A 62,559-nucleotide genomic window follows, 5' to 3' on the forward strand; every position below is an offset into this window, starting at 1 on the left:
ACACACACCCCTTTCAAGTGTCATCCTAGAACTAGCATGTAGACACTTCCACACCCTGGACAAGCTCCCCCTATAAAAATCTGTTGCTGTACCTTATTTTTTCCGCAGCCTGCCTGACCCTGAAAGCAAAATAATTTAAATATTTAAATAATTTAAATTTAAATATTTCTTCTTTCTTCCGAGCTGTCTGAATCTCATTTTTATTCTTGTGCAACCCTGGCTCGAGTTGGGAACCCCAAATTATTCTTCTGACAATATCCTAACCTTGGTGGCATTAAACAACTTTAACATGAGGGATTGCATGAAGTAGATCTTTAAGTCACTGGATTCCTCCCCCTGGGTGAATTCAGCCAGTCTCTATTACTTCAGATGGGAGCATCCGACCTCTTTATTAGTACCGCTTTACAATGCCTTGATAAGACCACTCTTGAAATATTGTATTCAGTTTTGGTTGCCACAATACACACACAAAAAGTTGAAAGTTGAGACTCTGGAAAGAGGGCAGAGAAGAGCAACAAAGATGCTTCGGAGACTGGAGGCTAAAACATACAAAGAACAGTTGCTGGAACTGGGTATGTCTACTCTAGTGAAAAGATGGACGGGGCGACATGATAGCGGTGATCCAGTATTTGAGGGGCTGCCACAGAGAGGAAGGGGTCAAGTTATTTTCCAAGGCACCTGAAAGCATGACAAGAAGATGGAAACTAATCCAGGAGAGAAGCAACCGAACACTAAGAAGAACTTTCCTTAACAGTGAGATCAGTGGAATAACTTGCCTGCAGAAGTTGTGGGGGCTCCATCACTTGAGATTTTTGGACAGAGATTGGATAAACATTTGTCCAGAATAGGGTATAGGCACTCCTGCTTGTTGAGCGGGGGGTTGGACTAGAAGACATTTAAGGTCCCTTCTCACACTGTTGTTCTGTTTCTCCAACTTGACTAACTTGTGTTGCAATGTATCATAAATAACCAAAGAGGGCAGTGTTTGTTTTTCCTACATTTTGGTCTTCTTGTGCACTAAAAAAAACCCAAAAACTCGACAGGCTAATTGCTGGATATGGAAACAGCTTGGCTGCCGGTGATTTTGGGTGGCGGGGAGTGGCATTTTAAGAACATGATATTTGTCATTGGCCGTGTAAAATGGTAATTTGCAGCCAGGTGCAGAGAGAAGTGAATGAAGTGAATGTCCAATACTGGCAAGGATAGAAGAGGGATGCGTTTCACGACTTGAAAGTGAAAAAAAAAAAAAAGAACAGCCCTTTTGTGTCAACAAGAGTCTTCTTAATTTTTCTCCTTAATGTTTTTGTTTGATTCGTTTTCCCTTCATTGTTTTTCTTTCGTAGGATGGATGGGTTTTTTCTTGATCCAGGTGGGAGAAAATTCAGGGTCTACTAGTAACTCATCCTGCTTGACTTCTTCAGAGTCTGAAATCTGCAAAAGCAAAAATTTATTCAAGAACGAACTGAGCCTTGGTTACCCTTCTCTCATTAAACCTATTATTTCCATGTCGGTGAGCTTTTAGCATCTGTTCTTCTTCCGCTATCTCCGCTTGAAAAATTCAGTTCAAGAATGCAGAATTAGGCTGTCCTCAACTTTAAAAAGGAGCGCCGGTTTGGTGTGGTGATTCAGGCACCATCTTAGGCACCAGGAGATTGTGAATTGGGTGACCTTGGGCCAGTCACTCCCTCTCAGCCCTAGGAGGAAGGCAATGGAGAACCACTAGCCAGGGAAACTACTCAGTGGTGGGATTCAATTTTTTTTTTGCTACCAGTTTTGTGGGTGTGGCTTGGTGGGCATGGCAGGGGAAGGATACTGTAAAATCTCCATACTAATCTCATTAGTACCTTCACAAGACTGTTTGCCAAGCTGTTGGCTGACTGTGAATGAAATAAATTCACATTAATGTAATAAAAGGTTTTTGCCAGGACTCAGTGCTTTTGGGGGAGGCTTAGGACAGTGGTGGAGCTTCGTTTTCAGTTATCTATCCTTCCAAAGAACAGTCAGGGGTGATTTCCTGGAGGGTTGACTGATTGGATCTCCTTGCAGTCCAAGGGACTCACAAGGGTTTTCTCCAATGCCACAATTCAAAAGCATCCATTCTTTAGCGCTCAGCCTTCCTTATGGTCAAACTCTCACAGCCATATGTTACTGCTAAATACAGTCCCCTGAAATAAAAATCCACAAAAGGCTTCCTTGCATGTGTCCTGGGATCTCAAAAACCATTGTTTGGATTGGGTCTCTATCAATGCCTTCTTTATCATTATATTGGTGCAAAGAATAAATGAATAAATAAGAAGCCAAGTGGACTGGAAGGGGCATAAAATTGTGTTTATTTTGTTCTGTTGAGTTTCTTTCATAGGCCATACTCATACTCATATTCCTTTAGTTATGTTTGTTTTCTTTCTTTCTTTCTTTCTTTCTTTCTTTCTTTCTTTCTTTCTTTCTTTCTTTCTTTCTTTCTTTCCTTCCTTCCTTCCTTCCTTCCTTCCTTCCTTCCTTCCTTCCTTCCCTCTTTCTTTCTTTCTTTCTTTCTTTCTTTCTTTCTTTCTTTCTTTCTTTCTTTCTTTCTTTCTCTCTCTCTCTCTCTCTCTCTCTCTCTCTCTCTCTCTTTCTTTCTTTCTTTCTTTCTTTCTCTTTCTCCCTTCCTTCCTTTTTCCTATCCCACCTTTATTATTCTTAGAATAATCATCCATCCATCCTCTCTTCATGGTGCTCATCAAGTAAAATCTCTTGGGAAAGCCACAGCTATTTAAATAAATGAAGTAACAAAAGGCTGCAATAAAAGCACTCTCAAACGCTCTGCAATAAAATCTGTATCTTTAGGATTACCCAAAGCAATTGACCTTGGAATTACCATCGCTTGGGAACACAGCTGGGAAAACAAGATTGTCTTTATGTCCTCTTTAAGGACTTCCCAAAGGTATCAGTTTGTTTATTCTGGACATTTCCAGATGATCAGCCTTTCCATCTCCCAAACATTTCCCACTTCTAATATAAATTCACTCTAGGATTGATCCAGAATGTTTTAACCATAGCGAGACTATTATTAGCAGGCTTCCATTTTTTGCAATTATTCTAGCACATTAGGTGGCCCAGGGGAAATTAACCAGAGTTAGTTAATGATGGTCCTGCCAGGATGGCCCATAGTCAGACTAATTCTACAGTGGTCCAGCAATATATGGCATTGTATACTCCTGACTAGGAAACTCGTGCAATAATTGTGAGTCTTATTGAATTGTTATAATTGCAGCTATTAGCACAACCACAACAAAAAGAAAACACACAAACAATTTTAAACAGAGGAATTCCAGATCAGTATTTCAACAAACAAATAGCAGGAACATCTGCCTTGGTAGATCTGAAAGAATCATATGTTGCCTGAAGGATCTGGTGTTGCTTCATTAAATATAGCCAATAATCCCTTGATGATGAGGATGATGTTGACTGGATATTCAGTCATGTCCGACTCTTGGCGAGTCTATGGGCCAGATCTCTCCACATCTTCCAATCTTGCACTACTTCTTTGAGTTGTTCTATACTCTGGCTGGTGTCAGCTTTGATGGTGTCCAGCCATAGTGTCCTTGGTGACATGGTTTCCTTTCACCACTAACTCTTCCAAACAAAATTGCTTTCTCCAGTGAGAAATATCCTCACATGATATAGCCAAAATAACTGAGATGCCTTTTTTATGATTTTGCTTTCCAGAGATATGTCTTTTGAAAATTTGACAACTGTAAAAGCTATTTGAGTTGATCCCCATGATTGATTTTGATTGGCTTCCCATTTGCCAATCAAAAGACTTACTGGAAAGCCCAAAGGTGCTTTTTCAAGAGGCAATTGGACTTTCTGCTTTTTCCTTGAAGTTGTTATTTAGCCAAGAAGCTTCTTCAGCTCTGACTGGTTGGTGAGGAATTTAAGGGTTTATATTCCTTGCAGAAGCACAGCTGGTCATTTGCATTCTTTTAGAGAGTCACTGAGGTCACCTGGAGGTTTATCTGTGTCCTCAGGGTCACCTGAGTAGCACAAATGGGTGCAGAGCCTTATTGGAACTGTTGAAAGGACTGTGTTGTAGACTGGAGAAGTCTTCAAAGAAAAACCAGAAAGTCCAGTTGCCTCTTGAAAAAGCACCTTTGGGGCAACCAGGACCTGGATGAGAATCTCCATAGACATCAGAGGTGGTATTCAGCAGGTTCTGACCAGTTCTGGAGAACTGGTAGCAGAAATTTTGAGTAGTTCGGAGAACCGGTAAATACAACCTCTGATTGGCCCCGCCCCCATTTATTGGCTGCCTCCCAAGTGCCAGCTGATCAGGGTCTTCTTTTGTTGCCCTGCACAGAAGAATGGAGCTGGAAAGCAGGTTAGTGGGGTGGAGAGGGAATGGAGGTTTTGCACTATCCTTCCCATGCAACACTCACCAAGCCACGCCCACCAAGCCACAGCCACAGAACCAGTAGTAAAAATTTTTTGAATCCCACCACTGGTAGTGGAAAGGATTCTTGGTGGATCGACTGTATTGGAATTAGCAGTTCTACAGGTGTCTTTTGGCTTATGGGGTTCTATACCAGCACTTTGAATTTGACCTGGGAGCCTATTGCCAACCAGTGCAGAAAATACAGAGTAATTTTAATACAGTCATTGCAACTGGAATTCAATTAACACATTGGCCCTGCATTTTGGATCACCTACAGTTTCTGAGTGATTTCCAATGGCAGTCTTACGTTGAGCATATTGCAGAAATCCAATCATGAGTGATAAGAGCTTGAGTCACTGTAACGAATCAGATGACATCACCAAAGTTCATGATATCATAAGCAACTCAAATACAGCAAACATCTCTCCTGAAGATATCATTGAAATAACCAGAGATGGCCCCGGGTGGCAAATACAATGATGGCTCTGTGGCCCCAAAATTTTGTAGAGTTGTATGCAAAAATGAGTCCAGCAAACTCATATTCATTCATACAATAAACGCCATTGCAAAAACCAATCTCAACCACAAACAACTTCACTCAAGACCAGACTTATCCATATTGCAAAAAATCCACTACCATGAACTCCGCGCAGAACTCAAAAACCATCTAGACAATGGAGAAAAGGATCTATACATTGACTACCGAGCTGATTGTATCAAAAGAAAGTCACACAACCCATAACCCCACATCCAACCCCACTCCATCCAATCCAACATCACTCAAAACTAGGCACGCACACCCCTAACTACCTCTATTCCGACCACAACTGGCCTTAAATGCAAGCTACTCAGTGCAAGAAGCCTTGTAAATAAAATACCTGAATTTCTCCTCTTACTAAATATGGCTAAATTCGACATTATATTTGTCTGTGAAACATGGCTCAACGCATCTCTCCCTGACTCCATTACCACAGTAATAGACTATCATGTTTACCAATCAGATCATGAAATCCATACAGGAGGTGGTGTTGCTATCTTCTATAAAAAATCCCTACATCTAAAAAACATACAAGTTACCCAACAGTTTGCTCTTCATTATCTGTGAACCGACCTTAAATATCACATTTCAGTTCTTACTATGTTACAGAGCCCCTGATTATGACATCGAACATGTAAACAAGCTAAATACACTAGTAACATGGGCTGCATCCTGCCCACTGACTTTTATCTTTCTTGGTGACTTCAATCTACCTCATATTAACTGGACCCTTAACGAATGTACAACTGAACCCACACATGCAACCTTCTACAATGCAGTAACAAATCTGGGACCAGAACAATTAGTAACCAACAACACTAGACTTAACAACTGCCTCAATCTTATCTTCTGCAGTAGTTTGAATTCAGTATACGGAATACAATTAAAGAACCCTTTTCCAACAATCACCACAAAATGATTGACTTTTGTCTCAACATACGCCCACACAAAAATCATCACAATGATGGAATCCCCAATTATAACTTCAAAAAAGGCAACTATGATCTTATAAACAATGATCTCTCATCCCTTGATTGGCAATTTCTATTCACTGGATGCAATACTATAGAAGACCATTACAACATATTTTTACTTGAAGTCAAAAGAGTCATCAAACTATATGTACCATTAACAACTCCCAAAACCAGAAAAAACAAATTACCCATAACAATAAGGAAGCTTCAATCCAAAAAGAAATCATTTTGGCAGAAAAACAAATCTGGTCACATTGCCAACTTCAAAAGCTGATACAAAAATTTATGCCACCAGATAAAAACTGAACGCACCAATTATCACATTAAACAAGAAGAAAACTTTCTATGCACCAATTCCACCCGCACTTTCTACAATTTTGTAAACAACAAACTAAAAGACTCAAGGTCCATCCCACCCCTGAAAGGACCTAATGGTAAAGACTGCAACGATGACACTATTAAAGCCAACCTCTTTAACACATTCTTTGGCTCAGTATTTGTAAACAGCAATCGATCATGCCCACTATTTCCTAATTGAACCACAGATAACTACAATGATCTAATACATATCGATTTTACAGAAGACAATGTTGAAAAAGCACTATGCAATCTAAAACCATCTCTATCTATTGGATCAGACGGAATGTGTGCCTACTTCTTAAAAAAGCTATCCACTGCCATAGCCGAACCTCTAAGCATAATCTTTGAAAAATCTTTCAGGACCAGCTCCTTGCCAAAACTATGATCACAAGCCACGGTCATCCCCATCTTCAAAAAGGGAGATCCCAGCCTAGTTGAAAATTACAGACCAATCTCTTTATGCTGCATCACCTGTAAAGTCATGGAATCAATTATTAACCAATCCATCATCCTCCACTTAGAAACAAAGAACCTACTCTCTAATAAACAATTTGGTTTCAGGAAAAAACTATCACGTAATCTGCAACTCTTACACTGCAAAAACATATGGACTACACAACTTGATCAGGGCAAAACAATAGACACATTCTACACAGACTTCTGTAAAGCCTTTGATTCAGTGGTACACGACAAACTACTAAAACTAAAATCTTATGGTATCTCTGGACACCTGCATAACTGGATAGAAGCATTCCTGTCAAACAGACAATAAATGGTCAAAATTGGGAGTGTCCTATCAAATTCTGTACCTATCAACAGTGGTGTCCCACAAGGCAGTGTTCTAGGACCAACTCTTTTCATACTCTACATAAATGACCTCTGTGATCATATCAAGAGCAACTGCATTCTCTTCGCTGATGATGTAAAGCTATTCAACACCACAGACAATAGTGCTACCCTTCAAAAAGACCTTGACTATGTATCAGAATGGTCAAACAAATGGCAACTTCAAATCTCAACAAATAAATGCTCTGTCCTACATCAGAAAATAAAATACAGGCTGAATCGTCAAGACCTTGTTGATGATCCAAACTCTGTCAAGGATCTTGGAGTACTCATCTCTAATGATCTAAGTGCTAGAGCCCACTGTACCTACATAGCCAAAAAGTCGTTAAGAGTTGTTAACCTAATCTTATGTAGCTTTTTCTTTGATAATATTACACTAATAACTAGAGCATACAAAACATTTGCTACATCAATACTTGAATACAGCTCATCAGTCTGGAATCCACATTACGTATCTGATATTAACACAGTTGAGAAAGTCCAGAAATATTTAACAAGAGTTCTCCACTCCTCTACTTGTTGCAGAATACTTCATGCCACCAGACTTGAAATTCTAGACCTAGAAAACCTAGAACTACGCCGCCTTCAGTCCGATCTAAGTATAATATATAAAATCATACATTGCAATGTCCTACCTGTCAATGAATACTTAAGCTTCAACCGTAACAACACAAGAGCAAACAAAAATATAAACTCAAGGTTAATCACACCGAAGTTGATTTCAGGAAATACGACTTCAGCAACAGAGTGGTCAATGTCTAGAATACTCTACCTGACTCTGTGGTTTCTTCCTCAAACCCCAAAAACCTTAGACTATCTACTATTGACCTCACCCCTTTCCTAAGAGGTTTGTAGGGGGCGTGCATAAGCACACCAACATGCCTACCATCCCTGTCCTATTGTATCTTTTATTTTTTATTTTTCTTATATGTATCCAAGTATTTATAACTACGTTTTTATATTATCTTGTAAGCAGTTAACAAAATGAATGAATGAATGAATGAATGAATGAATAAACAAACAAACAAACAAACAAACAAATAAATAAATAAACAAATAAATAAACCAGATCTTCACAGTCTAGGAACAATCACAACTAGAGCACCAGATAGACCTGGGCAAAGTTTCTCCTGTTTCAGTAAAACAGAGTGTCTCAACTTGGCAACTTTAAGACTTGCAGACTTCAACCCCCAAAATTCCTCAGCCAGCCCTATCTAAGGTTGCCACGTTTGGAGACCCCTTAGTCTAAAATATCTGAAGAATATCCCAAAGATGTTTTTTTCAAGAGGCAACTGGACTTTCTGGTTCTTCTTTGAAGACATTTCGCTTCTCATCCAAGAAGCTTCTTCAGCTCTGACTGGATGGTGGGGAATGGAACTCAGAGCTGAAAAAACTTATTGGATGAGAAGTGAAAGAAAAACCAGAAACTCCAGTTGCCTCTTTTTTTTATTTTTTTTAAAAGCACCTTTGAGACAACCATGACTTGGATAACTGAGAATCTTCATAGACAACTGAAGGCTACTAATCGCTTTGTCAATCTACTATCACCAACAAAAGTGCTCTTAGATTTTAACCAATATGGACATTTTCCAGCGGAGCAAACAATACCGCTCGTAACTCCCATTATGAAATTGCAATTTCTTGCCTTTTTTAAACATTTACAAACTTTTAAAAAGTGCTCTTCTAAAGAACTGCACTGCCTGGATTTAAAACTGTAACCTAGTTGTACCTTTTGATCCATGAAAAAGATAGCTTTAAATCCACCTGGCATCTAAACGGAACATGCTATTGTTCCGGTAAAAATAAAGATAAGTCACTTTCTAACATGGTTTGTCATATCTGTTTATGATGAAATTTGTCAGGTTGGAAATTATAAAGGTTGGCTGATTTTTCACAGCTAACGTAGTTTTTACTGCTTGGTTGCACCTTGATAGATAATCAGTCCTAGACTTATGTGAAGTATTGATTCAAGACATCCGTGAGATCTGTCATAATACCCAGGCACAGAAGTTCAGCATTTTTGTGCAGGTATGTGATAAGAGAGTATGGCCATATCATGTCCTTTGCAACAAAAAATATATACCATGATTTATAAATAGATGTTTAGATTTATTTATTCATAAGGTACAGGTGTGGTTTTCCTGACCCTTTGCAGAACAGTATGTGACATACAGATTATTTCTCTCTCTCTCTCCCTCTCCTTCTCCCTCTCTCTCCTCTCTCTCTTGTTTATTATTTTATGTTATCTGGTGGAATATAGAGGTATCTCATCCATCTTTTATGTAATTTAATTTTTAGCCCATCTAGCAACAGCAGAATTCTCTGGCTGGATGACGTAAGGCTAAAATAAAATTAAATAAAATACAACCAACAAATACAGTAATCAGCACAGGGACAGTATATGTGTGTCCAATTGTTGGGAGAAATATCCAGGTCCAGGTTTAAGCTGGGAGAAAGGCACTGGAAACAAAACGGAGTCTGGAGGCTGACTGGAAAGGTTCAGTTTATTGATAAGACAGAACCATCAACCACTTGTGATTCTGGGACAGCTGCACCCCAATATTTCACATACAAAAACAGATACAAAAGAATTGAAGGCAGGACAAGAAGCAATGGATGGAAACTAATCAGGGAGAGAACCAACCTAGAACTAAGGAGAAGTTTCTTGACAGTGAGAACAATCAATCAGTGAAATGACTTGCGTTCAGAAGTTATGGATACTCCAACACTGGAGGTTTTTAAGGAGAGATTGGACAACCGTTTGTCTGAAATGATACACGGTTTCCTGCTTGAAAAGAGCATTGGAGTAAAAGACCTCCAAGATTCAGATGCTGCGACTGCATAAGTGTATAACTATGCATGAGTCAGCCCACTCCATTCAGATACTTCGAAAGGTTCTGTAACTGAAACACCCTAATTGAAGTGTGTGTGGGAAGAATTTTAATAAACAGTAATATCATAGAAGATCCCCCTTCCCATCTCAAATAATTGACCAAGACTAATTGCAATCAAAGGAGTACATTTTAACAAAGATCCACTGCTAAAATTGCTCTATCAATTGATGAATAGTAAAGAAAATTCCAGGTTGTGAGAACAATTAATCAGTGGGACGTCTTGCCTCCAGAAATCGTGGGTGCTGGAGTTTTTCAAGAAGGGACTGGACAGCCATTTGCCCAGAATGGCATAGGGTCTCTTGTTTGAACAGAGGGTTGGACTAGAAGATCTCCAAGATCCCTTCTAACCCTGTTATTCCGTGTTCTATGAGAAGAGAAGAGAAGAGAAGCATTTTTCTTAACTTCCCCTGACAGATTGCAAAAGGATTTTTCTACTCAGGTGGCAGATGGCTTTGAATCAACTTTATAAGAAGCTCTACCTGTCTTCCTAAAATTAATGAAAATTTGGCTGTGCCTTTTTCCCACCTTGCCTTTACAGCTCCATCTTCCTGAGCCAAAGACATGATAAGGAATTTTCATTGTGATCTTGCTTTCTAGTATTTCCTGGTGTCTTCTTACGAGTCGCAGCTATTTTTAGCAGCTGGTTTCTGCCAAAGATCCGAATTCTAATTTACCGGAGCTTGTTGCAGAGCTGTTCAAATTAGCCCTAAACATGGTTACCTCCCCATGGGATTAAACCTGCAGCTTTGTATCTTGAAGGGAGATCTATAAATCTGTGGTTTTGGCCAAAAACATAAAAAGGGAGTGTCCAATAAATGAATTTCTCAGGCCATGACTTTATCTATCTATGCTCCAATTCTTTTGCATTTAAACTGAAATGAATGCAATTGGAAAGAGCTTTCTTTAAAAAAAAAAACCTCTCCAAAAAAGACAAACAGGAATGCATGACGCTGTTTTCAAGTTAGGAGGAATGGATGTGATTATTAAAAGCTCGTCTGATTGTCAGAAGAATACGACACCATTGTTTCTTTCAGATCGAGGAAACTACAGGTCGGTCTTGATTTATGACCACAATTGAGCCCAAAATTTCTGCTGCTAAACAAGAAAGTTGTTAAATAAATATGCCCCATTTTACAACCTTTCTTGTCATGGATGTTAAGTGAATCACTGCAGTGGCTAATTAACAGAGAGATGAAACCAAGTTCACATGAAGTGTTCATACCACTTTATAATGCCCTGGTAATGTCACACTTAGAATTTTGTATCCAATTTTGGTCTCCATGATGTAAAAAAGATGTTGAGAAAGAGTGCAGAGAAGAGCAATCAAGATGATCAGGGGACTGGAGGCTAAAACATATAAAGAACTGTTGCTGGAATTGGGTAGGTCTAGTTTAATGAAAAGATGGACTAGGGAAGACATGATAGCAGTCTTCCAATATCTCAGGGGCTGCCACAAAGAAGACGGAGTCAAGCTATTCTCCAAAGCACCTGAGGACATGACAAGAAGCGATGGATGGGAACTAATCAAGGAGAGAAAAAAAACTTAGAACTAAGGAGGAATTTCCTGACAGTTAGAACAATTAATCAGTGGAACAACTTGACTCCAGAACACTGGAAGTTTTTAAGAAGAGATTGGACAAACATTTGTCTGAAATGCTACAGGGTTTCCTGCCTAAGCAGGGGGTTGGACTGGAAGACCTCCAAGGTCCCTTCCAACTCTGTTATTCTAGTTGTGATTTGTGAACATGAAAGTGATTCTTCCATGACTTTCCTATAAAAGGGAGGGTCAAACCCAACGGTGGGATTCAGCCGGTTTGCATCAGTTCAGTCGAACTGGTTGTTAAATTACCGCCTCACCCACACTATCAAAGTGGATTCTGGGCAGTGCAGAAACAGGCAACGGAGCGGCTGGTGCAAGGAAAAGAGAAGGCTGCTTTCCCTCTTTCTTTTCTCTGCTCCTCCTCCTTCCCTCACACCGGTCGCTCCATTTTCCTGTCAGCCTCCAAGAATCCTTCTTCTGCTTGTCTTTCCGGCTGCTGTAGAAATGGGGGGAGGGAAGAATAATTGGGCTTCGTGGGGAGGGGAAGGGTGCTGGAGGTTTAAGTTGGTGAAATGTTAAAGTTGGGGTGTTTTCTTGACTATGCTTACTTGCTTACTCCGCAGATGTAGCCCCTTGTCTCTCTTGGCCAAGGCCAACTGTCTTGGCATACCAGGTGTGAAATGTCACCTGAAGATGCCCCACATGACATTATACACATCTCAGATTGGATGGCCAGTTTGAACTATTCGGGGTGGGGCCATGGGATAATTTTCTTAATGTGATTTTCGCGCCTATTGCCTCAGATCTTGTATTTCTTCTGATGCTACCACTTCAATTTTCAGTAAAAGTCCTTTTCTCTATAACCGTAAAGGCGAACCTATGGCACGCATGCCACAGGGGGCACACAGAGCCATTTGTGCTGGCACACGAGCTGCAGGCAAACTTACCTCACTGTGTATGTGCGTGCCTCGCAGCTGATTTTCGGTGGGTTTGAGGCCTTTTTTGGCCTCCCAGAGGCTTGAGGAAGGCTTCTGCAGGCTTTGCAGACTGAAAACTAGCCCCGTTTCATCGCTTCCTGTTTTCCCAAAAATATCGGAAGTGACGAGATGGGGCTAATTTTCAGCCTGCAAAGCCTGCAGAAGCCTTCCTCAAGCCTCTGGGAGGCCCCCAAAGGCCTTAAACCCACCGAAAATCAGCTCTGAGGCACAGTGCAGGTAAGGGGGTGGCAAGCGGGTGGATAGGTGGGGATTGCCTGTGCATGCTTAGGGGGAGTGGGGAGGTGCGCATTGCCTTCTGGGTGTTGGCATGCAAGTGCGAGCATAAAAGCACATGCACATGCACAATTTTTGGCACAGGACCCCAAAAAGGTTAGCCACCACTGCTCTATAACAATGGAGTCTAAGGTTTTCTTTCTTGGATTTGGAATGGAGCCTCAACCAACATTCCCATTTCTCCATTGCAGCACAGCACCCAGGATCCACTTTGATAGCGGTGTGTGTGTGTAATATTACTACTGGTTCCCCCAGGGTCAGGTTGGCTGTCACAGGAGGCTCATCCCTCATGTGCAGTGGAGCTGGAGGACGTGGATGACCCACGCTACCCACGACAGCCAACCTGCCCCTGGGGAAACCAATGGTTAAATTACTTGAATCCATCACTGGTCAAACCACTTCTCAACTTTTGCCAAGAAAAGTACTTAAACGCCTCCATCAATTCAGACTCCCAAGCCTGAACTATCTGAATATCGGTAAAAGAGTTGATTGAAGCGGCTTCCTGCATATGTTAAAACTGAGATTGATTAGGGAAATTTGGATTCCCTTGCTCCTCTTTTGCAGAGAGTCAAAGCTTAATTAAAATCCTTTGGATGTAATTAATTCATCTGCAGCAGGGGGTTGATAATATTTTCAGGTAACAGCCCAGGGGCCTTTCCCCTCTTTAACTCAAATCAATGCAAGCTCTTGCAATCTTTCGTGAGGTTTCTCCTTCCCCCAAAATATATTGGGACCTGTGGGCATCTGACAGAGTTGAAATTTTGTTTTGGGTGCTCTGACAATTGGCTACTACAAATTCCTTTAGACGCAAGGGCATTTGTACAATCTTGAAAAATGATGCAATAACCACAGTCACAACCATTCAAAGTTACAACAGCACTGAAAAAAGTGACCTATGACCGTTTTTCATACTTCCAACTTTTGTATCATCCCCATGGTCACCTGCTCAAAATTTAGATGCTTGGCAACTAACGCTTACTTATGACCGTCGTAGTGTTTCAAGGTCATGTGATCACCTTTTGCGACCTTTGGACATTAATGGGGAAGCCTGATTCACTTAGCAGCCATGGGACTAGCTTGTCAACTGCGGTGATTCACTTAACAACTTTGACAAGAAAAGTTATAAAATGGGGTGAAATTCGCTTAACAAATCTTTTACTTAAACCACCGAGATTTTGGGTTCAATTGTGGTCATAAATTGAGGACTACCTGTATAGGTTATCCCCAACTTACCACCACAATTGAGCTCAAAATGTCTGTTGCTAAGTGGGATAGTTGTTAAGTGAGTTTTGCCCCGCTTTATGACCTTTTCTGCTACGGTTGCAGTTTTAAGTTAGTAACATGACTGTTAAGGGTATCTGGCTTCCACCTTGACTTTGTTTGTCAGAAGATCACAAAAGGTTTTCACATGACAACGGGACACTGCAACTATCATAAATACAAGCCAGTTGCCAAGCATTTTGATGATGTCACCATGAGGATGCTACAATGGTTGTGTGAAAAATGGTCATAAGTTGTAAGTTATAGGAAGAACTAGCATGGTTGCACAAAGATCTCTCTGATAAACTGAAGGACAAAAAGAACAGGTACAAAAAATGGAAAGACGGACCCAAAATAATTAAAGCACAATGTCAGCAGATAGCCCGAATCTGCAAAGATGAAACTAGGAAAGCCAAGGCTCAGAATGAACAAAGACTTGCAACAAAGGTCGAAGATAATTTTTAAAAAGTTTATTTCAACATATAACTAACAACAAAAAAAGTCAAGGAAACAGTTGGTCCACTACAAAGAGAAGATGGCAAAGAAGTAATAGGCGTTAGAGAGAAAACACAGCTGCTTAACTCATCTTTTGCACCAGTCTTCATCCAAACCATAGCCCAACCTACTAAAAACATAACCGCAAAAGACAGATTAGAAATAAAAATTAAAATAAAGAAGAGAACATCTGTCTGATCTTGATGAATATAAATCACCAGGACCTGATGGATTACAGCCCAGAGTTCTGAAGGAATTGGAGGTTTTTAAAAAGACACTGGACAATCACATTCTCAAATGGCACAGGGTCTCTTGCTTAAGCAAGGGGTTGGACTAGAAGACCTCCAAGGTTCCTTCCAGCTCTATTATGAATTGGATTGAATTGTTATGACCAAGGCTTATTGAGATATTAACAAACACACTTTAGTCCCAAAGCCCTTTTTTCTTTATTTCAACAGCTGTGAATTTTAGTCATTCACAGCCCATAAAGTTTGTAAATAGTCCCATGGAAGTCTGCCAAAGTCCTTCAGGATAAGTCTGATAAGCATGCACCTTTATCTTCCTTGAAATGCTGCCAACAACTAAATTGCCAATTAGTTATACAAGGCCAAACAGAGCACAAATTCAATACAGGTTTCAAACTGACCAGTATGAACAAAGTTGCTTCCTGCAAAGGTTCCTGTCCCTTTGCTCCTCCTTTATATCTTATGGGAGAGGCAATCACCTCCAAGCCTTACTCTCAAGTCACCCCTTTTGTCTTTCTGTCCTGCCTTCTGACAGCTCTGTGCAAGTGCACACTGGGAACAGGCTCCCCTTGTTCCTCTGCCTTGCTGCTGCCAAATTCTGGAGGCTCCAGAGTCAGCACATAACTCCCAGATGGTCCTGGCCCCATCTCTATATCAGATGGAGGACCCTCATCCAAGTCCTTCCCAGACTCCTGGACTGGTCCATGTTCCTCCCCACTGTCTGACTCTGTTGCCATTTCTGCAGGCTTCCGGTGGACCACAACATGATTTTTTTCAGTGCCATTGCAACTTCGAATGATCACTAAATGAACTGTTGTAATTCAAGGACTAGCTATACAGGTATAACAACACAGCAGGCGATATACTTGTGAATCAAAGGATTCCTTCTGTACATACTTGTATTTTGCTTTGTTTCTCAGTGATTCCACCTCGAAAGTGCTAAATGTCTATGGAGATTCTCAATCATCCAGATCGTGGTTGTCCCAAAGGTGCTTTTTCAAGAGGCAACTGGACTTTCTGGTTTTTCATTGAAGATGTTTCACTTCTCATCCAAGAAGCTTCTTTAGCTTCTATGAAACAAAACAACTACTTCATAAATGCATGGCACAACGTAGGAGAACAAACCCATCAGGACTAGATTCAGAAGTCCATCTGCATTTAAAAGACAAAGGCCACCCTTTTGAAGACAACCAAGTCCACATTTTGGACAGAGAAGACCACTGTTTTGAAAGAGGGGTCAAAGAGGCCATCTATGTTAAAATTGAAAGCCTTCTCTCCACAGAGGGGGAGGGGGGATATGACATCATCTATCTTCAGTCTACAACACAGTCCTTTCAGCAGTTCTAAGAAGGCTCCACACACATTTGCACCACTCATGTGATCCTGAGGACACAGATAAACTTCAGGTGGCCTCAACAACTCGCGAAATGAATGCAAACAACCAGCTGTCTGCAAGGAATATAAATTCTTTCCATTCTCCCACCATCCAGTCAGAGCTGAAAAAGTTTCTTGGATGAAAAGCGAAATGTCTTCAAAGAAAAACCAGAAAGTCCAGTTGTCTCTTGAAAAAAGAAAAAGGCACATTTGAGACCTGAATGTGCTTTTAGAAGGATTGATATCAAATTAGAGCCCAAGTGAGCGACATCAGAAAATACTTTATATGGGTTCACATTTCACGGCTGTGCCTCAGCCCTCGTTTGGAAAGTTCACCATCTTGTCATGAAAGCTTTAATTCTAAATTAAGGGGCATTCATCCAAGGATCTCCAAATGATTTCAAGGACTGCGAACTAACTAGGCAGGTGTCTTTTGTGGAACGGCTCTGTAGCAAGCTCACTGCCAGTTGAAGGATCACTTAAGCTGTGTGAAAACTGACTTCTGGCGTCAAAAGTGGAAAATGAAAACAAGAGAAGTTAACTAGCAGCTACAACCTATCATGGATAAAAAAAAGACTCCAAGAAGAAATTTACAGAAAAAGAAGGTATGGATGTAATGCACAGAAGGAATATTGAGGTCCAGGAGAAAGAACTGTTGGATAAAAGAAATCCCAGGATACGGCAATCATCATAAATGTGAGCTCAGTTGCCAGGGTCTGAATTTTGATCATGTGACCATGGGGATGTCACAAGGGTCATAAGTGTGAAAAATGATCACTTTTTTCAGTGCCATTGCAACTCCGAATATTCACTAAACGAACTGTTGTAAGTCGAGGACTACCTGTATCTGCTGCGGACTCTGAGTAGGCATCAGGAAGGGCATCTGGCCAGTAAATGCTCAGCTCCATCCAAAAGCCCCGATTCTACCCCAATTAAGGGATTACAGGGTCGTAAAAAGGGTGTTTGTTGCGGAGAATATCTATGTAGTTGCTAAGAGCAACAAGAACTGGATAGCAATTTGTCAGTCAGTCAGATGAATCCTGTCAGGTGTTCTCCAAATATTCAGGTGTAGGCAGGGTTGGGCTCCTGGGAGTTTGCAGGGGTTCGGGAGAGTCCCTAGATAAGATTCTGTGCAGATCAGAGAACCCCCAAATCCCACTCCTGACTGGCCCCACCCACCCCACCCCGCCCCTCCGAGGAGTCCCCACGCGGCCTATTTTGGATGCTGGTAAGTACAGGGTGCGTGCGGAGGTTTGGGGAGGATGAAAAACGGGCCTCCTGGAAGTTTGGGAAGACAGGAAATGGGCCCATTTCAAGCTTCTAGAGAGCCTCCGGAGCCCAGATAGGCCATTTTCGCCCTCCTGGATGCTCGAGGAAAGCCTATGAATCTCGGGGAGAGCAAAAACACTCCTCCCCCCGGTGCAGGAGGCCAACTAGGCCACACCCAGCATGGCCACACCTACCCAGCAACCGGGCAGATAACCCTTTGCTAAAAATTTTTGAAGCCCACCCCTGGATATAGGCCCTGCCTGGAGACAGTCAGACCAAACCAAACACCCTTTAATATGCAGAGCAGGTATGTGAACACGGCGCTATGGCATTTCCACGCTCAGTGTGAAGTTATTAGGTCGTATTTGCATAGAGAGCAGCTCAGAAGTGTCTCAGCAGGCATTTGGTTTCTTCGGGCAAGGCGCAGTAGGTGGATAGTTTGTGGATAGAAGAACGGGCACACAATTCCTGCTTTCAACCTTTCTACCCCTTTACTTATTCGTTTTCCTATTCTGCTCTGGACAGAATTAAAGGGGCTTTGATCACTGTGGACGTCAGTAGCCACCTCATGTGTTCTATATTATTAAGAAAGTTCTGATTATTACAACTCTCATTTATCTAGCTGGGTATTTGTTTGAAATAGTTTTAACTTGCCTTTTGTCCTAGGATGAGGGCAGAGGTGTTGCAGCAGATTCTGTTTTCAAATCAGGGCACAAGACCACGAAGGGTAGGAGAATACAGGTTTATTTGCGCAAAAGGTTCAGAGGATTAGCATGGCAGAATCTGAACCCCAGGCTCTTCCTGAGGTGTCATTTTTATACCACTCAGTCTCAACCTAGCCTGGGGTGTTTCCCTATCAAGCTATACCATAACCTAGATACGACAGAAAGGAAAAGTACATCTAGTTAGTCATTTGTTTTTTATCTTGCAACATCTGGTACTTTCCATACCCACCCTTGTTTCTCGGAACATGTTTAGTTCTTTGATTCAGTAACTTCGTGGTTTTGCACAATATTGCATTAAGCAAAGCTTGAGAGCCAAAGAACTTCTGCTAATTGTAAGAATACCTTTTTTGGTAATTTTCCATTCTGCTTCAGAGGTGCTATTCAGCCAGTTCTGACCAGTTCTGGAGAACCGGGGGCGGAAATTTTGAGTAGTTTGGAGAACTGGCAAATACCGCCTCTGACTAGCCCCACCCCCATCTATTCTCTGCCTCTTGAGTCCCAGCTGATCGGCTGGGTCTCCTTTTGTTGCCCTGCACAGGAGAACCGAGCTGGAAAGCAGGTTAGTGGGGTGGGGAGGGAACGGGATTTTGCAGTATCCTTCCCCCAGGAGTGAGGAGGGAATGGAGATTTTGCAGTATCCTTTCCCTGCCATGCCCACCAAGCCACGTCACACCCACCAAGCCACGCCCACATAATCGGTAGTAAAAATGTTTGAATATCACCACTGGATAAGGCTTTGCAATGCTGCAGATCTCCAAAGACATTTTCCTAAATTTTAAAATACTATTCCCAACTCCATGGAATAAAGCAATGCAGTAATTTAAACGCTGCTCGTTTATCTTTCAGTCAGATCTCTGCCGCAGCGGTGATCTCACACGATCTTGGGCAAGACCGTCAAGATTGCACGAAACCTCCCAGAATGCTTTGAGAACTTGACTAATATCCAACACAAGCAAGGGTCAGAAAGGGGCAATTTATTTCCGACCTTTCGGTCCAATCGAAGAAAGTTAGGATCCACGATGTAGGTAGCAAGATTTATGCATGACATACAGTGGTGGGATTCAAAGATTTTTACACTGGTTTGGTGGGCGTGGCTTGGTGGGCACACTTTGCGCACACGTGCATGCCAAACACATACTTTGCACTGGCGCAGAGGCATTCCAACTCACCTCTTGCAAACCTGCACTCTCCCTGTCACTTCAGCAGCTTCCGCGCAGCCCTCTGCTGTGCCGCGCAAAGCAGCTGCACTTCAAAAGCAGAGGATAAAGGTGAGTATAGAAGCCCAGTAACAGCGTTCTGTGCCCCTCAATGTATAAACATGACAGCTACCTGACCAGGGAAGTGTTTTCAGACAACATTGGTTCTCTCAGCTAAGAAACAGATATGAGCACTGCCCCGTCCTAGAGTCAAACACGACTGGGCAGGGGAAACTTTTACCTATACCTCCTTCACACTGTCATGAATTGGTCTTCCATTCTGACTGCATGCAACTTAAACAACATATATTGTTCCTGAGCTCCCTTGGATGTATTTTTTAAAAACTTGAAACTAAGCTTATTTGTACTGCCTCCCCACCACCAGGTTGGAGTTTTCTAATCTTTTCCCAGATTTAACTTAGTAAAATATTGGAAGGTATGGAAGAAGAAGGAGGATACAATTAAGGGCGGGGGGGAATTGATTTATGATTTTGAGTCCATTGAACAAAGATCTCTACAGGCACCAACTGGAGTGTATCAATTTCAGCATAATAATATGAGTTAGTGGCAACGTACAATCACCTTATCAAACTGCGGTAGCTCTTCGGCTAAAATTGCATCCTTAAAAGCAGTAGTGGATTTTTAGGAGAATGAACAAAAAAATGAAACTAAACTGCCCCTCTGCACATCCGGCTGAAATAAGCAGGTATTTTTCTCCTGATGAACAAGCAGAAAAAATGACAGTGGAAGCATTAATGCTGCAATCTTACTGAGCTCAGGCAATGAGCAAGGACCACCCCCTCCTGATCCCTGAGCACGGAGAGTGGAGAGAAGGAGGGAACAGCGCAGGCTGATCCATTGATTTGGGATGAAAGCGTCCCGCCCCTCTTCACAAGGCACACCCAGGGAATGAGCTTTAAGGCGTTGCTGTGGGGAGAGGTATTTGTCGGGAACAAACACTGAATTCATGGAGTGTTGTGTGCCATTGCCGATGTTGGAAGTTTCCTGGACTTCTTGCTTTATTTCTTGATTCCTGGATTAATTGCCTTGTTCCTTTGCTTCCTGGATTCATTGATTTATTCCCTTACCCCACTGGATTTCTTGCTTTGCTGCTGTTGTGCTCACAGCGTTGTGCTGGGCTACTTGCATCCAGAGATTGCTGGAGGTATGAGGTTGTTGGAGGTGTGTGTGTGTGTGTGTGCGTGTGTGCGTGTGTGTGAGAGAGAGAGAGTGTGTCACTTTGCTCTGGGACCTGCCATAAACGTGGGAGTGTTTGGGGGAAAGTTGGAGCAACAAAGGGGTGGCTTGAACCATCAGCTGACTGTGTTGCCTCTGTGCCTTGCCCCGGGTCATTACAGTCTTCTCCAAGGAGTCCTCTCTTCTCATTAGGTGGCCAGAGGATCTGAGCTTCAGCTTCAGGATCCGGCCTTCCAAAGGACAGTCAGGGTTGATTTTCCCTTAGGATCGTCTGATTGGATCTCCTTGCACTCTCTCTGGAGTCTTCTCCAACACAACGACTCAAAAGCATCCATATTTTTTTAGCACTCAGCCTCCCTTACGGTCCAATCCTCACAGCCATACATTCCTCCTGGGAAAAACCTAGCTTTGGCAATACAAATTACAGTGGTTAGAGTGCAGTACTGCAAGCCGCTGCAGCCGGCTGCCTGCAATTTTGCAGATCGAATCTCCCCAGGCTCAAAGTTAACTCAGCCTTCCATCCTTCCGAGGTGGGTAAAATAAGGACCCAGATTGCTGGGGGCAAGAGGCTGACTCTGTAAACTGCTCAGAGAGGGCCGTAAAGCACTATGAAGTAGTCTGTAAGTCTAAGTGCTATTGCTATCCCAAACAGATGGTTTGCAGCCTGTATCTGAACGTACAGTACAAGCAGTCCCCGACCTTATGACCATTGGTACAATGATGGCTTAGACAGTGCTGAAGAAAGTACAACCCGCTAGCAAAATTACAACCTTCACATCAACCATGGAGTCATGTGATCACAATCTGGGTACTTGGGAACTGGCTGGCTTTGACAACAGTTACAGCATCTTACAGCCATGTGGATACAATGTGTGCTGCAGTCATGCGAACAAAATGTGTGACTTTCCCAGTCGGATTCCAACAAGCAAAGGCAAGGCAGAAAGCCAGATTCAATTTAACGACCACAGGATTTACTTAACGACTGTGGCCATGGAAAGTTATATAATGGGTGCAGTTATGTGATGCCTCACCTAACAATGAATTTTCTGACTCCAATTACGGTAAGTAAGTTGAGGACTAAGCATGTTTGGTAAATGATTCCACTTTCAAATTGTTTTTATGGATAAAGTATGTTTTAATTTGTACACTTTCCCAAAATTTAGATTTTTTTTTAGGTTTTTTTTTTTAACCTCTGGGATAATAGATTATATGTCTTGATTTTATTCTCTGTGACTTGTTTCCAGGTAATTTGAAGAATGCTATTTCTCCCTCCATCTACCCACTCATACCAAAATGAGCCATCAAAATAGCGGACAATGCTAGTGGACTATAGCATTCTTCAATGGGCTGCAATACAAAATAGATATTCTACACCCTTCCTTAAAAAATATCCAAAAAATATTGCAAGACATTCCATCATCCGTATCTCCAAATTGCCATGAAAATATTCACTTCCATTACCGTTGTTGCTTTTTGTAGATACCGCTGCATACAAAGATTTAAGCAGCTCTGGTCAAATTGTATGCTTCACTGAATTCCTAAGTGAACAGAAGCTGACACTGCCTTTTTACACAGTTAGAGATAAGCACAACATGTCTCTGCGAATGCAGACTTATTATTTATGTGCAATTGCTCGCAAATTCAAAATAAGAAAACAGTGAATGTATCAGGTGTAGAGATTTGGACAACCTTCCAGTTAATTCAGTATTTTTTTTAACTCTAAAATTATTAATAAGGTCCCCCAAAGACTTAATAAGTCTACAATGATCCAGGTGCAGACAATTCTACAGCTGAAATTGTCTGAGCCTTCCAACTTTTCAGAGTCTTCATACTGTTGTTCTCTCTACATACAGCAGCAGTGGGTTTTATTAAGCAGCCTCCAAAAATGGATATAGTTCACTCTTACAGCATGAGAAAGGTATTAAAAAAAATCTCTAAACGTTTCTGACCTTCAATTTTTTAAAAATGTTTGAGAACAGATGTTAATGAAACTGTTGAAATCAGGGCCCAATCTGGAACACTAAGAATAATCTCTCAGTATGTCTGTATTTAACATTACATGTTGTAACAGCAGCAAGGATTATATTCGCACAGTATTGGAAAAATGAGATTTTAAAGAAGATACTAGATTGTGCAGAAATGGATAGATTGACATGGAAAATTAAGCAGAAAGATGACACAGAATAGTATCAAACATGGAATCTCTTTTTCCAGTGGTTGGGAAAAAAAGATTAAGAATAGAATCGGAATTTTTAAGCAAATTAAATACCCAGACAACATGATGTTTATTAAGCATTAAGAAATGTAATTCATTAAAAAAAATCAATAAAATTTGAGAGAGAAAAAGAATAGTCTCTGCCACAGCTGCCACAGTGGTGGGATTCACCCTTTTTTAAACTACCGGTTCTGTGGGAGTGTGCTTCGTGTGCGTGCGCAGCATCCATAAACCATCGATTTTAGGCTTCAAAACTGACCTTGTGTTCAGCGCTGGTGAGTAAAAGAGCTGAGGCGCGGCAGTTCATTCTGCGGTGCAAATCAGCCGAGCTCACAAACAAGGTAATAAAGCACAGGAAAGGGTGGGGGTGGGTGGGCGAGGCCGACTGCTCACCGGCGCTACCGGTTCGCTAGAACCAGTGCAAACCAGCAGCACTCCATTACTGAGCTGCCCTCCCGCAAACTGATTGCGTTTGATAATGGTATGTGGGAATTACCTTGGGGGAATCTTCACCCCAGGACCATAGTTCCCGACCCCTGTTTTGCAACCAAGACCAGAAAGATTCTACTTTAATGTTGAACCTTTGGAAGTTATTATTTATAATGAAAGAGGTTGGCTGAAAAATATCCATACTTTTGTATTCGCTATTTTCTTATTCTGAATCTGTGAATAATAACCCCGAGTAATTACAGGTAGTCCTAAACTTTTGATTGAAATTGAGCCCAGAATTTCTGTCGCTAAGAGAGACATTTGTGAAGAGTTTTGTCCTGTTTTACATCCTTTCTTGCCACAGATGTTAAACAAATCACTACAGTTGTGAAGTTACTAACACATTTGTTAAGTAAATCTGGCTTCTTCATTGACTTTGCTTGTCAAAAAGTCACAAAAGCTGATTACATGACCCTGGGATACTGTAGCCACCATAATAAATATGTCATCATCTTAACAACCCCATAATCCCATGTGTGGTGGAGTCTGGGCAACTGAATGGAGCTACGTGTTTACTGGCTGGATGCCCTTCCTGTCACTAATGTGGAGGTTTTTTTTCAGCAGATATATTCTCACTGTGTCCAGAGAGATAAATATCTGCCTCTACCTAGGATCGAACTCACAGTCTCCTGATCATGAGGTAAGAGTCCACCTCTAGGCCACTGCACCACTCATCATAGATATAAATGCCCAAAGGTCTGAATGTTGATCATGTGACCATGGGGATGCCACCACGATCGTGTGAAAAGCAGTCATAAGTCACTTTTTCCAGTGCCATTGTAACTTTGGTCATTAAACAGACTGTTTTACATCGAGCGATACCATTCATAAAGATGTCAGGTTTAACTTTATATCATGCTGAGCTGAGACTACATCATCTTCTCTCCACTTAGGAATTCATGGAAATAAACCATGAAACCAAGATGCCCAAACACGACTGGGAGAGAGATGCGTGATGAGAAAATCTTCAGAAGGCAAAAGGTCGCCATCTTGAAGAGAGTAACTCTCACACAATGAAAATGACAAACAGTATGTTCGGACACCTTAGTCCAGTCATGGCTAACCTTTTCATTGTCACATGCCGAAAGTGCATGCGCACGCACACACGTGTGCCTGCACCCATAATGCAATGTGTGACCCCCTCATGCCCTGTGCAAGTGACACGACCCCCTGCGTGCATTGTATACCTCTGTGCATGCACACACGACCCCCCTGCACCCCGCCCCCTGCGCATGTGCACACATCTCCCTAGTGTGCCCCGCCCCTCCATGCATGCATGGCAGATACTCGACAATCAGCTGGCTGGAGGGAGGCATGTGCGCATGCACAGTGGATCTATTCCGGGCGACGGCTCACATGCCGGCAGAAATGGCTTTGCGTGTCACTTCCAACATGCGTGCCATAGGTTCACCATCATGGCCTTAGCCTTTTAAGCAGGGGTGGGATTCAGCTGGTTTGAACCGGTTCACGCGAACTGGTAGTTCCGGAGATTAGTTGGCCCCACCCACCCCTGCCCTAGTCCATCCTACATTTCTGTGTTTTGCAGCCCAGCTGATTTGCGCACCACAGCCTATTGCCACGCCTCAGCTGTTTTACTCACGGGGCTGCAGCAGAAGGTAAGATTTAGAGCTGAAAAATGGGCAGTTTTCAAATACTGCGCTCTCTCTCTCTCTCTGCACCAATTGTTACACCCATTGAATCCCACCAGGGGTATTTTAAGGAAAACACTTTGGATGAGCACATATAATTAAGATAAATTGCCCAGGTAATAAGTCCCATTTGCATATGATTCTCAAACAAACTACTCAAAGGAATAATAGAAAATATTTGTTTTAAATATTTGGGGCTTTTCTTCTTCCCAGCCATATGTTGAGGAACGATACACATGTTCTAATCTTGGTTTCTGCTTTGTTTCCCGTTTGCTCAAGAGCAACGCAAGCCTAGCTGCCTCGCATTGGAGAGATCCTGCTTCATGGGTCATTCATGAGTTCTTATAGGCTCAGTTCCAATGTCCATAAACAGCTTGGAAATTCCTTAGGTACTGAAACAAGCTGAGCAGGGATTGCGTTTGGAGGGATTCAGGTGAGGGTTAATGACATCTGGCTTGATAGGCTGCACTGGTTCACTGTCGCTGGAAATTATGTGTTTCACCAAGCACCGAGCAGCTTCCTCAATGTTGATGTTGTCCTGAATATGGAGAGGAACAAAGACAAGAAAAGGATAAGAATGAGTTATAGTAGCCAGTTCCTGATGTTCTCTAGACATCTTGGGATTGCAACTCACAACATTCCTAGAAAACAATATAACCCCAGAACATCTAGCCAACGTTAGAATGTCCAGAACTCTTATGGCTAATAATACCCCAAGCAGATATTCTCAAATATCTAATGTGCTATAACACTCGGGATTCTTAGCTTGCACAACTACATTTCTAAACAATGTAAGTGACTAAGTTAGAGACTATCCGATGAATGAAGTCCATGTGAAACTCATTATTTATTCTTTCCTCCTCCTCCTCCTCCTCCTCCTCCTCCTCCTCCTCCTCCTCCTCCTCCTCCTCCTTCTTCTCTTCTTCTTCTTCTCCTTCTCCTCCCTTTTCTTCTTCTTCTTCTTCTTCTTCTTCTTCTTCTTCTTCTTCTTCTTCTTCTTCTTCTTCTTCTTCTTCTTCTTCTTCTTCTTCTTCTTCTTCTTCTTCTTCTTCCTCCTCCTCCTCCTCCTCCTCCTCCTCCTCCTCCTCCTCCTCCTCCTCCTCCTCCTCCTCTTCCTCCTCCCTCCTCGTAAAAGATGTCAGTGGCAAGAAACCCACACTACATACAATTCTACTTCCAGGACCTTCCCCAAGTTTAAACTTCAGGAAACTGCCAAGCAATGAAACAGGATTTCCTACAATTTTGGAGCCAATAAGTGAATAAAAAATACGCTCTAAGCCTATATTAATTTGATACCTGAGGCAGATCACCTCCAGGCTAAAAATTCATTTTCCATGCAGCTCTGAGCTACCTGCTATATATTATCGAGAGAGAATTTAAAATGAGTTCTCGGGGGGGGAAATACCCCTCCTTATTTAAGGCTGAATTTAAAGTACATTCTTTGGACGTCTGTAATTCTGAACGGTTTGGGATCAAGTTCATTTCAGAATCAGTGGCATCACAGCTGTTTAGTGAATCACTGCAGTTGTTAAGTTAGTAACATGGTTGTTACATGAATCTGGCTTTGCCATTGATTTTGCTCATCAAGTTTCCAAACGGTGGTCCCATGACGCTGGGACACTGCAACCATCATAAATATGAACCAATTGCCAAGCGAGCAAATTTTGATCACGTGACCATGGGGATGCCACAATTGTCACAATCATGAAAAACAGTCGTAAGTCACTTTTTCAGTGCCGTAGTTAATTTTGAACAATCACTGAAGAAATGGTTGTAAATTAAGAAGTACCTGCACATTGTAATAATGGAGGTATATAGACTGTAATGAAACAGTAATGTTGATACAATATTATTTTAAATTGTCCTCATCCAGCCATCTAATTGGGAAGTTATAGTACTGGATTTTCCCTGGACAAAGTATCTTGGAAGCTGCTTGCAATTCTAACTGTTTACACATTCTTGCAGGAGAACCTGGCTTATAAAGTATGAAAATATGTACATGTCACAATCAAATGCTAGGTCTCTATTAGCCAGCGACTCAACTTTGGAATTTAACTATTTGCCAGCTGATACTGAACAAACAAGAGGCACTAACCATTCACAACTACAGACAACAAAAGTTGATTGTGGAATTTTCTGAACAGACCTGGCAAATTTCTCTGATTGATGCGTCACTGTTTTCAAGATGCTGTGAAATGCCATGGTAGAAAGCCATGTAAATCTAAAAACTGCTTTTCAAGTCTAGCTGAGGGTGCTAGAGAGAAAAGAGAATTCCACCAGAAGTCTAGATTTAATGTCTGCCGCTGAAGAGACTCCTTGAATGAAAAGTGAAGCATTTTCAAGGGAAAAACTCAGAAAGTCCGCTTGACTTCAATAGAATTGAAGAAGCTTCTTTGATGAGAAGCGAAACATTTCCAAGGGAAAAAAATAAACCAAGATAAAGCACCTTTGGGACAACCATGATCTGGATGACTGAGAATTTCCGTAGATATAGTTAATGGAAACTTTTCTTGGTACTGATAGCAAAATTTTTTTTTTTAAAAAAACAAGATGATTGCTGTAAATTACATATGTGATGATTCGATCTGATATCTATGTTTAATCCCTCTCCAGTCCCCCAAATATAAATGATAAGACTCTTTGATTATTGGTAATGTTGGAAGAAATATCCATCTGGTTTAGTTCCAAGCTGGCACTGGAGACAAAATGGAGGCTGGAGGCTGATTGGAAAAGGAGGCCCATTTATTGATGAAGCAGAACCACCAAGCATGTGTGATTCTAGGTAGCTGACCACATGGCGTTGAGAGGTTTTTATACCTTCTCTTGGGCTCTGAACTTGAGCTTCCTGTTCCTGTGCAAGAACATGTGTTCTATTGGCTGTTGTCAGATTCCCATGGGGCCATGTACAAATCCTAGGGGTCTGTCTGAGCTAAGCTTGGTTGAAGTTTGGCCGATGCAATGAAGGGGCTTGTTAGGCAATTCCTATTGTGGCTGAGGGCTAACCCTACCTTTGCTCAGACTTTGCTGCAGGGAGTAATGGATTACCAAATCTGCATTTCTAAAAGCTGGTCTCATCTTAGTATCTGCTTGGGAATGGTAGGGAGCTGAGGCTCTGAGTTTCTGTCTCCCTTAAGATTTTTTAATTTCTCTTTTAGTAGTAATATTTTATTCTGCCTTTTAAAAATATTTCTCAGAATTGTTCATTGTTCTAGGAGAGAGGTGGGTGCTAACTTTCTACAGTAATAAAACTGACTGCACAAGCAGCAAGGGTAAAAAAATGGACTGATTTTATGTTAACGTGAAATAAACATTTTACTGAATACACCCTCAAGCAATCTTAATAGTGGTTTAATGTTTGTCGACAATCATGTCTTTGCATTTTCTCCCTTCCTCTAGATCACAGTTTCAAGTTCTCCATTGTAATCTCTGAAATAAATTCCCTTAAATCTGAGTGGCTGGTTTTCTTTTACTTGACATAATGGGCCTTTATTAGTTTTTATGGGCCATTCTCTCTTCCAGATGAAATATTTTATGACTAGCCATGCAAATCTCTTACAGGATTTATGATGCTGCGATCCCAAGATATAAAACTATGCCTAGTTTCATACAGGACTGTAGTTTTACTTTACAGTGACACAAAATTCTGTTGGTTTTGAAGCTCACGAGGAAGAGTTATTTTAGACAATCCAGATTTTTGAAGTAGGTACCTGCTTACAAAATGGCTTCCCTGGTGTTGCCTTCTAAATTTGAAGTTTTGGGTGCGTTCCCTGACCCCTCTAAAGGAATCTGGTACTACCTGTTTCCAATTAGCCATTTTTATTACAAGGTATAAGCTTTGGTAAATCTTATGCATTTAAATTTCATAAGCTACCATTAGCTTCCTGCTGAAGTTTTGTTGCTATAGAGAATAACCTAACTCTCCTCTCCTCTGATCCTTCTCCTACAGTACAGACAATCCTTGATTTAAAGTGATTATTCTGGCTGGCAGTGTCCGTCCTCAATTTAGGACCACAATTAGGACTGGAATTGGGGCCATTAAGTGACTGTACCCAATTTTACCACAGTCGTAAAATGGGGCAAAACTCACTTCATGTCTCACTTAAGAACAGAAATTCTGGGCTCAATTGTGGTCGGAAATCAAGGACGACCTATACTGTAAAGTTAGTTACAGAAGAAAATTTGCTGCCTCTTTTGAACTGATCAAAAGCCAAGAAGAAAAAGACCAAATGGAGTGTAGGACATCCCCAACCAGAATGGTCTTTTCATTTCATATGACTTCATGAGTAGTGTGGCAGTCACAGTTTTGAAGATGGGTCGTAATTTTTTTCAAGTCCATCGTAATTTCAAACAGTCTTAAGAAAAGAGTCATAAATCAAGAACTACCTGTACTTTGTCCCAAAGGTGCTTTTTTTGAAGAGGCGACTGGACTTTCTGTTTTTTTTTTTTTTTGAAGACGTTTTGCTTCTCGTCCAAGAAGCTTCTTCAGCTCTGACAGGATGGTGGGGAATGGAAGTCCGAGCTGAAGAAGCTTTTTGGATGAGAAGCAAAACGTCTTTAGAGAAAAAAAACAGAAAGTCCAGTTGAAAAAAGCACCTTTGGGACCACCGTGACCTGGATGACTGAGAATCTCCATAGACATTTACCTGTACTTTGCTTTGGAAAGATTTGGTAAGGATGTTTGAACCAGTTAATAAATGACTAACATATTTGTTTTCTCAAATTTCAAAGATGAGAAGCAAAGAACATAATTTTGCTGTGAAAAATGAGCTATATATGGAAAAGTTCAAAAAAAAGTTACTCTCATTAGATTGGATTTGGTTGATATTTAGAAACAGAAATAATTTGAGAATTAGAAGCATTAGCAAACATGCAGTAAAGGCTAATTAAATTGGGTATTTTATTTCAAAATTTAATTAAAGCTACTATATTTAAAACTTCAAGGTAATGATTTGAAACTCACCTATAAATTCTTCCCTTCTGAGTTCAATCAAATGCCAAACCCCAAAGATATGCTAATAAAGTTTTATAAAATAATCAGGTGAAAGAAGAGAAATCTGTAAAAATTGCATGGAATAAAAGAGATAAATTGGGATGGAGATAGTTTTTTTTTTAAAGACACTAGTTGTGCTATGAAACCAATTCTTCAAAGCAGCAGGAGAAGAATGATTAAAAGGTAAAGTTATAAGTTTTTCTTTCAGTCGTGTTTGAGTCTAGGGGGCTGTGTTTGTTATATCGGTCGATAGGTCCCAAGAAGAGACGCGAGGCAGTGACTGGTTTAAAGCTCTTTTTATTTCAGATTAGGTCTGGCCGCCGGCTTGGAGTGCGGCGGCTTATATTGAACTGGTACAGTTCAATATGACAGGTGCCGTGGCCAATGACAGCCATTCAAATCACCCGCGATTGGCTTGGCCAATCGCGGTTGCTTCGTAATGGCCAATTAGTGCCGCACACTCGACCAATCCGAGTGCTGTGCATTTTAGCCAATCAGAACACAGGTTTACAAGAATGCAAATACATATACAGAACAGTGTTCATCTCTGTTTCTTGGCCAAGGGAGCCAATTGTCCAAAGACAATTTCCATGGTCAGGTGGCCAATATGGCAACATGTCAAAGGCACATGGAATGCTGTTACCTTTCCAAAATGGTGCCTTTTACCTACTTGCATTTGCATGCTTTTGAACTGCTAGGTGGGCAGGAGCTGAAGCAAGGAACCGGTGCTCATTCTGTTGTGCAGAATTTGGGTCTCAAACTGGGGCTTTCAGCTTTCCAGCTGGCAAGCTCAGCATCTTTAACCACTGACCCACTGCGCCCCTCAAAATGAAGCTTGTCAGAAGAGAGATACAAATTCACACTGTTCTGCCGTGCGAAAAGATCTGACTCGAGACCAGTGTGAATTCAGCTCTTTATTTGCTCTCAGTAATTTCAACAAAACCGGATCCGCGGCAGCCTCTTTTATAGCGGCTGCTCACGGCTCACGGCCAATGACGGCTCCTTAAACTTCCCGCCATCAGGCGGACCAATTACAAAACAGTATTCAAGTATTCTGGATGGACCAATCAATAGGCGGCATTGGCGGACCAATCAGAATGTAGTATTACGAGTATGCAAATATATATAACACACACCCTCATTAAAAGAACAAGATATAAATGGAGATACCTTTTTTTTGCTAATTGTATTTCAACCACAAAGAAGAGAGGTCGTTTTTTAATGTTTTGTGACCCGGGAGGGGAGAAGTTAACAGTCAATGTAAATCCCAACAACTGGTTCTCTCTGCCCAGTTGCTGGGTGGGCGTGGCCATGGTGGGCACGGCCTACCGGAACTTCCAGGAAAGCTGTTTTTTGCCTTCCCCAGAATCCAGAGGCTTCCCTTGGGCCTGTGAGAGGATGAAAACAGCCTCCCCTGGACTCCAGAGGCCCTCCAGAAGTCAGAAACAGGCCCATTTCCAGACTTCTAGGGAGGGCCATTTTTCACCTTTCCCAGAGTCTGGAGGATTCCCTCAGGGCTCTGGGAGGGCGAAAAACAGCCTCCCTCAGGCTCCGGAGGCTCTCCGAAACCCAGAAACAGACCCGTTTCCGGACTTCCAGAACTTTCAGGAAAGCCATTTTCCTGCCCTCCCAGAGTCTCCATGCAGACCCTACACTTACCTGCATTGGGAACGAGCTACATAGAGACTCCTCCAGCTGGTCAGTTCAACTACCAGTTTGATGAACCAGATGTAAATTTAACATCCGGTTCACTAGAACTGGCCCAAACCAGTTGAATCCCACCCCTGCCCTAAACCAAACCAATTAGAGTAACGTTATGCTTAAAGTGTGGTTCAAGGACTCCTTGGGGGTCTCGAAGACCATTTCAGGAGTCTGTAAAATCAATAGGATTTGCAAGGTACTAAAGGCATTTGTAAGTTACCTTAGCCGATGTTTTGAACCATCCCACAAATCCATTGTCCTTGCAGAACTGGTCCATTTTGAAGCCATTATTCACCAGTAACTCTTGGCCTTGATCACATTTGTTTGCTAACAGGACAGTTGGCACCACCTGGCCGTTAGGGAGAGTCAATTTAGTGTCCAAATCCTGCTTCCACTTGGTTACGGCTTCAAAGGTAGCTGGCCTTGTAACATCAAAGACGACAAAAGCTCCCACAGCTTCTCGGTAGTAGACCCGGGTCATGTTCCCAAACCTTTCTTGACCTATAAGGATAAAAGGACACTTTTTACATCTGCTACACTATGAAAGATTTGCAAGGAAGATGAAAAAGGAAGGGAAAGGAACACAGACATAAGCAGTGGTGGGATTCAACGGGTGTAACACCCGGTGGAATCGCTTTGTGCACATGCTCTGCATTTAAAAAAAAGCCTATTTTCAAGTCTAATACTTACCTTCTACGGCAGCCCCGATGACTAAAACAGCTGAGGCACAGCAAACTGCTCTGCTGCGCGAATCAGCTGTGCTAAAAAAAAAAACCAGGAAATAAAGGACAGAAAAGAGCAGGGGCGGTGGGCGGGGCCAAATGCTCACCGGAACTATCAGTTCACTCGAACTGGTAGAATCCCACCACTGGACATAAGCAATCAGAGAGATAATGAAGAGATAATGAATGAGTCAGTTCATCTTGGAAGTCTTTTACTCCAGCTCCTTGCTCAAGTAGGAGACCCTACCCCATTTCTTCATGGCAGCCCCTCACCTATTTGAACAGCCATGAAGAAGAGAGGCTCAGCCTATTTCCCAAAGCACCAGAAGACAAGACAAGAAATAATGGATGGAAACTAATCAAGGAGAGAAGCAACTTAGAAGCAGGGAGAAATTTCCTAACATTAAGAACCAGAGGTAGGATTCAGCAGGTTCTGACCAGTTCTAGAGAACCGGTAGCGGAATTTTTGAGTAGTTCGGAGAACCGGCAAATATCACCTTTGACTAGAGATTTTACAGTATCCTTCCCCTGCCACGCCCACCCAGCTACGCTCACAGAACCGGTAGTAAAAAAAAAATTGAATCCTACCACTGGTAAGAACAATTAACCAATAGAACGGCTTGCCTTCAGAAGTTGTAGGGGCTTCAACACTGGATGTTTTGAAGAATAAACTGGTCTAGAAGATCTCAAAGGTCCCTTCCAACTCTCTATACAGTTTAACTTATAAACAACTTGGTTCACATGATGAAAAAAACCTTTTGAAGCATGAAACGGACTCTACCTTACTTAACACAGACAACCAACCCTCGTGACATGGAAAACATTGTCTGAACATTGCAAATTTGGCAAAGGGCAAAACAACTGAGAAACTGTTTTGTAGAATTTTGAAAGAAAACGCTCAAAAAAAGACTCTTAGCAGGCACAGATTTAGCCTTTAGGTGAGCATTTTAAACAGTTATCTCCATGGACACAGTTGCTAGAAATACTATAAAGCTGCAAATGATTCTATTCCACTATTTCTTTCATATTAGTGTAACTCTTGGTCTACAGCAAGTTAGCTGTAGCAAGTTGGCTGAGGTGAGTTAGCCGTGGTTAATTGGCCTTGGCGAGTTGGCCATGGTGAGTTGGTGTGGTGAATTGCCATAGACCCATTGAAGTCTACCTCATATATTGAGTGACAGTCAACCCAACTGTAGCCAGATAATTATCAACCTGAAAAAGAATGGAATCAGACTTATAACACTATATTATTCAGCTACAAAGGGACTGAAACGTTTGTTTAAAGTCTCAAGACTGCTCTGTCTAGAGAAAGGTTCACACTGTGTCAAATACTTGCTATACTTCTATTTACCTATTGCAACACCCCACACAGACAATAACAATTCAAAGGCCAGCAGTCTTGTTCTTTGCTCTTACTTTATGTTTCAGGTCGGACCTTCTCAAATCTAATTTAAGCAGAGTTCAGAAAAACAGCTAGCTGGCAACTGAGAACGATCCTTATCCAGAATATCAGCATATTGTCCAGCTGGAGGAAACAAAACCACTAAAATAATTTATGACTGATAATAGAAACAGACATAAATAATTAGAGCTGCTGTCGGACTGAGCGGCTAGAATAGACCTAGGAGCTGGGGAGTTGTGATAGCATCGCGTCCTCCATTTAAAGCAGCGCCTGCAGAAAACAGACAGTTCAAACAACTGGCTTCAGGCAGGTCTAGGGGGCTGGATCCCCTTAATGCAGAGTCCCCCAATCTTTCCAGTAGGTGGGGCATGGGCGGTGGTGGGATTAAAAAAAATTACTGCCAGTTCTGTGGACGTGGCTTGGTGGGCATGTATGACAGGGGAAGGTTACTATAAAATCTCCATTCCCACCCCACTCCTGGGGGAAGGTTACTGCAAAATCCCCATTCCCTCCCCACCCCACTAACCTGCTTTACAGCTCTGTTTTCCTGTGCAGAGCAACCAAAGAAGACTCAGCCAATCAGCTGGGACTCGGGAGGCAGGGAAGAGATGGGGGCGGGGCCAGTCAGAGGTGGGATTTGCTGATTCTCTGAACTACTCAAAATTTCCATTACTGGTTCTCCAGAACTGGTCAGAACCTTCTGGGCATCTCTGGGCATGGGGTGGGGAAAGGGCCTGGTTCTGAATCAGCCATGAGTAAGCGTGTCCGTAGTTCCGCACATGTCATCATTCCAACTAACAAACGCCAATCCAGTGCACTCTGAGGCAAGCATTTTCTCAAAGTTCCATTGTATTAGTCATATTGACACATCTGGGAAACCTGAATCTGCGAGTTCCGGGTTTTCCCTTCCCAAAATAAAATCAAAAATCCCTCCCCTGCACCCACCAGTTCATCCTATGGCCCAATCAAAGCATCGTCCCAACTGGAGACATTCCTTCAGGCACTCCTCTCCAGGTGCAGGGTAACATGTCCTTGACTTTCTGAGAAAGAATGTTGTTGAGTCTAATCCTCTGAAATCTCCCCTCCCAAATTCCCAGGCACTAAATGTGGTAGCCTAGAAGCTTCCAAGTAAAATATGGATTCCAAGGCTGATAGGGCACACTTGACCACCACTTCTGCAGCCCACTTCCAAATGGATCAAAGCCCGATAGCGGGCTGCGGCCCAGCGGTTGGGGATCGCTGCCTTAATGGGCTATGTTTCCTTTCTGCAATTTTGTCTGTTATACAAACCCAACTTGTGTGATTCATTTAAATTTCAACATCTGTTGCAAACTCAGAAACTGCAATTTCAGATAAAGTCCTTGACTTACGACCACAATTGATCCTGAAATTTTCATCGGGGAACCAGTTAAAGTCACTTCCCACCCCGCAATGCGGTTGCAACTTTGTCTATTACACAAACCTGTCTATTACACTGCATGGTTCATTTCACCTTCAACACATGGGACAAACTCAGACACTGTAATTTACAGGTGATATCCTTCATTTACGACCATAACTGAGCCCAAAATTTCAATAGGGGAACCAGTGGTAAGTCACTTTTTTCCAACACGGTTGCAATTTCAAATGGTGACTAAACAAAAGAATGTCAGTTGAGAACTACCAGCATTTAACCCTTTGCATTTTGCAAAAGAGTTTTGCTCCCAACACCTTTTGAATCAGATACGAGCAATAGCAATAGCACTTAGGCTTATATACTGCTTCATCGTGCTTTCCAGGCCGCTCTAAGCCAGCAGTTGCCAGATGTGAGAAAATTTTGGTGGGCCACAGAGAAATCTCACCCCCAGAGCCCCCCCCCTCAAAGCAATTAATCCAGGATGTGCAGAAACACAAGGCTGCGCCACCCACATGGCCAGCAGGAACCCTCCCCGCCCACTCACTCCTTACCCAGTAAACTTGCCTACTAAAATTGCTATTTTTCCTTTTTCCGACCATCAGCTGTTCTGCTGTGCCGGGAGATTTAGATTAGCTAGGAAGCAGGAAGTGATTGGATTTCTTCCTTTCTAGCTAGTCTTTAGATCTTCGGCTCAGCACAGCCAAACCTCCCTTAGGACTGAAGGTTTGCTTGCAAGCAAATTCAGTGCAGACTCATGGCAAGCAAATTTTATGTGACAGACTCAAGTAGCCAATGGCAGATAGATAGATCACTGAATGATTCTGTGAGCAACTCAATCTGCCTGCTTTGTCTGATTTGGGGTAAAAATTGCTTTTTTAATTAAAAAAAATCAGTATTTACATGTATGGTGTGTTGTGAGTTAATTTTGTGAGTTTGCTTGCAAGCAAAATTTATGTGACAGACTGAGCTAGCCAATGGCAGAGAGATAGATTTCTGAATGAATCTGTGATTCTGTGAGCAACTCAATCTGCCTTCCTGCTTTGCCTGATTTTTGGTTAAAGGTTGCTCTTTTTTAAAAAAATAAAAAATCCAATATTTATATAAATATTTATAATATTTACATACAAGCCATGACCAGCCAGTCACATGACCACCAAGCCACACCCACAAATTACGCCATGCCCACAGAACCTGTTAGTGGTCCCCGGGATCTAAAATTATGAGTTTGGTGGTCCCTGAGATCCAAAAAGTTAGCAACCCCTGCTCTAAGCGGTTTAAAGAATCAGCCTATTGCCCCCAACAATCTGGGTCCTCATTTTACCCGCTTTGGAAGGTTGGAAGGCTGAGACAACCTGAGCCTGGTGAGATTTGAAGTGCCAAATTGCAGGCAGCTGGCAGGCAACACAAATAGCCTGCAGTCAGGGATGGGATTCTACTGGTTCAGGCGAACCGGATGTTACATTTACATCTGGTTCACTGAACCAGTAGGTGAACCGACCGGCTGGTCCCTCTCACCCCTCCCCTCCCAGGAGTCTCCACACGGCCTGTTTTGGATGCAGGTAAGGGCAGGGTCCGCACGGAGGCTCTAGGAGGGTGAAAAACAGGCCAACCAGAAGTTCTGGAAGTCCAGAAACGGACCTGTTTCCGGCTTCTGGAGCCCTTCCGGAGGCTGTTTTCATCCTCCCAGACTCCCGAGGGAAGCCTTCGGACTCTGGGGAAAGCAAAAAATGGCCCTCCCAGAAGTTCTGATAGGCCACACCCAGCATGGTATGCCCACCCAGCAAATAGGCAGTGAACCGGTTGCTGGGTTTTTTGAACCCTAACCCTTAACTCTGCCTGCAGTACTGCATTCTAACCGCTGCACCACCACGGCTCCTACTAGTTCAGGAACGAAGCCTCTGCAGTTTTAGAACCAACACTCAAAACCTTTTAATTCAAGGCATTCAGATATCCCAGATATTCTGAAGTGGGCAGGAAACTGAAGAGGGAAGAATGGTAGGGCAGTGATGGCTAACCTTTTCAGCTTGGTGTGTCGAAAATCGGGAAAAAGTGTAGCCTTGCTCGGGTCGTGTGTCACTTCAAGAAATATCAATAATTTGGTTTATGACGGACTGGGCTGGGGTGATCACTCAGGGCTGTGAAACTCGTCTCCCTGGTCTCAGGGCTGCAGGTGCAGGATGTGGGGATCGGAAGGCCACCTTACAGGGCTGTGAACCTCATGGATCTCCTTTCCTCCTGTAGCGTTCCGGAGGTAATGAAACTGACAAACCTCAGTTTATGGCGGTTAAAACTGGTTCTCTGCTGCAAAGATCTTGCGGCAGTGGTGACACCACGCCTCCACGCAACAAGCAGGGAGCAGGGATAGGGGGCAGAGCACAGGCAGCCTCTAAATGTGCAGGTTTTCCCCACACCAACAGGCGTGTCAGTCAAAGTGCCTCGGCGTGTCACAAGTGACACGCGTGTCATAGGTTAGCCATCACTGTGGTTGGGGGTCTTTGAAGTTTCTTCCCCGAGGTCTTCTTTCCAGAGTAGTTGGGAAAGGGGTACTTCCTTTTCATAACCTGGGGGGTTATGTATGTTTTCAGTCATTCTGCAGCTACTTTGGCTGCCTTGCTGTGTCATCCAAAAAAAAAAGACCTATTCTTAAAAAAAAAAAAAAAAAACCCTCCTCCCACCATAGATTGCTGGAGACATGGTTGTATCACAAAATTCTGGAACCACCCTGTTTTTCTTTCTGGCATTCTGTAAGTCAACGCAAGGATTCTCTATTAGCCCCATGAGTAATTCATGAGACTCCTTTAGGTAAAGGAGGACTTGGTGGATTTTGAAAAACTACATCTCTTGAGGAGTCCGGAGACACCACTACCTGCTCTGATAACCGTATTTCTCCCTTCCTTCCTTCCTTCCTTCCTTCCTTCCTTCCTTCCTTCCTTCCTTCCTTCCTTCCTTCCATCCATCCATCCATCCTTCCGTTTCTCTTTCTTTCTTTTTTCTTTCTCTCTCTCCTTCCTTCTTCTTCCTCTTCCTCTTTTTCTTTCTTTCATTCTTTCTTTCCTCCTTCTTTCTCTCTCTTTCCTTCCTATCTTTCTCTCTCTCTCTTTCCTTCCTTCCTTCTCTCTATCTCTTTCCTTCCTCCTTCCTCTTTCTCTCTCTCCCTCTTCTTCCTCTTCCTTCCTGCCTTTCTTAAAATTTAACCTCCACAAATCACAATAGGCCAAAAGGCAGTGCATCTGAGGACGCAACAATCTTTTCATTTACAGATAATATCACAGATTCTAATATCATACTTTTATCTTCTGTTTTCAGAAGGGGGGAAATTGTTTTCACATGATTTTGAAATTCCATAATTAACTTTTTGGCTTTAGATTTTATCTGATATAACAATGCTGTCCTTTGATAAAGCTAAACTCAAGCTTTGCTTATGATTAGTCTTGGTGGGATAATCTGAGGAGTACATATATCATGTGTTAGTCAATCATATCCTTGTAGCGATGACTTCCTTGAGATTCTTCCATTGTGAAACCTTAATATGTCCCAGTTTTCAACATCACCCCTTAAGAACAAATTTTCTTAGAAATCATTATGCTGGGGAAAAAAAAAAGGAGTAGAACTTCTCTATTTTCGGCAAACGAGGTACAAGACTCTAAGAGTTCAAATCTATATACAGTACATTATGCAAGGCTATGAAATTGTAAAATATAAATGTCAGAGAAGAATTGTAGGAAGAAGACAATAATTCAAATTATTATCTTTGGTTAGTAAATATGGAACTAACCTGACTCAAAGAGGATACACTATTTGTCTTTATTTATTAGATGTTTATCCCCCTGTACTACTTTGTAAATAACTCAATGTGGTGAACATACCTAATCCTCTTTCTTCCTCCTATTCTCCCCAAAACACTGTGAGTTGGGTTGGGCTGAAAGAGAATGACTGGCCCAAAGGCACCCAGCCGATTTTCATGCCTAAAGGTGGGACTAGAACTCACAGTCTCCTAATGATTGACCCAAAGGCACCCAACCGGCTTTCGTGCCTAAGATGGGACTAGAACTCACAGTTTCCTAGAGTTTGGCCCAAAGTCACCCAGCTGGCTTTTGTGCCTAAGACGAGTCTAGAACTCACCATCTCCTGGTGATTGGCCTAAGGTCACCCAACCATTTTTCACACCTAAAACAGAACCGGAACTTACAGTTTCTTGGTTTCTACTCTTGTCCACTAGACAGATTGACTTTCATCTTCATGCTGGTCATCCATGTCCTTCCCATATCTTACTATACTTACTATACAGCCTTTTAAGGTTACTGTCCTTCTCTTTGTAACCATCCTTGAGGCCAGGGGATGATAGATAGAAGGAAATGGAAGCTTTTCCTTTATCAAGGACTCTCTAAACCAGGCATTTTTGATATGTGGTATCACTGTCTCCTATCTATTTTTATCACAACAGTTTATTCTACTAAATACAAGCCAGCATCTTATATTGTCTGCTCTCGCTTGAGCTAAACCCTCTACTTCTTTCAGCCTCTCATCACAAATCCCACTTTCTTTATCGTTTTCTTTAGAGATCTCCTTGAAACGGATTCCAATTTTCGAACCTTTCAAAGCCCGGTTCTGAAAATTAGACACAGTGGTTGGCATTAGAGATTCTCTGTTACAGGCATTCAAATTTGGCCTCACCTTTTGGGGACAATTTTGCAATATGCCTTGCATTTTCCTCCAGTCAGATTTCAGAAAGAAAAACTGTCCATTTTGCAGAAATACGATGTATTATTAAGGGAATGTAACTGAGATAGCATTGTGACTGTCTTCTTGTGCTGAATTTGCATTGTGAATGCATTTTTTTAAAAAGAATATCCTCCAACATACTTAGACTAACTCCTATTTTTAAATACCTCTTTGAGGGTTTGTATAGGATTTTGGGTTTCGTGAAGACCTCTGTTTCTAAAGAAAGAACTATCAGGCATGGAAAATGAGTCTATTCAGTCATTACAGCTGCTGTTTTCAATAAGAGCCTCAGAGATTAAAATACATGAGCAGTATTTTTTTTTAAAAGGGCAAATGTGGTATAAATGAAGATAAAAACCTTAAGCTAAAATATGACCAATTCTCTCTTTCTCTTCCTTCCTTCCTTCCTTCCTTCCTTCCTTCCTTCCTTCCTTCCTTCCTTCCTTCCTTCCTTCCTTTCTTTCTTTCTTTCTTTCTTTCTTTCTTTCTTTCTTATTCATATCCTGCCTTTAATTATTTTATAAATAACATAAGGTGGCAAACATATCCATCACACCTAACTCCAATTAATATTTTTGGTTAGTAAACATGGAACTGACCTGACTCAAAAGGGCTATTTTATTTTTATTTAATTACTTTGTAAATAGCTCAAAGTGGTGAACATACCTAATCCTCCTTCCTCCTCCTATTTTCCCCGGAACAACTTTGTGAGGTGAGTTGGGCTGAGAGAGACGGACTGGCCCAAAGTCACCCAGTTGGCTCTCGTGCCTAAGGTCGGACTAGAATTCACAGTCTCCTGGTGATTGGCCCAAAGTAATCCAGTCGGCTCTCGTGCCTAAGGTGGGATTAGAACTCACAGTCTCCTGGTGATTGGCCCAAAGTAATCCAGTCAGCTTTCGTGCCTAAGGTGGGATTAGAACTCACAGTCTCCTGGTGATTGGCCCAAAGTAATCCAGTCGGCTTTCATGCCTAAAGTGGGACTAGAACTCACAGTCTCCTTGTGACTGGTCCAAAGTAATCCAGTCAGCTTTCATGTCTAAGGTGGGACTAGAACTCACAGTCTCCTGGTGATTGGCCCAAAATAATCCAGTCAGCTTTCATGCCTAAGGTGGGACTAGAACTCACAGTCTCCTGGTGATTGGCCCAAAGTAATCCAGTCGGCTTTCATGCCTAAAGTGGGACTAGAACTCACAGTCTCCTGGTGATTGGCCCAAAGTAATCCAGTCGGCTTTCATGCCTAAGGTGGGACTAGAACTCACAGTCTCCTGGTGATTGGCCCAAAATAATCCAGTCAGCTTTCATGCCTAAGGTGGGACTAGAACTCACAGTCTCCTGGTGATTGGCCCAAAATAATCCAGTCAGCTTTCATGCCTAAAGTGGGACTAGAACTCACAGTCTCCTGGTGATTGGCCCAAAATAATCCAGTCAGCTTTCATGCCTAAGGTGGGACTAGAACTCACAGTCTCCTGGTGATTGGCCCAAAATAATCCAGTCAGCTTTCATGCCTAAGGTGGGACTAGAACTCACAGTCTCCTGGTGATTGGCCCAAAGTAATCCAGTCGGCTTTCATGCCTAAAGTGGGACTAGAACTCACAGTCTCCTGGTGATTGGCCCAAAATAATCCAGTCAGCTTTCATGTCTAAGGTGGGACTAGAACTCACAGTCTCCTGGTGACTGGTCCAAAGTAATCCAGTCAGCTTTCATGCCTAAAGCGGAACTAGAACTCACTGTCTCCTGGTGATTGGCCCAAAGTCACCCAGATAGTTTTCATGCCTAAGGCGGGACTAGAACTCACAGTCTCTTGCTTTCTAAACTGGTACCTTAACCACTAGACAAATTGACCCTCTAGTTCAAAAATAGGTAGTGAGATTCTAGGTTGCAACTCTTACTGGATCATCCAAATTAATCTGATTTCTGTTTGCCGGCCAGCCAGATTCCTGTTTGCCAACCACAACTAATTTACCCTGGCACTTTTCCAATACTTAATTTTTAAAAAGCCGGATGAAGACAGTCATCTCCAAATTTGCTCCTTAATCCTATTTATGCAGTCAACAACTGGCAACATTTGGAGAGTGCGGGAAATACAACACCAAAGTAAAATCAAATAGATAAGATAAAAAACCTAGCAAAACAGAGATCAAATAACAGAAAAGAACGTAACACACACCCCTAAAATTTTGCGTTCATTACCTGTGCAAGCGTAATTCTAAAATATTGCAGTCTATGAGGCTACGTGTTCATATAAATAGAGACCTCTTAGAATGAGATAGTTAGCATTTGTTGAATCTAAAGGGATAAATAAAACAGAAGGGGTTATTTTTGTGACCGTTACGCCTTATCTTCATCGTAGCAACAGAGAATTTGGCTGCAGCGCAAGTGATAAAAGAGTTTTGAATCTTCCAGAAGAAATGGTTCACTTATAAATTGTCTGGCCTTACTGGAAATGTACTTATTGCAAGCAGAATGTACGCAGACCTGATGTTCCTGTAGAATTTATAATAAAACAATATGTGAAATGCAAATTTTGGTCTGCTTGTCACCACAATGCAAATTTAACCTTACTTATAGATTAAAAGCAAGAAGCTGCAACCATTACACAAGTCACTATAAGTGTGGAAGTACTCCAAACTCTCTTCGCTTCTATGCCTCCCGAAAAAAAGGATGGAGAGATGATTGATAGCATAGATTCTTATGTCATGTTGTACAGGTAGTCCTCAGATTATGCCCATTCATTCAGTGACTGTCCAACTTTGTGAGGGTGTTAAAATACAGGGGCTTCCTACAAGCCATTTCAGCATGGAAGGTAGGAAGTCGGAAATAGGGGAGTTATGTGATGCCCTCACTTAATGACTCAGGCTTCCTTTGCTTAACAACGGTAACCAGGACTACCAGAAGTGCTATCTCTATGCAGCATGATCACGTGACGGTGTGGTTTATGACCATGTCACTTAGCAGTGGCAATTCCAGGTCAAATTGCTGTCATAAACTGAGGACTATATGCATGTGGGTGGGTGGGTGGGAGGGAGGGAAGGAAAGAAAGTAGGAAGGAAAGAAGGAAACAGGGAGGGGAGGAGAGAGGGAGGGAAGGAAGGAAAGAGGGAGGATGGGAGGGAGGGAGGGAAAGAGGAAGGGAAGTGCGTGAGAGGGAGGCAGGAAAGGAAGGAAGGAAACAGAGGGAAGGTGGGAGGGAGGGAGGAAAAGAAATGGAGGGAGGGAAGGAAGGAAGGAAAGAGGGAGGATAGGAAGGAGGGAGGAAAGGAGGAAAGAAGGAAGGGAAATGCATGAGAGGGAGGCAGGAAAGGAAGGAAGGAAACAGAGGGATTGTGGGAAGGAGGGAGGGAGGGAAGGAAGGAAAGAGGGAGGATGGGAAGGAGGGAGGAAAGGAGGAAAGAAGGAAGGGAAATTCATGAGAAGGGAGGCAGGAAAGGAAGGAAGGAAACAGAGGGATGGTGGGTGGGAGGGAGGAAGGAAACCTCCAGCACCTGAGGGAGGCTGTTTTCGCCCTCACAGAGTTCCGGGGGAGGCCTCCGGAGCCTCGGGAGGGCAAAAAAATGCCCCTCCTGGAAGTACCGGAAGTTGTGAAATGGGCCTATTTCCAGCTTCTGATGGGCCTCCACAGCCTGGGGGAGGCTGTTTTTGCCCTCCCAGAGCCCCGGGAGAAGCTTCTGGACTCTTGGGAGGGCGAAAGCAGCCTCCCCTGGGCTCTGGAGGTCCATCAGAAGCCATAAACAGGAAGTTCGGGTAGGACATGCCCACCATGGCCACGTCCACCCAGCAACCAGGCAGCGAACCGTTTGCTGGGTTTTTTTAAATCCCACCCCTGTAGAAAACTGCACCATTTCAAAGAAAAAGCTCTTTGGATGGCAGTTTTTAAAATGCCATAGCTAAGCCAGAAGTAATTTGTCTTAGCTTTTGAAGCCCAACGACCGGATAGGAATGCAAGAACTAACTTTGTTTTCAAACTGGTGCCGAGCCTGCAAGCAGAATAGTTAGCAGAGAACTACAGGAAACAAAGTTCTCTTTGTATTTGACTTATCTCGGTTCCTATTCTTGCACTCTCTGATGGAAACACACTGATCGCTAGCAGAGCTCAAGATACTAAAAAAGAGAAGAGGATTTGCAAAACCAATGTTGGAGGCAGAACTAACCCAACTTGGGGAAATATTTTGAGATTTGACTTTTAACCTTTATGGATTGCATCATAGAGGTTGCGCCACATTGAAATTGCTTTATTATATCGTAATACAGCCCAGCTAGATTAGTTCGATACAAAGTGAGGCTTTCATTCCTAGTTTCCCAGGAAGGTGGTGGGATCTGAACCTGGGAATGGATGCAAATAAGCAATGATCACCACATTAGGATCTTAATTCCCAAACTACCTGAAATGAATTGTTCTCAAAAGTTGATTGTCAGGGTTCCGGCAATTGCCCTCATTAAACCATGAGCCTCGAGCCAAGCTTCAAAAGAATCCAAAAGATTTATTAGGAGCAATACGCCGGCACTAACCTTCATGAAGCCAACTCTGGCATACCTCATTTACAGTCACCTGTGACCCTGCTTCCCCACTGGGTGTGTCATAAATCAGATTCTCCAATGAAGCACGTTCACAGGCTGGATGTCATCAATCACATTCTCCAATGAATGATTTTCATGGGCAGAAGATCCGGTAGCCTAGCTACAATATTTGTAATATAAGCATGGAATGTACTTCTGGTTTTAAACTGCTGTATTGCTTCTTCAGATTCCGCCCCTCCCCCCCCTTGTTTATGGCAACTTGAAAACAGGCCTAGAAAGCCTGTGATGGCCTGTGAGAATAACCCAGAGAAACAGGAAGAAGAATCGCAACCAAGACAATAGGTCAGATAAGAGAAACCTGAGTCCAAAGCAGAAATGTAATTTGAGAAAACTCAGACTTGACCTTCCTTGTTCTCTTTGTTGTTAAAGGCTAGGATGGGAAAGACACTGTTAGTGTAATCTTGCAATATAATTAGTACCGTTAGTCCTTGATTTACAACAGTTCATTTAGCGACCATTTGAAGTTACAAAAAGTGACATGACCATTTTTAATACTTTCTACTGTTTCAGCATGCCTATGGTCACATGATCAAAATTTAGATGCTTGGCAACTGCATGTACTCATGACAGTTGCAGTGTCCCAGGGTCACGCGATATCCTTTTGCGGCCTTCCGACAAGCGAAATCAACAAGGAAGCCGGATTCACTCAACAACCGTGTTGCTAACTTAACAACCGCAATGATTCACTTACCAACTGCGGCAAGGAAGGTCGCAAAATGGGCAAAACTCACTTAACAACTGTCTCGCTTAGCAAAGGAAATGAGCTCCAATGTGGTCATGAGTCAAGGACTAGTCTACATGGGACGAACATCCATTGCACTTCTTGGAAGTCTTCCTCTCCTGAGGTCTTCTGAGATAATTCCACAACTATATTTTAGATGTCTATGGAGATTCTCAGTCATCCAGGTCATGGTTGACCCAAAGATGCTTTTTCAAGAGGCAGCTGGACGCTCTGGTTTTTCTTTGAAGATGTCTCCAGTCTACAACACAGTCCTTTTAAAAGTTGTTCCAAGAAGGCTCCACACCCATTTGCACTACTCAGGTGATCCTGACAACACAGATAAACCTCCAAGTGGCCTCAACGACCCTCAAAAAGGATGCAAATTACCAGCTGTCTGCACGGAGTATAAATCTTTCCATTCCCCACCATTCAGTCAAGAGTGGAAGAAGCTCCTTGGATGAGAAGCGAAACACCTTCAAAGAAAAACCAGAAAGTCCAGTTGCCTCTTGAATAAACACATTTGTGACAACTATGTTTTAGGTATAGAAGCCACAGAGTGGTGCAGTGGCCTACTCCATGTTCTTGCCTCACAATCAGGAGGCTGTGAGTTTCATCCTAAATAGAGGCAGATATTTCTTTCTCTGGGCACGTAGAGATTATATCTACTGAATACAACTCCGCATCGGCAACAGGAAGAGCATCCGGCCAGTAAACATTCAGCTCCATTCAATTGCCGAGACTCCACCTTCAAGGGATTGGGGGAGGTCATCAAAAGATAATGATAAAAGACCCTAACATAAATTTTGGGCTCAATTGTGGTCGTAAGTCAAGGGCTACTCGTATTAGCATTCATAACTTAATTTTCTGAATCTTTCTGAGTTACTTTAAAGGACAACTATGCACAAGAAGCAGGTCTGTAGTGACTTCCGCACTATTTCTTTTAGAAGGATCTCGCTTCTAAAAGAGAAACCCAACTTTATCTCCAATTTTTCTCCCCCCACCAAAATACAATACTATAATTCTCTCTTGCTTGTGGCATAATTCAGCAGTTGTGCTACTCATTAAAACCGATTGCTTTTTGGCACTTACTTCAAAAGCCTTGATCGTTGGCTTCAAAAAGTCACATCTTATGATTTTTGTAGCACGTGATTCACCACAGACTTCTTTTCTACGCACACGGGAAGGTTAGTAAAAACCACAATGTTCTTACTTTAGATTCTCTGTTCATTTTTTTTCAAATGAAACATTAAGGAAGTTGGCACTCTAACGAATTCCAGGCATTCCCCTGAGCTTCAATTCCTTCCCAGTGCTAATTATTCAACTTTATTATGAATTTATGGTTTCCAATTACTCCAATCTGGGGCAAAGAAAGGCTACGAGGCTGCCCTTTGACATTTGTGTTCCAATATACAGCTACAGTTCATCCCAAATATAATTATTAATACAGGTAGTCCTCGACTTACGAGGGATCATTTAGTGACCGTTCAAAGTTACAACAGCACTGAACAAATGGACTCGTGACCGTTTTTGGCAGTCACAACATTTTCAGCACCCCCAGGATCATATTCAGATCCAAATTCAGATGCTTGGTTCACATTTATGATGGTCACAGGATCCCAGCGTCAATGGGGAAACCAGATTCGCTTAACAACCATGTTACTAGCTTAACAGCTGCAGCAATTCACTTAACAACGGTGGCAAGACAAGTCGTAAAATGGGACAAAACTCACTTAACAAATTTCTCACTTAACCACAGAAATTTTGGGCTCAGTTGTGGTCCTAATTTGAAGATGTACTTGTAATTTTATCCTGCTTTCCCCTAAAACTCAGGTGTCCACATGCCAAGTCTTTGCTGTGTACATTTTCCTATGTTTAATTTCTTTCTTTCTTGTTTTTTGCTTGTTTGCATCCTACCTATATTAGGTTGGTGAGGTTGGCACAGAAAGTTTTTGGAGGTTTGTCCCTTCCTGCCCTAAGCAAAGTATAACCTTGGATTTCTGCCTTTAAACCAGTGATTTAAGAGGAGGGCTTGGTACAATGGGGGACAAGCTCTTGGTGGAGAGGATAAAAAAAAATTACACCTGCTTTCTGCTTTACGCCGCCCCAGATTCTGAGCATAAGAAGTCACAGAGTTCAAACAATGCCGAATGTATGAAATGCCAAGGCAGGGGCTGCAGAAGTGCAGCTAAAATCACCAAGGCCAAAAACAAAAAAAAAAAAACAAAAAAACCCAGCACAAACATCTAAAATCCCTTAATTCCAAAAAAAAAAAAAAAGACATTTGGAATTCGTTCCCTGCTTTACCCTTATATAAAGTCTAGAGAAAGAAAACAACAGCAGCTCTTGGAAAAAAGAAGGAGCAGGCAATCTTTTGTTCCATAAATATGGTGGCTGTTCCACGTGGACACTGCTTCTGAACTTTGAAGTGGAAAAGAATGAAACTTCGACTTTAAGTTTTACAGGGGTCAGCAACAGGGGTGGGATTCAAAAACTTTTACTCCCGGTTCTGTCAGCGTGGCTTGGTGGGCGTGGCAGGGGAAGGAGACTGCAAAATCTCCATTCTCTCCCCACTCCTGGGGGAAGGTTACTGCAAAATCCCCATTCCCTCCCTACCTCACTAACCTGCTTTCCAGCTCTGTTCTCCTGTGCAGGGCAACAAAAGAAGACCCAGCCGATCAGGTGGGACTCAGGAGGCAGAGAATAGATGGGGCGGGGCCAGTCAGAGGTGGGATTTGCCGGTTCTCCAAACTACTCAAAATTTCCACTACCGGTTCTCCAGAATTGGTCAGAACCTGCTGAATATCACCTCTGGTCAGCAACCCACGGCTCTGGAGCCATATGTGGCTCTTTCATTGCTCTGCAGCGGCTCCCTGTCCCTGGTCAGTAAAAGGAAAAAGGATACTGCGCTAGGAGGAGACTCTATGGTGGGGGTCAACTGGTCTTCCAGTTGGCAGAGGAAAAAAGTATGCCACACTAGGAGGAGACTCTATGACAGAGGCAGATGAAAAAAGTATGCCACACTAGGAGGAGACTCTATGACAGGGGAACTGGTCTTCTGGTCGGCGGAGGAAAAGAGTATGCCACACTAGGAGGAGACTCTATGGTGGGGGAACCAGACTTCTGGTCAGCTCCAGAATTGAATGGGGGGGGGGGGGTTACGGTTAGGACCTTTGTGGTTCTTTGGGCATTTAAGGTTGCCGATTCTTGGATTAGACTGATAGATCGTTATAGAAACGATGACTTTAGTATGAAAAAACAAAAAGTTGTGATTTGATGTTAAGGCCTAATTTTACTGCAACAGGGAGATTAGGAAGTCAATGGTTCTTTTTTCTTAATCCTTCCTCACTTTACTTCCCCCCACCTCCTTCCTCCCCATTGTTTTCCTGTTTTCTTTGTGTATTTTGTATCTTATTTTATCTGATAATTCCAAATCTTCTTTGGCGTTTAATGAACCTGTAATCCCTGGTGGGGGGGGGACAGTTGGGGCAATGGAATGTTTACTGGCCGGATACCCTTCCTGTCACCGATGTCAGGGTTGGACTGCTATGGGTTCGCCTGGGTTTGGGAGCACCTGTAGCTAATGTTATGGCCAGTTTGGAGAACTGCCAAATCCCACCCCTGGCTGGCGCCTCCTCTCCCACCCTTCCCAAGAGTCGCCACGCAGCCTGTTTTGGATGCAGGTAAGTGCAGGCTCCTAATTGTGAGGCGAGAGCTCCACCTCACTACTTTTATCTTATAATTCAAAATGTTAATGGAAAAATATGGTGGCTCTGTGTGTGTGTGTGTGTGTGTGTATGTGTGCGCGCGCGTGTGCATTCATTCCTGACCAGCAAAGTCAATGGGGAAGCCAGATTCACTGAACCACTGTGTTAGTAACTTAACAACTGCAGTGATTCACTTAACAAGGGTGGCAAATAAGGTTGTAAAACGAGGCAAAACTCACTTAAACGTCTCCCTTAGCAAGAGGAATTGAGGGATCAATTGTGGTCGTAAGTTGAGGACCACCTGTCGTGACTTACAAGGCTTTTCACTGAAATGGAGAAGGCATCAAAAAAAAAAAAGTTTGCTGTATTATGTTCGCTTGTTTGGAAGTGAAGTCCAAACTTTCTCAATGTTTGGATCAACTTGCATGAGATGACACTGGATTTCTGAGTTCTATCAAGAGCTTTAAAATGCTAAAAAGTATGATGGTTCACTTGGGCATAAGATCCACTGGATTCAGTGGGTCACAGAGAGGGTTACACAATTCTTTCGTATCATGCTTCCTTACTTAGGGGCCAGGCTCAGAGAACTGGGAGAACTGGGTTGATATATCCAATTAAACCTTAATCCCAGTTTAAGCATTTGCTGTGCTCACACAACCTCCAATGCTACAGCAAACAGGTTTAATTTATGCCTCAATGTGACCACAAACTATGTAAACTGCTTAAGTTCAGATTGACCTATATTATGTGAATTTTTTTTTAAAAAAAACTCAAGTTGCTGCCCCACTTGGAATATTGTACTTGCTCTATATTTAATTGAGTATCCTATGGACTCCCATTTAATTGCCACATACAAATGATTAGAATAGAATAGAATAGAATAGAATAGAATAGAATAGAATAGAATAGAATTCTTAATTGGCCAAGTGTGATTGGATGCACAAGGAATTTGTCTTGTTGCAAATGCTCTCAGCGTACATAACAGAAAAGAGACATTCGTCAAGAGTCAAGAATTATAAGGTACAACATTTAATGATACTCATAGGGCACAATAAGCAATCAAATCATACTAGGAAACAGTCATCATCATCAATCCTCCTCCTCCTCTGCTTGGGTCAACCTATTTTCCAAAAACACCTGAAAGGCAGGACAAGAATGGAGACTAATCCAGCAACCTAGTGTAAGAGTTAAGCTTTTGATCTTTGCCTGTGTGAATAGTTTTGTGCGAGAAAAGTTTGGAGAAGGCTGTTTCTTTCCCCTTAGAACAATCCCGTAAGCTTCCATGGGATCACTGCAGATTTTTTGCATTTTGAAGAAGGACTAAAGGAGAAATGATGGCAGTGTTCCAATATCTCAGGGGCCGCCCCAAAGAAGAGGGAGTCAAGCTATTCTCCAAAGCACCTGAAGAGGCAGGAAAAAGAGTAATGGATGGAAACTAATCAAGGAGAGAAGCAACCTAGAACTAGGGAGAAATTTCCTGATACTTAGAAGGATTTGCCTCCAGAAAGAATAGAATGGAATGGAATGGAATAGAATAGAATAGAATAGAATAGAATAGAATGGAATGGAATGGAATAGAATAGAATAGAATAGAATAGAATAGAATAGAATAGACTTCTTTATTGGTCACGTGTGATTGGACACATAAGGAATTTGTCTTGGTGCAAATGCTCTCAATGTACATAAAAGAAAAGATACATTTGTCAAGAGTCAAGAATCATAAGGTACGACACTTCATAACAGTCATAGGGTACAATAAGCAATCAAATCATACTAGGAAACAGTCAATATAGATTGTAAGGATACAAGCGACAACGTTACAGTCATACAGTCACAAGTGGGAGGGGATGGACGATAAGGAGTGATGAGAAGATTAATAGTAATAGTAATGAAGAAGTTGAGGGTGCTCAAGTTGAGGGAGGTTTTTAAGAAGAGATTGGACTGCCATTAGTCTGAAATGGCATAGGGCCTCCTGCTTGAGCAGGGGGTTGGACTAGAAGACCTCCAAGGTCCTTTCCAACTCTGTCATTCTGTTATCCACCCTTGTTTTAAAAACAAAAAGTAAACCCACCCATTTTGGTCCCCTGTACCTCAGTTCTCCCTTCTTCCCCATTCTACTATGGCAGAGGTCTTCAAAGTTGCCAACTTCAGGACTTGTGGACTTCAACTTCCAGAATTCCTCAGCCAACCATGCTGTCTGGGGGATTCTGGGAGTTGAAGTCCACAAGTCTTAAAAGTTGCCACGTTTGGACACCCCTGCACGAGGGCTTTCCACCTGACCTAAACTGGCTCAGGCCTGGCTGACCTGTCAGACTACACCTCCCGCCCTGCCCTGCCAGGGAGGGGACCGACCGGGTTGATGGGAACTGTAGTCCACCATCCCTGGGAGGAGGAGGAGGAGGAGGAAAACAACACCCGAGGAGGAAAGTTTGCGCTTTGCGCTCCGGGAGGAGAACTCACCGGCGATATCCCACAGCTGGAGGCGCACCACCGTTTCCGAGTCCCAGCTGAGGACTTTGAGGGCGAAGTCCACGCCGATGGTGGCGCGGTAGTTCGGGGAGAAGTTGTGGTGGACGTAGCGCTTGATAATGCTGGTCTTGCCCACGCCCAGATCGCCGATGACCAGCAGCTTGTAGAGATGCTCTTGTTGGCCCGGCGGTTGCTTGCGCATCTTCCCCGCCGCGGCTCCTGCGGATCGCCTGCGCTGTGGGGATGATAAAGGAAGGGTCGGCGCAAGCGGCAGCCGCAGCGGAGGCAGAGAAGTCCGGCAGAGAAGGCGGGCGAGCGCTCTCTCTCTCTCGCTCCCCCTCGGGATCTGGCACCGCTGAGGAATCCCCGCCTCTCCGGCCCCTCTGGGAGAGATCACATTTCACGCTTCCGAAGGGAATTCCGACCAGAGGGTTGCCTGCCTGCCTGTCTGCCTTCTACCTTTCTCCTTCTTTCCTTCCTTATCTTCTTTCCTTCCTTTCTCTTTCTCCCTCCCTCTCCCTCCTTTCTCCCTCCCTTCCTTTCTTCCTTCCTTCTACCTTTCTCCTTCTTTCCTTCCTTCTTTCCTTCCTTTCTCTTTCTCCCTCCCTCTCAGTCCTTCCTTCCTTCCTTCTTTCCTTCCTTCTACCTTTCTCCTTCCTTCCTTCTACCTTTCTCCTTCTTTCCTTCCTTATCTTCTTTCCTCTTTCTTTCTTTCTCTTTCTCCTCCTCTCACTTCTGCCTTTCTCCTTCCTTCCTTCCTTCCTTCCTTCCTTCCTTCCTTCCTTCCTTCCTTCCTTCCTTCCACCTTTCTCCTTCTTTTCCTTCTTTATCTTCTTTATCTTCTTTCCTTCTTTCTTTCCTTTCTCTTCTCCTCCTCTCACTTCTCCCTTCTCCTTCCTTCCTTCCTTCCTTCCTCCTTTTCCTTCCTTCCTTCCTTTCTTTTTTCCTTCCTTATCTTCTTTCCTTCCTTTCTCTTTCTCCCTCTCTCTCACTTCCTGCCTTTCCTTCCTTCCTTCCTTCCTTCCTTCCTTTCCTTCCTTCCTTCCTTCCTTCCTTCCCTTTCTTCTCTCTCTTCTGCCTTCCTTCCTTCCTTCCTCCTCCTCCCTTCTTTCTTTCCTTCTTTCCTCTCTGTCTCTTATCTTCTTCCTTCCTTCCTTCTTCCTTTTCCTTCCTTCCTCTTTTTCCTTCTTATCTTCTCCCTCTCTCTTCACTTCTGCCTTTCTCCTTCCTTCCTCCCTTCCTTCCTTCCTTCTTCCTTCCCTTCCTTCCTTCCTTCCTTCCTTCCTTCCTTCCTTCCTTCCTTCCTTCCTTCCTTCCTTCCTTCCTTCTTCCTCCCTCCCTCCCTCCCTCCCTTCCTGACTTGGGGCCTCCCAGGTTCTGCACCCATTTCTTAAAAGTTTAATCTGGAAGGATAACAAAATAACAAAGTTGGAAGGGACCTTGGAGGTCTTCTAGTCCATCCCTCTGCTCAAGTAGGAATCCCTCCACCATTTCGGACAAATGGCTGTCCAGTCTCTTCTTAAAAACCTCCAGTGTTGGAGCAGCCACAGTTTCTGGAGGCAAGTTGTTCCCACTGATTAATTGTTCTAACTTTCAAGGAAATTTCTCCTGAGTTCTAGGTTGCTTCTCTCCTTGATTAGCTTCCACCCATTGCTTCTTGCTCTGCCCTCAGGTGCTTTGGAGAATAGCTTGACCCCCCTCTTGTTTGTGGGAGCTCCTCAAATATTGGAACACTGCTATAATGTCACCCCTAGTCATGTAAGTGGTGACACATTGAATGGGACAGAATGTTGCCTGAGACATTTCTATTTGGGCAATTTCATTTCAGTTCATTTCAATTAAATTCACGGGTCCTTTTTAAGACTTTGGGGGGAGTTTTCGAGAGTGTAAGAGTTTGTTTTTGTCCTTTGCCTGTGTGAATAGTTTTGTGTGAGGGAAGTTTTGGAGGGGGCTGTTTCTTTCCCTGTAGAATGAGACCATTAGCTTCCATGGGATTGGTGTAGATTTTTGCATTTTGAAGAAGGACTAGAGGAGAAATGACGGCACTGTTCCAATATCTCAGGGGCTGCCCCAAAGAAGAGGGAGTCAAGCTATTCTCCAAAGCACCTGAAGGCAAGCCAAGAAGCAATGGGTGGAAACTAATCAAGGAGAGAAGCAACTTAGATCTAAGGAGAAACTTCCTAACAGTAAGAACAATTAAGGAGTTGTAAATGCTCCAGAAGTTGTAAATGCTCCAACACTGGGGATTTTAAAGAAGAGATTGGATAAGCATTTGTCTGAAAGGGTTTCCTGCCCAAACAGGCGGTTGGACTAGAACAGTGGTCACCAACCAGTGGGCCGGGGACCACTGGTGGTCTGTGAGAAAGTTTTGGTGGTCTGCAGAGAAATGTCACCCCCCGCAAAGCAATTAATCCAGGCTGTGTGGGAACACAAGGCTGTGCGGCCCACATGGCCCGTGGGAACACAAGCCTTGTGTCGCTTGCATTGCGACACAACACGTGGTAGTGAGGGGAGGGGGGAAAGGGCAGAGGGAGGGAACTTGCCTCACTTGCCCCATGCACCTCACCTGGCCACTGGGCTGCTTCTTTCCACTTCTTTCTTCTTCTGCTTTTGGCTGCACGCAAGGAAAGCAGCCAAAGTCTTTCTTTCTCTCTCCCAAACTCCGCCAGAAATGAGTCTTTGGGACCCTGCAAGGCCTCCTGCTCCAAGAGGCTGCACTGACATGACAAGTCTCCCAAAGACTCATTTCTGGTGGAGTTTGGGGGACAGAAAGAAAGACTTCTGCTGCTTTCCTTGCATGAAGCCATGCAAGTCTTTCTCTCTCTCTCTCCCTCTGAGAACGGAGTTGGAGATGGTATCCTGCGATCCCAAATAAAGAATGATCGATCGGTAAGAAAACGGGGCGGGGAATTTTCCTGCAGACTTTTTTTGGGGATTTTCCCAGGGTTTCTGGTCCGCGGGATTTAAAATTATGAGTTTTGTGCTCCCTGAGGTCCAAAAGGTTGGCGAATCCTGGACTAGAAGACCTCTAAGCTCCCTTCAAACTCTGTTATTCTATTATTCTGAATCGATTTGAGGTTCTGCTTCCCTCGTTCTTCTATTAAAGCAGGATTAAGTGACTGGTTAACCCACGACTGGCACCTTCCGTTTGGAACAGTATGTATTTAAGTGCATATGACTGGACAACCTTGATTTACTGTAGAGTTGTAATTGCAGGAATGTTCCAATCTCGGATGGCAAACCTCAGATAGAGAATGTTTCCAAGCAAATACAACTCAGGCAAACAAAGTCACTAATCTAAAGGAGGATTAGAAAGAGGAAGTAAACATATGTTAGACTTTAACTAGAGATAATTAATTGTATTAATTACTGTGCTAAACAGTAAGGAAAGTTAAGCAGTAACCAAAGTTAACCAATGATGGAGGATAACTAAAAATGCGTATAAATGCAAGACTAGACTCCAATAAAGATCATCATGATTCAGTTGATCATGATCAAACAACTTGACTGCCTCATCATTACAACAATTTACAACAGTTAATTAAGTGACTGCTCGAAGTTACAATGGCACTGGAAAAAGTGACTTACGACCGCTTTTCACACTTACAACCATTGCAGCTTCCCCGCAGTCACGTGTTCAGAATTCGGATGATTAGCAAACTGACTCATATTTATGATGGTTGCAATGCCCTGGGGTCATGCGATCACCAGTTGGGACTTTCTGGCAAGTGAAGTCAACGGGGAAGCCAGATTCACTTTGCAAAGCGTATTGCTAACAACCACTGCAGCAGTTCACTTAACCGTGGTAAGAGAGGTCGTAAAATGGGACAAAATTCACCGAACAATGGTCACAGTTACTACTATTGAGCAAGGTTGGTACTACATATACTGTACCTGTGCGTACTTGGGGTACTTGGGGTACCTCACCACAGGGCCATGACAGCAGCAGTAGCATTGGAGATGAAGTACTATACAAGTTGTCCTTAATGTTGTCCGCCGGCCGGCCTGCGGAGCTGGCAGCAGAATTGGACAGTAGGGAGGAACATGGGCCAGTCCTGGAGTCTGAGGAGGGCTCAGATATGGGATCTGCGTCTGACACAGAGATGGGGCCAGGGCTATCTGAAAATTATGTGCTGACTCTGGAGCCTCCAGAATCTGACATCAGCGAGGCAGAGGAACAGGGGGAGCCTGTTCCCAGTGCGCGCTTGCGCAGAGCTGCCAGAAGGCGAGAACAATTAAGACAAAAGGGGTGACTCAGGAGTAAGGCTTGGAGGTGATTGGGCCTCCCATAAGACATAAAGGAAGAGCAAAGGGATATGAGCCTTTGCAGGAAGCAACTTTGTTCATTCTGGTCAGTTTAAACTCTGAAGCTCCGTGCGGACTTTGTTCTCCGTTTGGCCTTGTACAGCTAATTGGCAATTTAGTCGTTGGCAGCATTTCAAGGGAGATAAAGGTGGGTGCTTATCAGCCTTATCCTGAAAGATTATGGCAGACTTCTGTTGGACCATTCATAAACTGTTTGGGACTCATTACAGGTTGTGAATGCATATAATTCACAGCTGTTGAAATAAAACAAAAGGTTTTTGGGAACAGCGTGTGATTGTTACTGTCTCAGGAAGCCTTGGTCAGAACACTTAACTTACAACCATCTTTTAGTAACCGTTCGAAGTTACAACGGCCATGAAACAAGTGACTCATGATCAATTCTTACACTTATGACTGTTGCAGCACCAATAGGATCACGGGATCAGATTTGGGGTTCTTGGCAACTGGCATGTATTTTTGATGGTTGCAGGATCCCAGACTCCTGGGATTGTCATTTGCAAGTCAATAGGGGGCGGGGAGGGGGAAGAACCAGTTTTGGTTAATGATTGCACGATTCATTTAACAACTGTGGTGATTCGGTTAATGACGGTGGCACAAATGTCATAAAACGGAATGCAACTCACTTAGCAACTTCCTTGCTTAGCGACAGAAATGTTGGCATCAATTATGGTCCTAAATTGAGGATTACCTGTGGAGGCCTGGGGCTTTCAGCAATCTCAGCCCACTGACACTATGCCCGGCGGCCCTTTCCGGCTAGGGAGACTTGTGAAACACATCCTAATTATAAACTCATAACCCAAAACCAACTAATTAGTGAAGAGTCTGGCTCCACCTTCACTGGTGATGCCGCCAAATTGCCAATCCACCAAATAAGAGCTTTAACAGCTTCCTTCCAATAGGAAAAAGAGAAAAAAAAAAGAATGAAAAGTTATATCTCCCTGGTCTCTTCAGTTAAGTGCATCTCTTGATGTGGTTCCTGTTGAAAATGGTTAGCTCCAGTGGTGGGATTCAAAATTTTTTAATACTGGTTCTGTAGGCGTGGCTTGGTGGGCGTGGCAGGGGCAGGGGAAGGATATACTGCAAAATCCCCATTCTCTCCCCATACCTCTAACCTGCTTTCCAGCTCCGTTCTCCTGTGCAGGGCAACAAAAGAAGACCCAGCCAATCAGCTGGGACTCGGGAGGCAGAGAATAAATGGGGGTGGGGCCAGTCAGAGGTGGTATTTGCCGGTTCTCCAAACTACTCAAAATTTCCGCTACCGGTTCTCCAGAACTGGTCAGAACCTGCTGAATACCCCCTCTGGTTCGCTTGCTTTATTATGGCAGATCTTCTAACATCTTATGTAATTGGACATACCTCGCCACCACCCAAAACAGAAGGCACCAGCCATGAAATTTCTGTCAGCAGATTATTTATGCTTCTTGCTTTACGTTATTGTGTTTGATATTCTGGTGGCTATAGCAGCCGTTTCAAAGATCGGAGGTTCTGTGTCTGCATTTTGACTCGATGGATCACAAGGTATGTCAGCTTGTTGCAATGATTTCATGATCGCTGACTTTGAGGCTTCTGTTGTCGTTGTTAGTTACAAAGTCTGGTCCGATCCATCACGACGGACAACGTTCCTCCAGGCCTTCCTGTCCTCTACCATCTTCTGGAGTCCATTTAAGTTCACGCCGACTGCTTCAATGACTCCATCCAGGCACCTCATTCTCTGCCGTCTCCTTCTTCTTCTTCTGCCCTCAATCATTCCCAGCCTTAGGCTCTTCTCCAGTGAGTCCTTCCTTCTCATTAGGTGGCCAAAGTATTTGAGGCTTTAGCACCAAAGAATTCAGGCACGTGCCAGGAAATGTAGAGTTTAAGAAAGAATTTTCTTTCCCTCCAGTAATGGCACTGTGGACAAATAGATGTAATGAGCCCGTTCAGTTAAAAAGTTTTATCTTCTTCAGTACTTTTTTCTTTATCAAGACATTCATCATTGGGTAACGACTGTAGATTCATCCAACATTATGTATAATCAAACAGCTTTTGAGTCACTAAATACTCATAATGCTGTTTGGCTGAAAGTTAAAGGAATTTGCATTCATAAATATGCAGTGGGTCTCTTTGTTCAGTCCAAATATAATTTGTATTCTTTTTCAACTTGGCGGAAAATGCTCCCACCCAACCCATGATAGGAGGATAGTCTTACTAATATTTTATTTTTAGTTTTCAAGTAATAGTCATGTTCTTAAAACAGGGAAGAAGAGTTGAGCAGAAAGTAAAATCAAATATAATTCAGAGGGATTTCTTTTTTTCATTGCCAGCTTGAAAAAGTTAGCTCTTGTACAAAGAGAAGATTATGTCGGAGTAAAATAATTTTCACTCAGTCCTGTTTTTATAGTCTTTAAAAAGAAATACTTTTGGAGGGTTTATGGATATGGGGAGAGCAGCACCCTGACACTGTTTTACAATAAACTGACTTTGTGGATAATAATGATCCTCATTGCATGCCCTTGAATGTATGGATAAGGCCAAAAGTTCATCCTTTTTAAGCCAGTGTGATAAGGAGCGATGAGAAGATTAACAGTAATAGTAGTGCAGACTTTGTAATAGTTGAACAGTGTTGTGGAATTATTTGTTTAGCAGAGTGATGGCTTTCAGGAATAGAATAGAAAATAGAAAAGAGAAGAGAAGAGAAGAGAAGAGAAGAGAAGAGAAGAGAAGAGAAGAGAAGAGAACAGTTGAAAGGGACCTTGGACATCTTCTAGTCCAGGGTTTGGAAACCTTAAACATGCAAAGAGCCACAAAGATCCTAACTGGAAGTCCCCCATTCAATTCTGGGGCCAACCGGAAGTCCAGTTCCCCTATCGTAGAGTCTCCTCCTAGTGCGGAGTCCTTTTTCCATTACCGACTGTCCTCTAACCAAAAGCCCTGTCAATTTTGGAGCCAAATGGCGACAGGGAGCTGTAGCAGAGGGATTGAAAGAGCTTCCAGAGCTGCAGGTTGCCAACCTCTCTTCTAGTCTAACTCTCTGCTCAAGCAGGGAAAACCTATTTCAGACAAATGGTTGTCCAACTCCTTCTTGAAAACTTCCGGTGTTGGAGAATTCACAACTTCTGGAGGCAAGTTGTTGTCTTACTGTCAGGAAGTTTCTCCTCAATTCCAGGTTGCTTCTCTCCTTGATTAGTTTCCACCCATTGCTCCTTGTCCTGCCCTCAGGTGCTTTGGAGAATAGCTTGACTCCCTCTTCTTTGGGGCAGCCTCTTTGGAGAGACGGATACGGAAGCTGAAGATCAAATACTTTGGCCATCCCATGAGAAGAGATGGCCCTTTGGAATAGACCCCGATATTGGGAAAGATTGAAGGCAAAAGAAAAAGGGGATAGCAGAAGATGAGATGGTTAGATACAATGGTGGGATTCAGCCAGTTCGCACCAGTTCGGGAAAACCGGTTGTTAACTTTCTGAGCAGTTTTGGTGATCTGGTTGTTGGAAGAAATCATTAGGGCGGAGAACCAGTTATTAAATCATTTGAATCCCACTCCTGGTTAGATAGCATCATCATTGCAATGAATGTAAACTCTGGGGCACAGTGGAAGACAGGGGGGCTGGCATGCTATGGTCCATGGGGGTCACAAAGAGTCAGACCTGACTTAACAACTGCATGACAACAGCAACAAACAAAATAATGAGCTTGTAGGTTACGCTATGACTTGCTTGGTACATAAGCGTATCAGCAGATCCAGCAGCTCAACATCAGATGCTCTGACCGGAGGCCACTGTACGAAGGGTAGGGGGAAAAAAAGATATTCTTTGTAACATCTGCTATCTTCATCATGTGTTAAATGTCTCCAACCTTTTGCCAAACCTCTGCCTGACATTTGCGCTGGACAAAAGCCAACCTCAATGCCACGAAGAATCATGAGAAGGAATCATAAGTTAGAAGACAAAGGTCAGAGCCATACAAGGGTGAAGCCATGCAGGATGATCCGTTCAGAATAATTTCTATGGTAATGACTTGCGCTCATCGCTTCAGTGTTTATTAATTGATTCATCCAGTTTCCGTAGCTGCCCATCTCAAGTGAAGAGGTGCAGTTTGTCTGTCTATCATCTATCTATCTATCTATCTATCTATCTATCTATCTATCTATCTATCTATCTATCTATCTATCTACCTATCGATCCTATCGATCTCTATCTACCATCTATCTATCTCTATCATCTATCATCTATTTCTATCTATCTATTATCTCTATCTGTCTCTTTCTTTCTTTCTTTCTTTCTTTCTTTCTTTCTTTCTTTCTTTCTTTCTTTCTTTCTTTCTTTCTTTCTTTCTTTCTTTCTTTCATCTGTCCAGTGGTGGGATTCAAATTCTTTACTACCGGTTCTGTGGGTGTGGCTCAGTGGGCATGGGTTAGTGGGCGTGGCAGGGGAAGGATACTGTAAAATCCGCATTCCCTCCCCATCCCACTAACCTGCTTTCCAGCTCCGTTCTCCTGTGCAGGGCAACAAAAGGAGACCCAGCCAATCAGCTGGGACTCAGGAGGAGGAGAATAGATGGGGGCAGGGCCAGTCAGAGGCGGTATTTGCCGGTTCTCTGAACTACTCAAAATTTCTGCTACCGGTTCTCCAGAACTGGTCAGAACCTGCTGAATACCACCTCTGCATCTATCCATGTATAATCTCATCTCTCTGTATCACTTCCTGTCACACACATTTGTTGTGTGTCTGTGTGTGCACTTATCACATTTTATTGACACTCCGGGCAGCCATATATGTTTTCTAAATAAAGAAATCAATAACTTCCTATCCTTCCAGATTTTTTCTGAAGCTGCTGAAAACTGTTCTAGTCTATTGTGGTCCCAGCTGACTGAGATGGCATTAGAAATTTAACAGGAATGTGTTCAACATCACTGGGATTTCTTTTACATTCTGCAGAAGCATAAAACAATTATATATATATTCGGCTTTTCTCCTGCGTAAAATTGGAAGTATCTAGGCAACATTTTGATGAAGCCTCATTCATCATCTTCAGGCTTGTGTCTTTGGCTCCATGCTTCTCAGAGTAATGTGAGCTTGCAGCTGCTTCTTCCTTTTAACTGCTAGTGGGGGTGTGACTTTATTGGTTGAGGGCTTGGCTGTGTTCTGATTGGCTGGGGGTGTGTTCTCATTGGTTGGGGGTTTGGTTGTGTTCTGATTGGTTGGGAACAATACAGAAGCCTGATGATGGCAGATGAGATTCTGCCGAAACGTTGCTACAACTTTAAAAGCACAACTACAATGATGTGGGAAAATACCCGAACAAAGCTGAATGCCATACATGTAAGTACCCGCAAAAACTTGAGAAAACACACACACACACACACACACACACACACACACAATGTTGTGTTCTTACAGCATCAAAAGACTGTGGATTGAAAAACTTGGCAACAGTACTGAAGAGATTTGTCATTGTCTGCTTCCAATATATTTTTTTTCAATTTTCCAGCTAGGTTATCCCCTAAGTTTCCTGTCAAGTACCTAACTGATTACCTTCCTGGCTGCTCAGGGTGATATTTTAGAAAAACAACATCAGCATGCCATAAATAATAAGGTTTTTTTTTAATGGAAAGCATGAAATAGCTGTTACATTCTCTAGTCCTTCAGAGAATGAACTGGGCCATTTAAGACTTTGACCACCAGGAAAACTGAAGCAAAAAAGGATTGTTATTCATACAATTGAACAGCCTGACTCAAGAGTGTGCAACTAGATAGAATAACACAGTTGGAAGGGACCTTGAAGGTCTTCTAGTCCAACCCCCTGCTTAGGCAGGAAACCCTACACCACTTCAGACAAATGGTTATCCAACATCTTTTTAAAAACCTCCAGTATTGGAGCATTCAGAACTTATGGAGGCAAGTTATTCCACTGATTAATTGTCAGGAAATTTCTCCTTAGTTCCAGATTGGATCTTTCCTTGATTAGTTTCCATCCATTGCTTCTTGACCTGCCTTTCAGGTGCTTTGGAGAATAGCTTGACTCCCTGTTCTTTGTGGCAGCCTCTGAGATATTGGAACACTGCCATCATGTCTCCGTTTGTCCTTCTTTTCATTAAACTAGAAATAATGTCTCTTTCTAAAAATATATCCCTAACAATACTGTTTGGTCATAACTCCAAGTAGAGCTTGCTCTAACCCTAACCCTCTTTTCATTTTCACTACCAATGGGATTTTCTTATTTCACTGTTGCCCAAAGACAACCGCAAATGAAAATCTGTTTGAGAAGCTGCTGAAATTGAGAAACTGCCAGAAAATGGAGATTTATATAAATGTTCATATTTAATCTATAATATTTATGTAGTTATATTTATATTGTATACTTAAAAATGTATAATTTATCTCCTCTTATGGCTATGGAATATGGAGCACAGTAAATAGACTATAATTATATAGATTTATCTCTGATTCTTCTTTCTTTTTTAGACTTATACGTACTTAGTGTTAATATGATTTTCTTTTTTTTTTCCCCTTTGAATCATCGACCTATATACATGAATTATTTTTTATTAATATTATTAAGGCACTGTGAATAAGTATTACTAATACTATGAATAACTGTCAAGTATTAATTGTACTATTTATTGTACTGTCAGGAAAATGATGTAAAGGTATTGACACATCTTCTATTATAGACATTTTTGTAAGCTTTTTAATAATTTGAATTTCAATAAAGATTTTTTTAAAAAATCACAAAAGAAAAAAGAAAAGAAAATCTGCCATTGTTGCTTTCCTTAGAAAACATTTTTCTCTTCACAAAAAAAACAAAGAAAAACCCAGATTTAAGGTCTTGTGCAGCATTGTGTTACAGTTAAGAGGGTTGTGGGCTGCAGTTGTAGATGCTCCATTAGTGGAGATGGGACAATT

At 42.6% G+C, this 62,559-nt stretch overlaps 1 protein-coding gene across 1 annotated transcript; it reads right to left on the reverse strand.

Moving 5' to 3' along the window:
• Positions 1-22,856: 22,856 nt before the first annotated feature.
• Positions 22,857-51,735, reverse strand: RAB38 (RAB38, member RAS oncogene family). The gene is made up of 3 exons (XM_026706772.2): positions 51,342-51,735; positions 31,860-32,140; positions 22,857-25,486 (listed from the first exon to the last, which is right to left on the reverse strand). The coding sequence occupies exons 1-3, from the start codon at positions 51,550-51,552 to the stop codon at positions 25,334-25,336; spliced, it is 645 nt and encodes a 214-aa protein (XP_026562557.1). The 5' UTR covers positions 51,553-51,735; the 3' UTR covers positions 22,857-25,333.
• Positions 51,736-62,559: the final 10,824 nt, after the last annotated feature.

This window comes from Pseudonaja textilis, chromosome 7, assembly GCF_049901715.1.
Source record: "Pseudonaja textilis isolate UNSWEBS1 chromosome 7, rPseTex1.2, whole genome shotgun sequence".
NCBI classification, from domain to species: domain Eukaryota; kingdom Metazoa; phylum Chordata; class Lepidosauria; order Squamata; family Elapidae; genus Pseudonaja; species Pseudonaja textilis.

Excerpts from the sequence above, each read along its gene's own strand:
- RAB38 (XM_026706772.2), bottom strand. The coding sequence starts at position 51,552 with ATGCGCAAGCAACCGCCGGGCCAACAAGAGCATCTCTACAAGCTGCTG. Across the intron at positions 32,141-51,341 it reads CCAGCTGTGGGATATCGCCG|GTCAAGAAAGGTTTGGGAAC; the intron begins GTGAGTTCTCCT and ends TTATCCTTATAG. Across the intron at positions 25,487-31,859 it reads GGTTCAAAACATCGGCTAAG|GACAACATCAACATTGAGGA; the intron begins GTAACTTACAAA and ends CTCCATATTCAG.